The sequence below is a fragment of the Cimex lectularius genome, unplaced genomic scaffold (assembly GCF_000648675.2).
Source record: "Cimex lectularius strain Harlan isolate CLEC.00 unplaced genomic scaffold, Clec_2.1 scaffold340, whole genome shotgun sequence".
In the NCBI taxonomy this organism is placed as follows: domain Eukaryota; kingdom Metazoa; phylum Arthropoda; class Insecta; order Hemiptera; family Cimicidae; genus Cimex; species Cimex lectularius.
This window is the reverse complement of record NW_019392867.1, coordinates 170241-240434: the sequence shown is the minus strand read 5'-3', so window position 1 is coordinate 240434 and position 70194 is coordinate 170241. Positions and strand designations below refer to the sequence as shown.

Genomic DNA, 70194 nt, shown 5'->3' with positions numbered 1-70194 from the left:
GGTGAAATCTATTTTTCAATATCACATTTCGTTCTCGAGAATGTAGAAGCATTTTTATACAAATTTACGTTGAAAAAAAAAACATTCCTAACGTGTGTTATAATAATTTAACAAAGGTGGATTTTCATTATGGCCCTAAACATGTGTAACTTGATAAGACCATTTTGCATTCTGACAATTTTGCATATTGTTCGACAAACCAAAAACATTATCGGAACAATTAGTGATAAAGATTTCATTTAAATTTTTGTCATGTCCGGTGACAACAACGGTCTTCGCGATTCATTCAAAGCCTTCGTCGTTTTGTACGTATGCATTTTTCAGAAGCATGCAATTATTTTAGATCATGGTAAGCTGAATGGCTTCGTCCAGTTTGCTCGGTGTGTTCACTATTGTGCAGGAAAGAAAACATGTTAGTTTTTGATTATGGGTCTAAACAAATTCTCTGTTTTTTTCTGTTTGCATGATGTTAGAAATATCAGCTAAAATTGGATGACATTGTTTTAGATTCCTGTTCTAAACAAATGTGCATACCGTCAGACCATCACGGTTCACTAATCTTGTGAATCGGCCTAAAAATTTTTATAGATGGCTTTCTGTCATCCAATTTGTCCATGTGTATGCTACTGTGCTAGACAGTGTGTAAAATTTAAAGCTATTTTTTGTTTATAGTTCAAAACAAATATTGATTAGACTCTAGGTTCACCACTTTTGTATATTGCCTAACATTACACATTAATGAAGTTATAACAAGATGTGATTATTGCTTGTTGAAATTCTGTATCATTGCAAAATGCGAGTTTCCACCATCCTTTTCTATTAAATCGTTCAAAGCATGATGTGAAACTGGCAGAATTTGTTTTAGTTAAAGGTTCGAAATTAAAGATCCTCTTGGTTCTCCAAAAATTGGCTTAAATCATACAAAAATCTTTGGTGTGATGGCTTCCATCTAAATTTTCAATTTGCACGGTCTGTTGTCAGTTTGAAAATGGCGGATCTTGGTTTACATAAAAGAACTTGGCGATACGGCTTCCAAATCAATTTTTAACATATCCAATGATAAGAAGGCTCGATTGGAATTTCGGTTGTACAATTTGATATTAAACCATGATGGTTTTTGTTGTCTGCTTGGGTGACATTAGAAGCATCATGTGAATACTACGCAAATGATCTTTATTTTATGGCTTTTGTATTTACTTTTAATATATTTAATAACAAGAAGGCCTGATTAGAATTTATGCACAATTTGATATTAAACCATGGTTTTTTCTTTCTGCTTTTATGACATAAGAAGCATCATATGAAACTGGCAGAATTTTCTTTAATTAAGGGTTCAAAATAATGGAGGCATCAAATCCTCTTATTTCACCGAAAATTGCCTGAAATGATACTAAAATCTTTTGTATGATTGCTTCCGTATAAATTTTCAATTTGACCAGTTGCTTTAATGCAGATGTAAGAAGCATCATGTGAAACTATTGGGTTGTCCGGAAAATAATGCAGGATTTTAAGTTTTCATTAAAAAAAATCTATATAAAATATTCTGTTTACGTTTACAGGATTACNAGTATGGGAAATTATTTTGATTAAAGAACATTGCTTTAAAGTAACTAGTTTCTTTTTTTTGTTTAATACCAAAATCCTGCATTATTTTCCGGACAACCCAATAGATGTAATTGTTTTAGATAAGGATTCAAAATAAATGTGTATACCATTATCCAACCATTTTGGTACGTTGTAAATTGGTCAAAATTATGTGAAAATCTTTTGTTGGTGGCTTCCATATAAATTTTAAATTTATCCAGTGTTGTGGTTTCCTTATCCATTTTGAATATGTCCAATAAAGCTCGATTAGAATTTATGGAATTTCTCCTGTACAATTTGATATTAAACTGTCACGGTTTTTGTTGACTGCTTTCATGATGTGAAACGGGATGGTTGGATTGGTTCAGAATAAATGTACTTAACAGATTTTTTTGGTTCACCAGTTTTGTAAATTGGCTGAAATCGAACTGAAATATTTTGTGAATATAAATGTTCAATTTGCCCAGTTTTTTAATGGCCTTTCGTTCAATTTGTCCATTGTCTATGTTATACAAGACAATGTATAAAATTTAAAGTTGTTATTTAATTATGGTTCTAAACAAATGTGTTAACTTTGATCAGACCAAGGTTTTGCATATTGCTCAATATTATATATAATCAATGAAATTATACTTAGATGTGATTATTGTTGGTCGAAAATTATAGAATTTCACCAAAACGTTTGGTTTGAGGTGGTTTTCATTGTTGTTTTCAATTTGTCCAAAATTAAAATTTTTTTCTTTATGAAAATCTGCTATTTATGATATACATTGAGACACTATATGCTAACATGAAATGTTGATACAACTAGTAAATTTCATTGTTACTGTTAATTTATAGCTTAATTATTTGTATATTTTGTGTCGTACGTTTTCTTAATGTCATGTTTTCTATTTCAACAGAGGTTTTGGTAACGGAAGGCATCGTGGACTCTTTATCTCAAGCTCTGTTAGAGGGGCGTCCCTCCGGCTCTCTACTCCTAACTCCACAACAAGTAAGTCAAAAATATCATTGTCCGACATTGTGAAATTTTAACTCAATTATAATTTTTAGTTGCAGCAACTGCAAAGATTTCAAGTTGCTCAGGAGCAGGCGGGAGGTGCCTTAACCCTCACACTACAGCAGGTAAATGATAATTTCGACAATATCACAATTTACGAGAAGAAAATCATCATTATAACTTTTAAAATGAGCACAAGTTTATTTTATTTAACAAGATATTTGAAAATTTTAATTAAAACCATGTTAATTTTAGGGAGGTAGTGGGGTGGCGCCCCAGTTGGTACTGGCTCCTCAGGGTTTCTTGACAGCTGGAGGGGGGTCAGGTCAACCAACTGCAGAACATATTTTGCATACATCACAACAAATTGGTCATACTAGTATTCAGCATGTACTACAAAGCAGTATTAGCCATGTACGGCAAGCTAGCATTTTGCAGTCGAGTCTTCAACTCCCTGCGACACATACTACCCAGGTTTGGTTCATTCGTTATTGTTAATTATTTTAATGTAAATATTTTCTAACAAATGATTTTTTTTTCTGTGTTGTAGGTTACTAATACAGGTGAACTTCGGAACTGCAGTGATAAGGCAGTCGGTTCCCCTGTTACGAGCGTTGGAACACCAACATCGCCCTTTTCACCCCGTTCACTCACCCCTTCCCCTTCTCCGACCCAAAGGGTTGTCACTCCTCAACCCCCTGTTCTTCAGCTCTTTCACCAACAGGCTACAACACGCAATGCTGGTAAGAGCATTAAGATGTTTCTTATAAATGAATTAAGTCAGATCAGTTGATGTAATGAATCTAGTATATAATACAATATACAATTGTTGTTTTATCTATTGATACGATTTATCCTTTTCAGTTCAAAACAGTGTTGCAGCCCAGGCTGCAATAAAGGCGAAACAGCCCCCTCAAATACTTCCCAAGCCTCCCGGTAGTGGTGGGAGTTTGACAGCTTCCAACACAGTCACAAAGTCTGCCCAAACTGTTGCACCACAACAAAACCAAATTCCCCAACAAGGAACTTTATTGCTCAATCAAGTAAGTCCTTGGTTTATTTCTGGACTTGATCTTCGTTCGCTTCTTAATTCTTCATTAGTATCGAATTTGGTCTTAATCTGACTTTTTTCGGTCCAGGTGCTTCCAAATGGTGCTGTGCTTGTGCAGCAACAGACGAGCAGTGGAGTGCAACTGATTTTAAAATCGCCTCCGCCTCAAAGTCAGGGAAAACCGGGGTTAGTCTTGGCGAATGGAGGGATTCAGCCTCAAGCAGTCATAGTCCAAGGAAGGACACAAGCACATCAGGTATAAACATCCTGCCTGTGACTTAATATTTTATTTAAAGGCAAACATATTTGTTGGGAGAAAAAATTCTGTAAATTTACATTCTTTTCAATCATGACTGTTTAATGTTGTTTTTGTTGGAAGTATTAGATTGCTTTTTTGTTGATTGTTAGTCAAGAAGTCTGCCAGAGAAGAAAGCTTCTTCCCTGGCAACTCCTTGACCTTTTTCCATAAGGATTGCACCATTAAATGGTATTTCAAGCATCAATTTTTTTGATGTAATGTTAATCATTTGGATTTTGAAGAAGTTATTTACAGTGGCAGTCTCTTTCTTTGGGTTGTGCTTTAATGGAATTAACTTGCGTGACCAACCTTTGATAGATGCTGCATGTACGATTTGTGTTTATAACTAGAGCATTTTTGTACAGATAGTCACCATAATCAATTGTTAAAAATAATATATCTGCTCACAGTCTGAGTGATGGTCACCATTTACCTACCATTCACTGATTAGTTTTGAATTTGTAGGTGTTGAGGTTCGTGCCTAGTCAAGTGCAGCTGCAGCAGATTCAAACTTCATCCGGTCCGACTATCATTGCTGTACCTTCGCCAGCTCCTCCCAGGACGGCGACTCCGTCTCAGCCCAGCCCCCTTGCACTGGCGCAGAAAAAGATCAAAAAGAAGAAGAAAAAGGAAGATGAGCCCACTAGGCTGGACCTTGCCAATCTCATCAAAATTTCAGGTACGTTTTTCTGCTTGTTTGGACTTGTTGGATTTTTCTTTAGACAGTCTAAGGCCAATTGCAATCAATATTACAATTCTTACAAATTCTGTTTACATTTGGTGGCTCAATTTACACATGCAACAGTAAAAACCTATAATAAAAATTAATTGAAGTATATAAACTATATTTTACGAGATTAGTTAAAATTTAGTTTCCACATAAAAGAGCTTTCCTGTTGATGCTGAGTCGTCGAGTTTCGACTTCTTCAGCTAAATTAAGTCAATGGCATTTCTTTTATAATTACCCATTTGTCAATTAGTTGCACTTGGCCTTGGATGGTGCAGATGAGGTTCATTTTTGTAAGTGACTTAAATAGTTTTCCATTTTATTTTCGGGTCACAGCCGCATGGCGAAATAAAGGTAAAGAACTAGTATCCCCTATCTCAGTGCTAGGTATATAAAACCAAAATAAATGTGAGCACAGTTATTAATTTTGTTTGTAAAATATTAGAATTATATTAAAAAGGATAATAAAGGGCACCTATATTATTACTGTGTTGTTTGCTTGGTGGGTAAATAATTGGGTTCCACCTTTTTACTTTTAGCTGCTTGTCTTTTTTTTTTTCTTTTTTTTTTAACATGTTTAAAAAACTATTTTTGTGCATGTTATGTCCAACTAGATAATGCTTTATTTCGCATATGCTTAACATTTTTATGTAATAAATCATACGTTTAATGTGGCCATAGCCTAATTCACTAACGTAGAGATGTGGCTTTGTTTAGGCTTACATAAACCTTTTAATGTTTGTACTACTCTTAATGACTTAACAAAAACAAGATTTAATATATTGCTATTCAATCTGTAAAATAATTTAAAACAACTACATCAAACCTGTTTAAACTTAGCGATTCTCTTAAGCAGAGGCAGTGAAAGTGTTAATAAAAAAAGTATGGGTATGCTTTGTGCGTGTAGGGGTGCATGCAGATGAACGTAATTAATACAATCAAATTTATGGTCCTTTATCAATTGTAGTTTATTCAATTCATGCTTACAAAAGAATTGAAATTACACTGTTCAGAGAAATTTGTCAATATTATAAAAGGCGGTTATTTTTTAAAAAACATTATTATTGTAGATTCAATGCAGTCGAAACTTCTATTAAATGGTATGATGAAATTATTGATGTTGAAAAAGGAGCTTTTTATCTGAAAAAGTATTTCAATCAGACTAATTCACAGGCAGTACTTGTTTGTGATTTGTTCTTAAATAAATATTCCCTTGTTATTATGCGCATAATGTGCATGGAAAATCGTGCAGTTGGATTTGCATGTTCTCAAATGACTTGGTTTTTCCTTATTTATAAAATAAAAAGCATTTTTGAAGTGGTCTCTCCCGCAATCAAATATTGGCATGTAGTGTAGCTGAGAATAGTTTCTATTCAGAGTTTTTATGAGTTGTTTTATTTTCCAATTGTGCTCATGTACACTCGTAAAAATGCCAGGTGTTTATATATGAATAAAATAATACTTTGGGAAAGCTGACATCAAAGTCTAGTACATGGTCTCATAAAGGATTACAAGGGGGCGATTATTTAAATGTTTATTAACAGTTTTTAAAATATGCTCAAACTTCCATGAATAAACTCGTATTTCAATTTCAGGCATTGATGAAGAAGACGTTAGCCCTGTGGTTGTACAAGGGCAGGCATCGACTCAAAATAAAACTACTTCAACTTCACCAAGGCCTTCTACTCCGAAACAGCAGTTACAGCAAGCACAAATACAACAACACGCTATACAGCAACAACAGCAGTTGCAACAACAGGTCCAACACAATCAGCTTCAGTCTCAAATTCAGAAACAGATAAACCCGTCCCAACTTTTAGCACAATTACAGACTCCAGCCCAGGTTTGTTAATTTTTTTTAGTTTTATAGGAATTAGTAAATTTGTAAATTTATAAATTGTTTTCTTGAAGGTTGGAGGAGGCTTAAGGCTGTCTGTGGGGGAAGATGGTACTATGGTTGTTCATCAAGCAGAACAGGTTAGCGTCATATATTGCTATTATACCGTTATACAGTAAATCTCATACAGTGGAAACCTGGACTTCCAGATTATCCGGACCCGTTTGTTAAAATATTTTTTATAAATTAATTGGAAATCATGAGATGTGGTCTGCTATAGTCCCACGATCTCCAAATAATCATTAATTAATGGTCACTAAACACCACACATTTTTTATAAATTTTTCATAATTCTCAATGTATGTATGTTAATTTTTAAAAATTCATAATTCAACTATAGGACCTTTAATTTGTCGTTCGAAATTTGTAAAGGCCAACAATTCGCTCTTCCACTAGTCACACGATCGAAGAGGCCGGGAGGCACATTTTTGTTTAAAAAATAAATAAATAAATAAAATAAAAATAAATAAATAAAAAGGGAATACTATTTTACTCGTGTTGTTCGTATATTGGCTTCCATTGAAAAGGTTTTTTGTTATGCATACTTTTATTAGGTATTTTTTACATATAAATTTTTTGAGAAATGTGTGTGTCCGGACTTATACAAAAATAAAACTATCTATTACTTTAAATGTTACTTGAAATATGAATAAAAGTGTTCACTTTCTTATGAGTTTTTTCCCGTTTTTATGACACGATATTAATAAAATTACAAATTTTTGGATTATCCGGACTTTCAATCATCCGTACAAGTCCAGATAAACAGATTTCTACTGTACTTTGTATGCTGATATATCATAAGAATGTGCTGCTCTCTTGAAAAAGTCTCGTTAAATAGAATAAAACCATGCATTTTCAGCCCCCTCAGAGTAATGTATGTTTTTTTCCACCTTCGAGGTCAACAAAATGTCTTATAATTTGTATTTTAGCATTGAAATCCCGATTAAATATATGACTAGAGTCTTGTATTCTTGTAAGGTTGGACCAAGCTTGGTTGGAAAAAGTAATGAATCACAATAAAAGATTCCTTCAGAATTAGTGGTTTCTTAAAGGAGGATACATAGACCATGGAACTAGAAAATAAAATTCAAGCTCCATCAGATGGCATCTTGACACAAATTGAAGAGATCACTTTTAAAGGCTCATAGGCAAAATCGTGCAACTCGTGTCTATAGACAAAGTTCTGTGATTGTCTGTAGACAAAAATTGCAAGTCTCCGGCCTCCCAGTTCGGATGGAAAACTTGAGATAAGTTGCGCAACATCAACAATATAGAGGCTGGAATGTTTTCTCTGAATCTTGTTTCTTGCTTCCATATTTTATTTCCAACCATAAGTAGCAAATTTTATGTATGTGGTGGCTAGCTGAGTGAAATTTCTGAAATCTGAACTATCTTCTAATTTTACTTTTTAGAAGTCAATCTAAATGTAGGACCGCCTACTAAAAGTTACTTGCTCACCAACATTTACAATTAATTTTCCTTTTTTGATCAAAAATTAAAACTGCACAAGCAGCAAAGCCGCTGTTATCGCAGTAACTAGTTTAACTGATCTGTGCATGAATGGCAAGGTTCTAGATCATCTTGGCTTTGTTCTGCAACAGTGTACAGATAAAATCGGCAATTTGCCTACTAGTATGTACTAGCCTTAAGAACTATTAATTTTGACGAAGACGTTTGCAGTATTGCAGTTACTGGAATGCTTAACGACGATGAAATTTTAACTGAAACAGATGACATGGATGGTGAATAAGATAAACCAGTAGAAGTTCCGAGTATCAACCAGTCTTAAAAAACCCGGCATTCTGGTTTTTACTAGGATGAAAACTTATTCGGAGCAAATTGACACTAGTAGATTAGCAATATGCAGCACTTGTTTAAATATTTTTTAATGCAAACAAAAATTTATCAGTATTTTCCAAAATACATATAATGCTTATAAAAATAACACATATGTGTGTTAGCCATGTAATAAAAATTAAAGAATCATCATTACCTGTTATTATTTTGTCAATGAATTCTTTTGATAAATTTGTAAAAATGATAAAATAACCATTGAAGTTGGTGAAACGTTAAATCACATTTGACAAACAGCTATTGAGAACCAGATAGACCATGTGGCCGTTTTTAGTATTTAAAATTAAATTTAATGTTTTTTCAGCCTACTGTTACCCCAAGTATTGCTGCAGCGGCACAGAGTCAGTTAGCGCAGTTGATTGCTGAACACGGTGGGCAAATCCTGCAGGTATATTTTCTATTATTATTTATTTATTTATTTAAATTTGTTTTAACGTAATATTTTATTAATACAAATTTTATTATACAAAACATTTCTGATGATACTATTTTTTAATTTGTTAGACTAATGCCAGCCTTGCTGCTAACAACACTACAAAAGAAACTGCATTTATGCAATCTCTTCAAGTAAGATTTTTTTTAAAATATCATTTTATTGAACAAAATGTTCAATTTTTTAACAATATATTTTTTTCATTATAGACTGCGGTTCTTCATCTAGCAGGATCTGGTCCTGAAGGTGTTGTGTTAAAAGGGAACCTAAATCAAACCCCTGTAGTTGTAAACACAACAGGTAGTGGAGGTTTACGAAGAACACCTGTTGTTGTCACTCCTACCATTCAACAAAATGGTGTAAGGTTAGTGGCTGACCTCAACGGACATCTTCAGCAAGCAAGCACAGCTTCATTGACAGAACACAATCGTTTGATTGTGTCGGGCATTGCACCCGCTGTACTTGAGCAAAACAGAGTACAGATTGTCACCGGAGTACCGACTTCTACAGCCCTGTCATTGGAGCAACAGCAAAACCGTATAATCGTCTCAACTGGGACACCTAATGCAATGCTCGCTCAACAAGGGCGAGTCCTTGTATCAACTGGTTCCCTCGAACAACACCAAAATAGAGTGCAGATAGTGACTAGTACTAATAGTGCAGTGTCTTTAACTGAACAGAATCGTGTTATAGTGTCAAATGTTCCAAACAACATGTCTCTCGACCAGCAGAATAGGCTGCAGATCCTCTCGGGCGTGCCCAATTCAAATATGTCCTTAACTGAACAGAACAGACTACAGATCGTATCTGGAATCCAAAATTCTCTGACCGAGCAACAGAACAGAGTCATTGTATCTGGGGTCCAATCGAACATGTCGTTGGAACAACAGAACAGGGTGCAGATTCTTTCAGGGGGCCAAAGTGCTGGCACAATGGCCTTGGAACAAAATAGAGTACAAATAATGTCTGGTGTTCAGAGCTCCCTCACTGAACAGCAGAATCGACTGCAGATTGTTTCCGGCGTCCCAAATTCAAACACTCTTTCTCTTTCTGAACAAAATCGGGTTCATATAGTTTCTAATATGCCTAATGCAAACACTTTGTCCCTTTCTGAAAAGCAAAATTTAGTACAGATTGTCAATTCTAATATATCTTTATCAGAGGAACAAAATAGGCTACAAATAGTTACTAGTGTGCCTACTTCCACACTAGGAGATCAAAACAGACTTCATTTCGTCAATAGCATTCCCAGTTCCAACTCCATATCGTTATCAGAACAGAATAGGGTACAACTTGTGGCAAATGTTTCAAATATGGGAAATATGGCAAGTGTGCCTGTCTCTGCCTCATTCCCTTTTTCAGATCAGAATCATGTACATATTGTTACAAGTTTACCTAGTTCTCAGCACGAACAAAATAAAATACATTTTTCGTCTCTTAATAGCAATTCAATTAATTTACACGATTCAAACCAACGGCTGCAGATCGTCACATCTCTGCCTAACACTATAAATATAGCCGATCATAATAAAGTCCAAGTGGTAACCAGTTTGCCGACTTCAAACTCAATGTTTCATGACAACCGGAACAAAGTCCATATTGTTACAAGTACAACTGCAAACAGTGGTGATCTTAAACAAAAGAACCTACTGTCAGGATATCACGGCGAAGAGCACAGTAACGTTCAAGTAGTGTCTGCCCTCATTAATAACGAAAAACTTTTAAATTCTACAAATGAAAACAATATGCGGAATTCTGGCAATAATTACAAATTTCAACAATATGTTAAACCTTCTGAAGTCAGGTTAACCCCACAACTTATCCATCATCAAAAGGATAAGGAAACGATAAAAAACGAAGAGAGAGAAGATGTTAAATTAAGTTCCTCTAGTGATAACCATTTAATTCAAACTGAAGTTCCTTCTCGATTGCAGTATGTTTCAAGTGGGGAAGAAGGAAGGGTACAAATAGTAGGTGCTAATAACCATACATCTGTAATAGCTGCATTAAACCAAGTTAGAAATCAGCTACATCATCAACAACAGCAACAACTTCAACATCATATGCAACAACAACACCAGCAACAACCTCCCCAGCAAATAGTATACGCCCAACCACAAGAGACCTCACCAAAAATGGCAAAATCACCCGCTCAGTTCATTTCGCCGAGCCCGATCAACTCTCCACCTCCTACTGCATTCAACAACAGGCCTAATCTAACCGTCGTCACTCAGCCGCAAAGGCATGAGCAGACGCATGTTAACAGCGTCCAAACGAACGTCATGTCGACCCAAGTGAACACCATCACCAAAGTTGACTCAAATACAACCCCAGTTAAAACAACTCAGGCCAACAGGAGGACTTATGACAATGCTTTCTTAGATAGTATAGCTCAAGCTCACCCAAATCTTGTGATAAACAAATCTCCCACTGCTATCTCTTGTGCAAAAGTGATGAAAGTGAAGAAACCTGTGAAAAAAGCTGCTTTAGTAAAACCAATGATGGCTGAAGACAGAACTGTAATGGAAAAAGAGGACCCACCTAATTTGATACCTATTAATGTTACCACTGACCATGTTCCTCCCGTAGTATCCAGGGTGCAGACTGTACAACTCACACCTTTAAAACAGCAGGTAATTACATTATTAAATTTAGTTAATTCAAATATCAAATGATGTATTTACAACATGGTGTCATTTTTCAGCAATTAAAACAAATACAAGCACAAGTTACAGCACTCAGTGGAAACAAGACAAGGTCGCCAACTGAGCAAGCTACATTACAAAGACTGATTTCTGAACAGCACAAAATTCTTCTTGGTGGGAAACTCATACCAACGGTTCCAGGGCAACATGCCCAGGGACTTGCTTTTGTAAGTACAAATAATTTTTACGATTAAAACGTAACGCATATCATGTAAAATTGTATTTTTGATAAGTGTATAAAAGTAAAAGTTAATAAAGTTATTTTGCAATAATATACATTGCATGTTAATGAAAAATGTACAAAAATTATAGTATTTTAATGAAACTCTTGAAAAGTAATTTATTTTCTAGTAGTTCTTTGGTGCAGCAATGAATTATAATTTTTATTTGCATTTTGTAATTGGCATATTAATTTAATTATTTATTTAGGTAAATCCTGGTGGAGGGACTTCAGTGAGACTTCTACCTGTTTCAACCCCTTCAAGGGTGTCCAATTCAACTCAGTCTGAGGCTCCTTCGCCAACACAGTCAACTCCACCTCAACCTGTACTTTCGTCGCCACAGCATTCCCAGCCGTCACCACCTGTGGTGACACATGCGAACAAGGCTACCTCGCCAATACCGCTACAGGTAATTTTTACTTAACTACGGCGAATTGGCACAAAGTTAACAATTGGTTATTTCAGCAACAGGTATCGACTCAAACTCCCCTTCCTCCACCTCCGCAGCCAATATTTTCCAAGGCCAAGAGGGCATCAATGTAAGCGAATGATTATATATTTTATAACTACAATTTTAAATTTATAACTTTTTTTGTGTTTACAGGATAGAACAGCAAATGCAGGCTGACAGACAAGGTGCCCTGGTCCCAGATACAACAACTCCGTTTTTGAGCAAAAGCGATGCGGTTAAAAGACTAATTCGATACCATACAATGAATGAACCTGTTTTGAGCGAGAAAGATCTTGATAAAGCTGATGAACTTTTTGAACAAACAGCGAAGCACTTATTAGATAAGAAAACAAACATGTATAACAAATTCTCCTTTCTCATTTTGAAGGAAAGCATGGTAAGTTTTTTCTATTTTATTATTACTTTGCTTTAATTTATTATATTTCTTCTTTATATTATCTTATTGTTTGTACGTATGTTTTTCGGTTTAATCCAAATTTCCTTAGTTTTCAATGGAAAAAACCCATAGCCTCATGGAAAGAGTCTAAAGAAATTAAAATATTTAAAAAAAGAACCTACAAAATAATAGAGCAAACTCTTTAAATTAACTTTAAATGTCATTCCTTCTTTTGTTTTGCAGAGGTTGCAGAAAACAAGTGAGCTTGTTTTGCTAGAGAGGTTATTTGTCAATGATGAAACAGCCAGGCTGGAACAAATCAAGGAAGAAGCAAATCTGTTAGCAGCTTCTTCCACAAATACAACCACCACCACCACTACTACAACTACTACGACTACTATGACAACGATAACAACTACCTCCTCAACTACTACATGCTCTCAATCATCAAGTAAACATTGATTTCTTAGCCTGTTCAGTCTTGATAGATTTTTTTTGTAACACATCGTTTTATATTTCAGTGAATGTGAAGAGGGAGAGGGATGAATTTGACAACGGCGATTCCAAAAAGCACTGCCCTGATGATGAAGAAATCAACGCGCAAGTGCAATGTGCTATTGACAGCATACTGAATCTTCAGAGGACTGAGCCATTGGATGATATATCGGTGAAAAACTCATAGTAATCAGGAGCTCGAGTGCAATTTTTTTACATTTTTGTCACATCAAGACCAAAACAGTATTTTTTTTCTCAACAAGGAAAATGGTATTTATTGTTAGGATTTTGCTTCAAGGGGTAAAAATTTTTTGGAAATAATTGGTAAATTAAGAGTTTTAAAGCTAAAGTAGCATTATATTTAAATTTCCCTATATATAATGATTATCTGTATAAAACATTTGTAATGTTTTATTTTTTGAAGAGGGAAAACTTTTTTCTTCATTGTAAAAGTTTTTAGGTTTTATTTTTGTTGTAGAATTTATTTATTTCTTTCGTTTTTACTATTTATTTTTTGAAAGAGAGCAATTAAAATTAATGCTTATAACTCATAAGCATCTTCGAGAACTTATATAAATGTCCTGCAAGGACATGAAAGCTAAAATGAACAAATTTATAGCTTCATGTATTATTTAAAATTTTCAATTCTGATTATAAGTCAATTAGTTTAAAAAAAATTAAATTCATGTTTTATGGCATACAAACATATATCTACTTGTCCAACATCAGATTGATTTTTTAGAAAAAATAAGCTAATTTTTATATGCCTACTTCAGTTAAAATTTATGTATGGAATGAAACAAAATGAAATAAAGCTGGAAACATTGCTCGATTCAAATTTATTATTTAATTATTTATTTTAAATGGAAATGTCATTTGTGGTTGAGATAACTTCAGTGTTTAATATTATTGAAGACAAAATTATAAATTTGTCACCAAGTACCTGATATGTCAGTCATCTTAAAACTTGAATGGGGCACTTGCTACTACTTTCTTCAAAACAAGCTTTAATTTTGTCTTTGTAAGCTGGTGCTATTTTTCTACGGAAATGAATTTGAAGTTTTGGTGTTGTGTGATAGGTTTGAACCCTTTAAAGGGATTCTAACTCAAATGGAAATTTTGTAAAACTTCATTTCTTGAATATATCCTGAGGAACTAAATTAAAACAAGAAAATGTTATTTCAATCACAATCAATTTTCCATGTTGAATTTATTATTCAATTAGGGCTGTATATATTTTTAATTGCTCTCTTTGTTTTTTTTCATTTTGTTTTTATGCCCAATTTTATGGGTTTTCGTATTTATTGCTCATTTGTTCCCTTTTGATGAAAATTGAAGTGCCTTTCAAAATCAGTGTCCTTCTTTTTGGCCTCACAATGAATGATTGAGGTAGTCAAAAGTCAATTTGCATAAATTAAGCAAGATAAAAGTTCGTTTTGCTATATAACAAAATAAGTAAATAAAACAGCAAATATCTTACCATTTAGCCAAGAAAACTTTTTATCTCATGCTGGACTTTTATTGTTTTATTATTTCCTGAAAAATCTCAGTAAATAATTTAACAAAGATTTTTGTTGTTGTTGTAGTAATGTGAACCGTAATCTTGAACAGCAATTTAACTCCCTTAGGCAAAAAACAAAGAAAAATGATAATTCTGTGCATCTAACATTCCCCAAATAGCAATTAGGCAAAGTAAGAAATGGTATATATATTTTTTTGTATTGGGAAGATAAAAATTATATTTATTTAATAGGTACATAATAACATGTTTTTAAGTTATTTTTCTATAATTAAGGGTTGTAATATTCTCTTTTGTTTTCTTTTTTTGTTTACCGTTCTTTTCCATTCCAATTAATAATATTCATAATCTAGTCTTTGTTTTCTCTAATTGAATTTTTAGGTTCAGCATGTACGGCTTCCTTAATAAATATATTTGTAAATATTCAAAAAAAAAATTGTACTTAAATGTATATTCAGTACTTGGAAATGGCAGCTTTCCTGCTTAATAATGAATATTCCTGAATATCATAGTGCCTTCTCAAAAAGCCATAGTTTTTGTTAAAAATTTTTTTTTGCAAATTGTCCAAACAGTTTGTAATAGTTTTCTCTTTGTCCTCCCCATATTAGAGAGTGTTAGTGTACTATTTCAATCACTGTTTTGTATGTTTGTAACTATAATAGTCACAATTGAGGTCCTCTTTGAGAGAGCATGTAGTAGAGTTCCTAATTTTATGTTACATAAAAAAATTGAACAGCCAAACCATATATTACCATTATAAAAAAAATTAATTAATGATAATAATTCCACTAGGTGTTTCAATTTTGATAAATTACTATGGATCCTTGGAATTATGAAATCAATGAAATTTTTCATCAGTCTGGATGTAATATGAACTTTAATAATTGATGTCAAGGAGAAATCGTTATTAATTTCAAAAATAAAATTTCATCAATTTAAACAAAAAATTTAAACTTATTAAAAAAAATTAATTAAGGTTGTGATGAATGAGTCGATCTCAGTGTTTGTCATTTATAGACATTTTTAATTGTACAAATTAATTTATGATAATTTTGTGTATAAGATAATTTTAGATTTAATGAGATTAAATTAAATCTCCTGTAAAGTTTGTAAATATTGTATAGAACTTTTACAGATAAATGGATTCACAGTATTCGAGTTTTTTTGCTCTCCTTTCCTTCTACCCCTCCTCAGATGAAAAAAGGTATTTTTAGTAAAATGTATGTAATCAAAATATTTATAAGTAACAGTAAAGTAATTGTTAGAAAAGTACTGGTTCATGAAAATATTAGTCCTTATTTGACTTTTATTTATATTATAAGAATAAGTAAATCTTGTACAGGATAGCTTAATATACCCTGTGGGCGGAACGGACAAGAAATTAAACCGCTTAACAATACTTTCTTCCTATGCTATGGGCATGCTGGGATTTGATCCCAGGACCTCTAACGTGGCAAGTACTGCCTCGGCCACCCTAGTACTGAGCTTAAATTCATACAATAATTGTACGGATTATGGGTTTTGAAACCATGAGGAAAAAAACATTTTATATGTAGTGATTTGTCGTGATTTTTTCTTCACTGATGCATTATCCTCCTGGTATTACATATGATGCAAACGAAGAGTACCTTACAACTTCCTATGTAAATAGAAATAATTTGTTCGAATCGTGAGAGGCGGTCAAGAATGGGGTAGTTTAGAAAAACCTTTTTCATTTTTTTGCCGGCGCTTCGACCTTGGTCATGTTCAGGGCCTGGGTAAATTAAGACGTTTTTCTAAACTACCTTTCTTGACCGCTCCTCACGACTTAAAACAAATTATGAGACAACAGGTCACAAAGAAACACACATAAATAGAAATGTTGATTAACAGTTTTAAAACAATAACAAATTACAAATCACAACATCAAACTTTTTTGGTTATATGGTATTTTGGCCATGCGTATGAGCACAAATAACCCATCTAACACTAAATTTCATGTGCCACCTTTAGCACTCAAGTAAGTTTTAAAAGAAATTAAAAAAAGGTATTAAATAAAGACAATTAAGAGTACTTAGATTATAATAACAATATTAACAAATATAAAGCTCCAGTAATTTTTTTTTCAAAACACTTTCAATTTTTAATCACATCACTTCATTGTAAAGAAGGTCATTATTATTATTTATATTTTGTAAGCCCCTTCCTGTAAAACCTTCATTGCACAGATTCACTAATAATTTAATATTTACACCATAATTTTTTATATATATAAAAATCATACACAGATCATATACACTTTAAAGCGATAATTGATTGTGTAACTACATTTTACATGGTAGAAATTACAAAATCAAAACCGATATTGTGAAAAATTTTAAATTTACATATATCCTCAATGATTTAATTTCTTAAATATTCTAGATTTAGCTTTGAACCAAAAACGAAAACCCATTCTAGTTGTACATCGTAAGTCTTAGTGAGGTGAGGGATTAAATACCTACTAGCAAATTAGTTTTTGAGTTTTTATATACTGATCTTTATTCAAGGGACTAAAAAGAATTTTAAAATATAGAACTTTAAACCGCTATATAATACTATTTCAATTGCCAGTTTTTAGTGGGTACAAATAAAGTTAATTTATAAAAGCAATACAAAAATAAACATGCAAATTCCTGTAGTGCTTTAAATATATCAATTAAAATAATTTATTTATAATAGTTAAATAATTTTTCTTAAAATAAGGCTTTTTGGGATCAAGAAATATATTAATCTTGAAAATTAAATCTGTGATTTTAATAAAAACCCTATTATTTTTGTTAGTAATACTAATTTCTTTTCTAGAGATAAATGGAATAAAAAATTGAGTACATCTCTCACTGAAATAAAATCAATAAGTAATGAATATCACATTATTAACAGTTAGAATCTTAATCTACGGCTTAGAAAATAATTTTACTGCTGGGGATGGTTCATTATCCTGAAGACGAGTTCAAGAACAGCTGGAGAATCATGTGATGACATAGCCGCCTGGTGGAGCACTCGGATGAGCTCTTCGTCTAGCCGGTTCATATACACCGAGGGCAGTTTGGCACCGCAGCTTCCGGCCTCGTAGCCAACCTGAAATGGTAAACATTAGGTCTGTCTCAAAAGTATAGAAAGAATGACTTACGTTTTCAGGATGTATCGTTGCCCTGATGGCAAGGGGCGTGAGATTGGCATCGGCAAGTGAATCCAACATTGGTACGAGTGCCATGCACGTGGCTGAAGCTATCGACTCTGACACTCTGCTGATATCAAGCGGGTCGGTTGCTTTGCTACCTTCTTCACTCTAAATGGAAAAAATATGTAAGTGGATTTGTCGCTCACAATTTAAATATAAATAAGTACATTTTAACTAAATGAATATTTAAATACTGGTAATGGGACAATTAAGATCAATGCTTGTAAAATATCATATTTGTTAACTTTTGATAAGATTTGTACAAAATAACAAAAAGAATAGTAACTTGCTGGCAATAGCCCAGGCAGCTAGCTGGCAGGAAAAAAAGTAACTAAAAAGTTTTCCTAAGCTTAAGATGGATAACAACACAATATTTATTATACGTTTTAATAATTATATTTTTAAGTATGATGGGCCAAATCCAAATTATTTTTTAAATAACAACAGACTCACTTTTAAAATGAAAACTTCTGTCCATCTGATGATCTTTTTCTGATCAATGCCTGGGTAATCTGTGCCATTGTGGACCCTGATTGATGGTACACCATCAAAAGGTTTATCATCTATAAAGCTCTTAACGCTAAAGTAATATTTAAAAAAATTAATACTTTCTTTTACACAGCAAAATTATAATGAAAAGGCAAAGCAACTGACCCAATGTTGAAATTGGTGTCATCGGCACACCACTGGAGATGTACGGTCTCTTCGTCATTAGGCCCACACGAGATGGTGTAGTCTTTCATATCTCGTAATGCGGCTCTGAGGTTGGTCATGCTTTCGCTGGGCAAATGAACTATCAGGCCATCCTCGACAATGCTGCTCTTTCCGGACAACCCTGCCGTTTTGAGAGCACCTTTGAAGACCACAAAACTTGCTCCTGTCACTGTTTCATAAAGGCAAGAAAAATTAATCAAATTTGAAATCTTCTGTTGTACTTGCTTGTGGTAAATGTTTGGTTGATTGCATTTATTAGCATGAATGTGAAAGAGGTCATTATGTAACACAAATTTCTTAGATTAGTAGATTTTTGTATTTAGTGATGGATAGGCTCCATCGGGCCTACTGGAATGAATGGAATGCACAAAATATTAAACTTATTGTAAAATTTGATGAGATTGATGTTTAGTAAATTTAGTAGTAATTTAATGTAAGTTGCTTGTAATTCTAAAATGACACAGTTGCAAATAGAGCCTAAATTTTTTCTTTCAACTATCATGATCTTTTAATGTGACCAGATAATCAGATAAATAATTTAAAGTAGTTAGTGTGTACTTCTTGATTAGTTTTGCTTGCTGGTATCACCTAAGCATGTGCAAATGTAAATACTGATTTTACAAAAAATAAAATACCCTACAATGTTTCCTTTTAAGCATCTAAAAAAGATTTTCATTTAAATTTATTGTTTAGTAGAAATTTTGATTCCTGTTAATATAACAGGTTTGTTCCAATACACATAAAAATCATCAGCAATCTAGTTGCCACCCATACACAGTTGAGTTTGGGAGTTCCATCAAAGTTTGTGACCAATTTTTGACCGTTAAAACAGACCAAGGATTTTGCTATGACCTGGTAATCAGAGACATGTGCAGGCGTTTCTCCATGCTTTCACTCTTGTCAAACTGGAAAGTTTTTACAACTAGAGCCCCGATTCAAATATGCCATATATATGCAGTAAAAACCCTTAAATGTGCATTTAATTTGCTCTAAAAATGTTAAAATATGCAGGATGAAAGTCAGAGACATCATCCAACAAATAATTGAATAATTTCTTTTTAACAGGCTTTTTTCATTCTAGTGACAATCATTGTGAAAGGAAATATAACAGAACAATTTCTCTCTCACAAATAATCATATTATAAATGATAAGCTAGATTATTTCAAAAATTATAATTATTAAAAGAAGACAGAGGACTGACATTGGCTATTCCTACTCCCAAAACCTGACTACTTCAGAAAAATTAATTTTCCTCCCCAAATTAGATGCCTATAATTTCAAAAGAATTCTATTGTGTCAGTTTATTTAAATAAAATATATTTAAACAAATTAAGTTTTTCATTAAAAACCACCCACAACAGCCTGGCCTAAACAATAAAAGAAATAGACAACGGAAAATAATGATAAAAATTTCAAATTTGGAATATTCTTCAAATATTCAAAAATATTATAAAAAATTGAACCATGTAAGTATGATTCGGACAAAATCATCATCAAGCACAATACTACGCAAAATGTAGTTACAAGTGATGAAATGAACAATAAAAAGTATTTTTCTTAATTTGAATAACTGATGACATTTTTGCTCAAATATTCTGAAAATTATACAATGATGTACCGATTTAATAATTCCAATTTTAAATTATAATTTATTTCCCTTCCTAGTTAATTGTCCTCTGTATTTAATAGGGTGAGTACATTTTTAGTAGTACGTAGCCGCTATCCCCAAGTAAACAGTTTTTGCCACATATTTGCTCCATGTTCTGGAAAAATGAGAGTTTGAAACATTTCGATGTTCACAACCTTACAAACCATACAGAAAAGCATGTTCAACAGATTTAACAATCTGTGATCAGTCATGTTTGGGCTTAGTTGACAATTAATTTGTGATTGTGAGTTGGAACAAACCTAATACAACCAACTACAAAACTGCTGAACTGAAATCACGAATCTCCCCACAACTAAATCGCTCCCGGATTGAATTTCAATAAAAAGAGAAATTTGAAAAAAAAAAAAAAAATTACCTCTTCTGGGTTTGCTTTGAATGTTAATAGCCTGACTGTTGTATGTATTTTCATCTTTAGTACTCTGTATACAAACAAGATGTGAGTCAGCTTCCAAGCTGAGATTTGCCCCAAAAGCCAAAACACCATCGTTTGAGTTATTCAAAGCTCTCACAACCTGCAAAGTTTCATTTTATAACATTTTATAAATTGAAATTTTAAATTAATTTTTCAGGAAAGGAAAAAAATGTCCAGAAGTTTTGGCGTAAAAATGAATAATTTTCAACAATTACCTGATCGTAGCCATTCCTAGGAAATAAAATTGTAGTCTGACGGTCTTCCATGTGAATAAGAAGTCCTCTTACTGTAGCTAATGAATAACTATATTTTCGGAAATCCTACAGAAAAAAATATATTATCAACATAAAAAGCAACAAAAACTCTTTATTATTGTTTAAATAAAAAACATACCACAAGTATTTTCATAACAGTATGCCCGATATCTGTGTACAGTGGTGGTCGGGATCTAATTGAAACCAAAGGGCAAGGATAATATCGGTACTCAGCTCCAAGCCTTAAGACGAGCCGTAAGGGGAAGAGTCGTGCCCAAGGAGTTTCCCAGCTAATAATAAAATACAATAAATACAATGATTTTCATCAAGATAAAAATAAATGGATTAACCTGTGGACTAATATGGCGATGAGATACGGTTGTGGAGGAAGAAGAAGGTTCGTTGTACATTGAAACGTAGGTCTAATGTAGAGAAACCCTCCGTGATCCTTAGAGTTGAACATGTTGTTTGAAAATGCAGGTGTAAAACTCATTTCGCTTACTGTTGTGCCTTTAAAAAACGTAACGTAAACAATTAATGACTAATGAATTATGAAAGCTAATGTTAACTAATAAAAAATTAAAACACAATTGAAGTATTTAAAAGGGCTTTGCTTCCAAATGATGGTTTGGATAACAGACATAATTTATTATTCAGTGTCAAGGTTGTAATATTAATATTTTGTATAATCTGCAGGATGATTATCTCCGATCATACTAGTCTGATCAGTCTCACTGGCATTTCACCATATTCAATAAGACCAAAAATATCAGGAAGCAAAAATACATTAGATAGGCAAACCAGCAAGACCATGATAAACCAAAATCATGCAGACTACAACATATTTTAAAGTAATGTAATAATATATAATGTGGTAAAACCTCAACTGTACAATTCCTCCAGTTATACTTTGGGCTAGGTAAGATTGACTAACATATACTAAGTATAAATCACTTATATATAATTATTGAACGAACTGTGGCAAAATAATATGATTTTAAAAAATCTTACCTTTAGATGCCTCTAAATAAAGAGTGTTTATCAAATGAAAAATATCGACAGGAGGCAAAACCTCGTTTTCGGTAATTTCTAGAATTATTGCAATTTCATCTTGCCCCACGAAGGCAAGGCCCTCAGAAGAAACACTCCAGCATTCCCGCTTGACGCAACAATCCACTGAAACAAAAAGTTGTAATGGAAAACAAACAATGAACAGCAAAATGTGCTTGATTTGAGAAATAAGTACATACATTTGACACGTTTTATGTTAACAAATAGGTTATTGTTAATAGCGAATTTGACCGTCTGATCAGCAACCTCCTGAACATCATCGCTGAACTGAAGCTGTCCATTCTCAATTGTGACTAATGGAGGAAGGTTGGAATCAGCTGGTATGTAGCTTTGTGTTGTTGGATCCAAAGGCCTTTGATGAGCAGGTGAGTTCGCACCACGACTTTTACTTCCTTTAAAAAAATATATATACAGCATAATAAAATAAATATAAAAATTGTATTTTTGATGTTTTTTTTAATTCAATTTTTTTAGTCAATGTAAACTTAGGTTTAATAAACCTAGATGCTTTAATGTTTATAGTTTGTTTAAATTATATTGTTTATTAAATTTGAACATGGTTTATCGGAAGCAAAAGAACTTTTTAATGTCATTTTAACTTACAGTTTTAGTAAATCATTAATTAAAATTGAAGGGGATTTCACAGTAGTCATGTCTGTATTTGTCATGCTAGTGGGTCTGGGTTCGAAAGCAGGCAAATCCCACGACTTTTTAATTGATTACGATATGAAAAATGTATTACAAATGATTTGATCTCTTGTCCGCGCCACATGAATTGCACATTATGCCCTCCTTTATATACTATTAAAATTGTATATATATTATTTCATTTCATTTTTTTTTTTTTTTTTACCCAAACAATATTAGGTCAGCTAATTTCCTTCGAATTGGGATTGGAGAACTATCTTTCATTTGCAAAAGGTCCCTTCGCCTGACATGATTTAAATATTGGTAGGGGGGGTAATCCTTCATAAAATTGTTGCTGGCTACTGAGAATGTTATATCATGCTCTATGATTTTACAAATAAAAAAGCAGATACTATTTTTTAAATAATTTTTATCATTATTTTTAACGAATAATTGGATAAATTATGGAAAAAATTTACAGTCACAGATTAAGTGTAAAAAAACTGTAAACAATATACTAGCCATAGTTATGTGGGTAACACAAGATGGCAGCCAAGCTGAAAGTGATAAATTAATTCTGGAGGGGACCGTGGTGGCCGAGTAGTTAGGACATCCAACTTGTACTTGCCATGCTTGTGGGTCTGGGTTTGAATCCTGGCAGTTCATGGCTTTTTGTTTGAAGATAATATAAAAAATTACATAGCGGTTTGATCCCACCTCCACGACACTCAATGGGCTGTTGGATGATTAGACCCTCTTTATGACAGATGTCATATTCATTCACTAATGTTGCACATTGTGGTCTGTTTAACTTTAAACAATTCATTATTTTTCAAAACACGACAATATTTATCAAGGATGCAAATTTACAAAGCTGAACAAGAGATCTTATCAAACAGGCCAATAAATAATAAAGGTATCCCACTTACTAAGCCTGTTAAACCACAGTATTCTTTTGGAATACCAACTCTCAATGAAAAAATTAAGATGGTTTGTAAAATTCAATTTCAAACAAGAAATTAAACAGATCTAAATAGACGTGAGCAAACGTTGAGAAATTATGGACAAAAGTACACGAAGAGCTATTGTCAATAATTGCTTTTGATAACCACTCAATCCTTGATAAAATAAGGACATCGGGGTTGGTTAAGAATTATCCTTTTGAGAATAAAGAATTCACTGCAATTAGGTAAGTTTAAAAAGCATGAATTCCTAATATTTTAGTTTCCAATATTTTTAATTTTTTTGAACAGTTTCACCATGAGGTCACATCAACATTAAGTACTGGATAAAGGTAAATATGTGAAACTAATACTAACCATTTGGAGGTCCAGCCATTTTACGAACACTCCTTCTAGGCAAAAGCCTCGATTCTGATGGACCATCTAGCTCGGTCAGATCACCACCGGGCCTTATGCCATCGCTGAATATGACTTGTTTGGGAACATCTGACTTAGCTCGCCCTGAAGGTAAAGAAAAATCAGTATGCTACCTTAAAATAATTCACATCCCTTGAATACCTTCTCTTTTCAAGACACCTGTTGGTACAAGTACAGAAGGAGGAGGTTGGTTTAACGTTGAAGCTGCTTGCTGCAATGGTGGTATCATCGAGCAATATTCCATTGGGTTGTTTGGATTCGGCTGCCTACCTAGATTATACCTTCCATCGTCAAGACTCACTAGAAAACAAAAACAAGGTGAAAATTCAAGATTACACAAGAGTGAGATAAACAAAACAGTCGTAAAAACGCTTGTGACCATTATATCATGCACCTCTGTATATTATGTTGAAACAGGGTTGACAGATCCTTGCCTCAGTGAACTGCATGTACTCTAATGGAGCTTTCAAATTGCAACATTTTGAACATAAGACCTGGAAAAGTGAACACATTAGCTTTCAGATCTTGAAAGCTACATCAGGAAATACTTACAAGGCCACAAGCTCTGCAATGATGCCTCCTTCGGATAAGTGTAAATTTATCCCGACACTGCATACAGCAATCGCTTTCAGTGTCAGGTACCCAAAAAGGTGCAACCTTTCCCAATTTGTCCATGGGGCTTGTTGGTGCTGACGAGTTGGTCGCTAAAAATCAAATTAATTATTATCTAAACCATTATTGTTTGCATATTTAACAAATGATACAATGTCATTAAAACTACCTAGTATCTTTTTCCTAATTCCAGTTAACTGAAAGCTATTAATCTAAGTTTTTTTTTAAATTTTTATTTTAGGGATACCATTTATTATTTATTATAGTAATTCTGAATTTTCTTAATATTCAATTAATAAGCAATAATTGTATCATGTAAGAATAATATTTCATTATATTAAATAATGATATACACCAAAATATATAAATATTTTACTATTTAAGAAATAACACATGAAAGATTACAATGAAAACCTTATCTTTGTCTTAAACAACCTTCAAATATTTAATTAAAACATTTTATCAAATTGTTTGCTTCCACTTTTCAAATTCCGCATTGTAAAAATGCAATAAATCTTGCTAGTGTCCTGGGGGAAATCACTGTTTTGATGAGAGGAGATAGGCAAAACAGGTTACAAGTACAAAAGTATTACTACAAAATAGTGCTTCAAACATTATCGGTTTTAATCTTTTTAATATTACTTACCCTTGTTTATTTGGAAAGAATTTACTTCTAAATGTAACATTATGAATATAAAGGAGTTTAAAGATTCATTTTGAAAACTAGAAATTATAAAGAACACCTTAAATAAAGGCCATATTACTGTTCAATTTCAAAGGTAAAATCAATATTCTTGGATTAGCAAATGGTTAATTATTCATTTCACCTACCAACCTACCAAATCTATACTTTAAAGGTAAATAAAAAATCTATAAAAAAAATATGCAACAATTTGATTAATTTATCATTTCTTTGATACTAAAATAAAATTAGTTTATGACAGAATTGTTTTTACACAAACTGACCATTTAAAAGTATATTATTTTTCTTCAGATCGTACTATTATTTATTTATTTACAAAAATGTTATATTTAAGGAAAAACATTCTTTTATAAACAAATTTTCTATTTTTAAATATAAGCGTAACTAAGGAGATAATGATATTAAAATAATTCCTACCTGAAATGTTAGTCGGTGTTGGGCTTTCCTCGCTATCAAGCATCAAATTTGATTCAAGGGGTAGTGTACTTGGCCTAACAGGACGCTCATCGTTCAACTGATCGCTCTGTTCCTCAGCCTCTGTAGTGTACGAGCCTTCGTTTTCCACAACCAAACCGCTTTCTACAACGCTCTCTTGACTTACAGACTTTTCCACGTTCTCGATATTTTCATTGACTTGATTTTCAGCGGCTATACAATCCTCGTTTTCTTCACCAACTTCTACACTGTTAATTTCTATACTATTTACATCAGTCTCTTTACTGTGGAAATCTTCCGGCTCTTCATGTGATGTCCTCGCTTCAACAAATATTTCCTCTGATTCTTGATTAGAAGTTTCTTCGTCAGGGTTTTGTTCATTTGTACAATTACTTGCATTACACTGCTCCTCAATAACCAGTGAATTTGGTATTTCTAAAATGCCATTGTCTTCGACTAAGCTGACTTCATCCTCTTGAAGATCTTCTTCGGTAACATCTGTTATCTTGTAAATTTCACTAGATATATTTCTCACTATTGAAAAACTATCCTTATCCCTATCCTCTTCTATTTCGCCTCCTGTAAGATCATCAGCTATACCTGGTGTTTCAGGTTCTAGGATTACTTGAGATATAACTTGAACTTGTTCGGCAACATTTTTACTATCATCACATTCTTCTGTGGGTGTTTTCTGAGTATTTAACAGATCATCACTTTCAGTCACGGAACAATTTTTGCTAGAATCTTTTGGAATTGCACTGATTTCTTCCTCAAGGTATTTCAAATAATTTTCAAGTTCAGCCTCAGAGATGTTATCATTATCAAATCCTACAGGCTTTAATTTTGTATCTTCCTCTTCGATAAGGGAACTGACTTCAACAACTGGTGGTAGATCATCTTCTACAGGTTTCGTCTGTTTTATAAGGTCAAAGACTGGCTGGATATCAGTCTTCTCTATCTGAACCAAACCAGTGTTTCTTACTGATGTTATGTCAGGAAGTTGATTGTGCAACTCTGGATCTTCATTAATGTTTTTTTGAACTGGCTTGATTGCATTTGAGTCCAACAAATCAGGAGTCCCATCAGAGCAAATTTCTACTTCCTCACTGTTCTCACTCAAACTAACGTTACTGTCACAGATGTCTTCTTTTTTCTCGATGTTCTCGTTCTGATTGAAACAATTGGCTGAGATGGCATTTACACTTTCAGATTCCCCGTTGTTGTTGCTGTTGTTATAAACATCCTGGAAATTGTGTTGCTTTATAAGACTCGTGTAATTTTGAGGATTTATAGGAGTGGCTGCGAAATCCGCATCGGCGAGATTTATCGGTTCAAAAGCAGGCCTACGGTAGGTTGAAGCAGGTGTTTTAAAAGGCTTCTGGAAAAACATTACAAATGAATTATTAAATAATACATCCAACTTGTAGACATTTAAAGTTAATAAATGATAAAAGGTTTAACAAATTAGTTCAAAATGCAAAACTCATTTCTGAAAGAAACATTTGTCTTTAACCTTCATTAAATCACTTTGCAAGGACAGTCACCAAGTTGCAAATTTTGTGATAATAACATTTAAAATTAGATTTTTTTTAAAAACAACTCCTTTTGAAAGACACCACCACATAATTTTTGTTTCTCTGCTTACTTTTAAGTAACAGAGCATAATTATTTCATAGGTTATCGTTTATTTATCTTTTTTTAATTACAATTCAGTCTAGTCTGTTAACTGGTGAGATGAACCCATTATAAGTAGATATGTAAAATATGAATCAGTAAATGACCAAAAAATATATGAATAAAATAGACATAAAATGCCATGTCACCCAACCAATTACTATTACTTTTTTCCTTTGTTTTTAATATTTTCTTTGTGTTGAATGAAATACTGTAATATCAACCATTAGGGAAACACTATTCAGTTAGTACAAATAATGACATATATTAATTGCTAGCACGCATTAGTTTAAAAAAAAAATTGAAATCAGAATTAAAATACACACACATATGAATCAAAGAAGGCAAATCTTTAAAATGAGAAATATAAATTGAAAAGAAAAATCATTAAAAAAATATGGTTTACCTATTTTATAATTAACACTATTATGTAATTCATATACGCTTAGTAATAGAAGCGTGAGAGATAAAAATCTGGGGATCTCATGAGAACATGCCATTGAGGTTGGTTGCTTGTTTTTTAAGTCAATAGAATTTCAGTTAATCGAACTTACTATCATCTAACCAAGATATCGAGAACCAAGATAACGCCAAAACATTTTTATTGATTTTATATATGTAATAGAAATATAGTATGCGGTTAAATTAACTGATAAATACTTATTCTTATTTTAATGGGCCATGGTAAAACATTTTAAAATAATCAGTAATGCTGACGACAAATTTTTTCACACAGGTTAAAATTATTTCAAAATACAAACCTCAACAAAACGATAAGAAGTGAAAATAACAGATTCAATTTAAAAAAAAAAAAAAAAAAGTTTTGATGCTTGTATGATTGGCAGTATCACAAAAATTAAAATTCTTTTGTGGTAAAATAATAATTTTGCAAGATTAAAAGTGAAATTTTCAAATAATTTTTGGCCAAGCGGGAATAGTCTCATTATCTTATTGTTTGAAATAAGAATAAGCTCAAAAATTAAATTTATAATTTAGTGACCGTTAAATAATGATTATTTAAAGATCTTGAGATGAGGTCTGATATGATGTAGGTTTACAAAAACATTTTCTTTACCATGCCAACATTTAAATAAGTATTGTAAAAGTGGATCGAGTTTCTTAACAAACCTTTTAGGACAGAAAAAATGAATAACCACCTCAAAAAATTAAATATTCTAGATTCAATGGAATAGAATCACATCTAAAGAGTATTATTTGAAGAGAATGACGTTCTCAAAGTAGGATAAATGTACAAATGTTCAAATACGGATTTAATGAAAATTCATTAATGATAAAAAATAATCTCAGAAATGCTTTATTCAAACAAATTTGGTTTCTCTGAGAAATAGTCCAAAAAATCAACTTTGAAAAAAGTCAAAAATTTAAAGTTCAAGTTCAAATAAATCTTGTAAAACATTTTATTTAATTGTTATATTTTCATGTATGTTAGTACAAACAATGTGTATTTATTACAAAGCTTATGAAGTAAAATACTGGCAGAACTTTAAATAGTATTTTTTCCTAGATGTTTTTGATGCTTACTACTTTCTCTGAAATTCACCTTATTTTGATGCTAATCACACATTCTAAATGACAGATCTGCTCGTATTAAAAAAAAGTCTGTGTCTGCTTTCCCTGACATTCCACACTTGTGATAGTTAAAATTCTTTTGTAGGCTCAATTTATAATAATAGGCTATAATAAATATTAATAGGTTCAAAAACAAAATTTTTAAAATAGTTCTCGATTAAATCTGACAAACTCAACTAAATATATTCTTTTTGTTGTAAAGAAAGAGAACAACAACCTCAGAAATGGAATTTTAAAATAATCCATGGAAAGAAAAAAAAGATAGTAACAGGTGACCAGCATACTCTAAATACCCAGAAAGCTCTATGAAAAACTAATCACACCAAACTCCAGCCGTTCTTAAACGAATTGATTGCTACATTCCAGTTTGGATTTAAACCAGGGCATTGAACCACACACCAAGTACATACATAGATTGACTAAAGAAATAATCAGAGAACAGTTCGACGCAAAACAACATAGAATTGTCATATTCCTAGACCTGAGACAAGCTTTTGACAGGGTATGGCATGTTGGCCTACTGCATAAACTGAAATATAATGGACTCCCTGGGTATCTTTAAATATAATATGCTCGTTTGAAAGTAATAGAAACTTTAAGGTACAGATACATACATGACTGTTTCACGTATGCATCTAAACAGACACTCCACATGGTTCAGTATTTCTTTCTCCCATCCTGCTAAATTTCTTCATCTATGAACTTCTATGCAATTTACATCGATGATAAGATTGTATATACTCAGCAGATCGTATTGTACAAAATGCCAGCTCGACAGTTCATATCGCCTTAAGTGAAGTGGCACTTACTTTAATACATATAATAATACTTACTTTAATACTTTAAGACACGGAAACTAAATTAATCCGAACAAAGCAAGGCTAAAATATTCACAATCCATAATACAATGAACCCCCAACAATTGAAAGTGGATGGAGAATCCTGAAACTTCCAAAGATCGGTCAGTAAAATATCTGGGAATCACCAAGGACCAAAGCCTCAACTTCCATAATCTCCAAACTACAAAAAAAACATGCTCACCTCTCTTCCATATCTACAAATAAATGGTGTGCATTGTATAAATTTATCCTTTGATTGTCTTGCTCTAAAACAGTGAGGTATGGGGAAGTGCCACCAAACCAACGATCAATCAAGATTCAAACCCTTCAAAATAAAATATTCCAGGTTGTAGTAGATGTAGAATGATTAGTCAAAAATGGGCAACAATAAAGAGGACTCCAAACACTTACTAGGACAGACAGGATGTTATTAGTTCTAGGAATTTATGTTCACCACAAACTGATGTCAAAGGTGCTGCGTTCAATAATCTAGGACAGACATTTGCTGGGAGAAACAGGAGGGTCACACAGGACCAACATACAATGAGTGCAGAGTGAATATTTACTTATAAAATGTTTGTGGCAACTAAAGTTATATAAATAAAACAATATTTTAAATAGCCTGTAATATTGTTTAAGTACAAAACACTCCAATAACTTGTCATTTTGGATAAATCTGTTACTCAATTTCAGAACAAGCGTTTGAAAAAAATTAACATAAATATTCTGGAAAACAGAATATAATTGGGCTGTGTAAAAAAAGAATAATTAATATAATTAGATCTTAGAGATAAAAATTGGGTTCTCCAGTGGGAACATGCCATTCTTGCAAGTTCATTTATTTGATTTTCATATCACAAGGACTGTTTCACCTATAATTTTTTTTACAGGAGTCAAACAAAATATTGTAGGGTTTTGCCAATACTGACATCAAATTTCGTATTCATTAATTTTTGTTTGTAATATTGCGTAGTATATGGAAACCACTGTGTACATCGACATACAACAAATTGCTATTTATGAATATAGAACTGTTGTAATAATATGCTGTATGTTTCTCATTTATTTTCTTTCTTTCTTCTATTGGGTGGCAAGAAAATAATGACTTTTTTACAGTATAACTTTTTTATTTATTTATCTATTTAGAGGTGTACTGTCCATTGTTTGCAATTACTTTTTGCCACCTTTCAGATAGCATGTCTAGTCCTTTCGCATAAAAATTCCCATCTTTTGAGTCTAGTAACATTTGAACTGTTCAAAATTTTGTCCATTAAAAAAATTTTGTAATCACCAAAATAAATAGTGGTCACAAGGTGTGATGTTCAGAAAGTATGGGGGTACAATAAAATTTCCCAATTCAGATTCATTAATAATTGTTTCGTCCTCAAAGCAACTGGTAGGTGTTGTCGTGGTGAAAGAACTTTACTGTTTGCTAGTGCAGGCCATTTTTGCTTTATTTGAAAGGGCACTCTCAATATGACACAAAAATGACACATCTACACGGAAAACAAACACTTTGAGCCCTGAAGATGATCTCAATAAAGACTGAAACTTTGGCATGATAAAGAAAATGTTTTTCTAAAACCTAATCATACCAGACCGCATCTCACGATCTCCAAATAATAATTTATTTGAAAGTCTAAACAGGTTAGCTTTTCACAGTAGTTTCCCTTTAATTGAACTTGTGGTAAAAGGTTCAAATGAAAAGGGCCAGACCTTTCCACCAAATGCACAGCATACATTTTTTCTCCATGCACTGGTTCTTTTGGAGCGTCTGGGGGTCGTTGACCAAGTTGGCAGTAAGCTTTTTTGTGTACTATGGTTTTATATGTGATCCATTTTTCATCACCTGCTACCATTCTATGAAGAAATGGGTCGTAAGAGTGACAGCAGAGGAGAGAATCAAGATACAATCCGCCTAATTCTTTTCACTGAGTTTGTATGGGATCCATATAATGTACTTTAAAAAAAATCCAAGCCTTTAGATGTGGTTTCCAATGGTTGTATGCAGAAACATTTAACATCTTCCTAGTCATTGGGTCGTCAAAAGGGGATTCTCTTCTATCCTATGCCTCGTCAAACTCAGAAGAACGTCCCCTGCACACATCATCTTCGAGAAATAAATTCCCTTCCCTAAATCAAGCAAACCATGGTTGGACTTTATGAACATTTACATCATTAGCAACACTGCAACACAGTGCACACAAATTAATTCATGAAGTAAAAAATGCCTTAAATGCGTTTTATCCAAAGACATGATTACCTATCATATTATTCGACACAACTAAAGAAGTTGAAAACAGAAACTGAGGAGAAATAAAGCCTTTTAATTTAGGGATTAAAAAGAATACTAAACAATCCATATTTGTCATAATTGATCATATTAATTACCCCAATTAATTATTCTTTTCATCTAAGGTTTTTGGTTGGGATGAAAAATTAGATTACACATTTGAAAGTATGACAAAAAGAGGGAAAATTTGAATGGTTGTAGGTTTAGATGGGAAGTTGGTGTCCGAGGGGGGTGAAGTTACGATAGCCCAAGTGGTTAGAGCAGTGGCATATTGAGCTGAAGGTCGTGGGTTCAAATCCCACTCGTGACACTAATTTTTCATTCCAACCAAAAACCTTAGATGAATAATTAATTGGAGTACTAAATTAGTTGAAAACAGAAACTGAAGAGAAATAAAGCTTTTTAATTTAGGGATTAAACAAGAATATTGTAAACAAAAATATAGGCAAAAAATGTAAGTACTGAGCTAATCATATAATTGAAAAACAACATTACTTTCTTGCCAAACCAATGCAACAAATTGCTATTTATAAATGCAAAGTAATGATTGAGAGAGTGAGACAAAAATGTTTATGTTTATGTCTGCTTTCTCTGACATTCCTCACTTGTGTCATCTGATGTTGCTTAACTGAAAATGTTGACATTTTGACTATGCCCAGGACCATTTTTATTTTACAATAAGAGACATTTGATACGGTATTAATGTTTAAATGTCAAGGAAGTTCAATATTATCAAGGAGTGCATCAACAGTATATATTAAAGAGAACCTGTGAGAAGAGATGGCTGTTGACTTTTCCAAATGGGAATGGTGTTGACTGAGAATGAAAATTCCAAACACAACCTGCCAACTGGTTTAGCTTCAATGAATAGCAATAGCAAAGAGACGTGTGTGCACATTTAAAACGCGCTACCTTTGACGTAATTCATTTCAAAAAGAAAAACAAACGGACAACACAAATTCTAAATTGTAAATCGTGCGGAGAATAAGGAAATACCTTGTTCACGTATGTGCCGTATGATTCATTGAAGTAGAATGAGGGGAGTAACAAAAAAGAGAAAGAGCGAAAGCGGTGGAGGTAAAAGTAAAAGTTCAAAAGAAAATCGTACCACTTAACAATAAGCATTTCTAATTAGTTGAATGCGTTTGCAAACAATCCTCTCTAAACGGGATTATATAACTATGAAAAAACAGAAAAACTCTGTTAAAATATTGTATAAGAGAATACAAAATACAAACTCATTCATTTAAAAAATAAAATAATTGTTATGATTACCTGGGAAATTGATAAAGCATGGTTGTTGATAACTGACGGTACGATTGATTCTTCTCTACCTAGATGAGAAAATAAATCATAAACTTAGGGAAACTATTAATAAACGTTCATTAATTACATCGCATGCTTTTATTAAAGATTAATCACCTTCATTGTATTCGAACTCGTCCAGTACTTTTTCAATATCAACTGCGAACTTGTCCATTATTTCGTAACACCATTGCCACTGACTAGGGGTCTGCTTTGTTAAATTAGTTCTGCGAATCTGCTAAGTTAGAAATCGCCTCGCCCGTGGGGTCTCAACGGAGGTTCGCCCTGTTGGACTGTTACCACCTGGCTAAGACCTGACGGGCATGTGCCAAGTTTTAGCAAAATACTAACAAAAATCTTGCATTGTACTAAACATATTGCACTAATTATAATGAAGCCATATAAATATCTAATATTTTTAAACTAGTATATGAAAAAATAAGATAATTATATCTATTTTGGCTATTATTACTTATATATATTTAATGTAATAAAATTTTTAGAATAATTTACAGCATAACTTTGGTATAAAACCTAATGTGAATATCTGAGTAATTTATGCTGAGAACATTCAAGAGAATTTTGAAGATACTGATACTATGGTGACCAAACTGCAGAAGACGATTCAAGGATGGGTCTGACTAAAGATCTGGTCATAAATTTTAACACGTGAATATTGTAAAAATCTTTTGAAAAACTAATCATCAATCCTAGAATTTTTAAAGCTTTAGAAGTTAAACTTAAAATTTAAAATTTATTTTTAAACATTAGTTGTTGGTCAGATAGCCCTATACGTTAACTGAAGTAAATTGATGCCATTGATTGTGTAAGTGTAGTTGATAGAATTATTGCATTAGGCACCCTGGATACACTTGACTTCTTCCATCTTTCAACAATGGTATGATTATAGCCGATCTGTATCACATAAATACAACAAATTTGAAATTTAAAAATGGTACAACTTAAAAAAAAAAAAGAAGTTTCAGAAAGAAGTTTTACAAAAAAACCAGCAAAGAAGACATAGACTGTTCAAAGATTTATTTACAAAATCCAATTATTAACACAAATGGGAGATTTTATCTGTTTTATTTAACTCTAATCCTTTAAAATGGACAAAATATTGCAAGAGGAGGATTGCCCAATAGATAATTAAAAATATTAAGGGTGGCCAGTTTTTCTTGCCTCTCAGTGTCTATTCTTATTTCTTTCTCACTTCTTTTATATTTTTATAAATATGTGTTTTACGACACATTACGTACAATTGTTTATTTGCATTGTTATTTTTGAATATATCCATATTTTTAACTATTGTTATATGTGTATATATTTTATTTCAATTATTCAATATTACTTATGTATAGTTCAACCTCTTATAAAAATGTATAGTATTTAGAGACTGTTAATTATTCTCTAAATACTTTTATAGAACTGGCTATATTTACCCCTATAAATAAGTAAAGCGTTCATTTTTTTAAACTGGTTAATCAAACAAGTTAAATAATAGTAATTCATATAGATTTAGTAGACATAATTGACTGTATTAATTATTTTAAGTAATTATTCTTTTAATCTAAGGTCTTGGTTGAGATGAAAAAGCAAGTAAGTGGTTGCTTTTTCATCTGTAATAATTAATTTATAATAATTGTCATTGTAAATTTTGTAAATTAATATAACATATTTGAAATATTATATAAATAATATTAGAAAATTATTACATAAAAATATGTTAATTAAGTAAGTAAAAGTAAGAGTATTTTGAGCATATTTAGATATAATAATGATATAATAGATATTCAGTAAAAATTTTAATTAGAAATAATATAAGTTAAATGTGGAAATATATACATATATATACAAAAGTGCAAGTTAAATAATTTATATAAATTAATTATTCTTTTTATCTAAGGTCTTGGTTGAGATGAAAAAGCTAGTGTCATTTGCAGGATTTGAACACACAACTTTTAACTAAGTGGATTAAATAATTTATATGAAAAACATTTTATTGTTATTTAAATAATGAAAGATAATTTCACTTAAAATATGTTTTTTTGTGTGTAATTTCTTGGAGTCGTGAGGAGCGGAGGAATGAAGGAGTTTAGAAAAACACCTTTTTCATTTTTTTCCTGCCATTTTGACCTTTATTTGAGTCATCTTCAGGGAATAAAGTGTGGTGCTATGGCATTATATTGGTTTTGTGTCAACTACCACAAAAAACATATATACATAATAATTCGAGATTTAACATGTCTGCACATTTCACTGTAGAAAAAAAAAGAAAAATTGTAAGATTTGCAAAATTATTGGCTGAACGCATCATTCTGTCACTAAGAGTATTTTTACTATGGTTTGTAGAATCGTAAGAAATATGAAAAAGTCTAATATGCCTAATCAAAAATGAGGTAGTTTAGAAAAACGCCATTTTCATTTTTTTCTGAAATTTTGACCTTTATTCTGGTCATTTTTTGGTCATGAAATATTTGTGTTTTGTGTAACTGAATGTGTGAATTGAAATATGAAAAAGTCTATTATGCTTGGTCAAGTAGCTCGGTTCAGAAAAGTTAATTTGACTTAGTAAAAAAGGACTGTCAATAATAGTTAATTATTTTGAAAGAGTAAGTAAATCAGGGCGAAGCCTGCTCGTCTCTAGGGGATAAATTAAAACCAAGACCTTAGATTAAAGGTACAATTTTTTTTTTACAAGAAAAATGTATGTTAATATTAAAAAGCCGGTTCTTATTTTTCATGTGATTTTGAATATTATTTGTAATTTGATTAAAACAAGGATAGATGAAGTGGGGTGTGTCATCCCCCCTCGATGGTTTCGATACGGTCATTCTCGTCAGGCCCTAGACTGTTTTGATTACATGTCCTACAAGAAAATGGGGATACATTTCCATGCCAGTTTTGATTGGTTTAGATAAATTCCCCTATGGTTGTCAACGTCAGGTTTTATCGGAGTGTAGCGAGATTTTTTTAGTGGAAGACAGTCGTGGGACGCGTTAGTCACGCAATTTTGATTTGCGTTTAATTTAAATATAAAAGGACTTTCTCCTCTGGGAAAATCGACGGGTCAGGTCTTTGGGCCGAGATCGGGAACGTAACTAAAACGGTAAACTAAACAGCTGGTTCCCGTTACCAGTTATTTTATTTATATCCCGAATTTTAAATTTAAATTGACATTCGCTCGGGTTTAACAAAATCTTATTAGTAAACCGTAGCCCGTCCGAAATCGGGACAGACCGAGGAAGAGTTTACCAATAATGTATATATCTCCGTCGTCGCTCCAGGAAGTCTGTGTCAATTATATCTGTGATAATCTGCTGGCTTTGACAGAGAGGGTATGGGACTGTAAAGAAACAGTATTGACGAACCAGTGTAAATCCACAAAGAGGAAGCCGCAGAGGGGCATACGGTTGACTTTCAAAGACACCGAGGCCTACTTTCACTCCGAAATATCCGAACAGCTCCTCCGCACTCTCTGCCTCAAGAAAAAGCTCAATGACTTGACACTCACACTCTTCGAACCACAAACAACAAGGCTCAGGTAATTCGTGAATGTTCTCTTTTTTTTTTAACTTTAGGCCTTATCGTAAAAGTTTAGCGATGGATGCACCATTTGTGCGATGTCATCACAAGTTGTGCGGTACCTCAGCATTGATCAAATGGTGCAAGGATACACCTACACAAGATGTTCTAAAAAAAGAATGGCACCATCAAATAACTTCTTCCTTTTGTTTTTGCATATAATAATTTCTCAGTTTAATAAATATACATTTTTCTTATCAGAGAACATTTTTTTAGGGTTTGAAAAAACTTAAAAACTACACAATTTTCTGTTTTTGGCATTAGTAGGCCTAAATCACCTTTGTATTTTTTGTTATTTGGACTGTTCGATGATTGTAATTTTATTTTTAGACCTATTTCAAAATTGCTTCAATATCCCTCAGTGTATCAGTTGAAAATAAATGTACCAAATGTATCCGATTGAATGTCAACGTTCTCCCGTTATCTATTCACCGATTGTTTTATTTGTCAATCTTATCTCAATCTGCCCATTGTGTTCTCAGCCAGGATCCACTTTTCTTACGAACGAGAGCATACAAAGTTTTGCGAGGGCTATTTAATCAAGCTTTGTTTTCAAAAATAAAAGAGAAAAAACAAACTGGTCAACAGTTAACTAAATGAGGATATTTGTTGTTTACTTTTTACCATAAAAACACTTGCTGTTAGGCGTGCGAGAAGATGAATTAGTAGCTTGATCTTCCTCGGATCACCCTGATTGGCTAATTCACTCGACTTTAATAGTCATTCACTTCAGTTTAATTTTTGATGTGTAATTGCAGAATACATAAACAGATTGTTTATGTCGTTTTCCAAAGTAGAAAACATAGGTCAGCTTTTGTACTCTTCTAAGATAACACAATAACAAAAGAAAATAGTATAAATAATTGACTTTTTTTACCATAAAAGCCCAAACCTTTTGTGATGAAATGTACCTGTATCTTGATCATTTATCATCATGATCTGCCCTTTGTCACCGGTTTAGCCTATCGGAAGCCGAAGACCATTGATTAGCCACTGAAGATGCTGAGACACATCTGGCAGACCAAAATCAGCGAGAATATGCACTACAGGATGATCATTGATCGGTGATGGTCAAATTCTATAAAAACACTTCAATCTCATTAAGGTGTGCAAGGAGATGAACCAGTAGCGTGATCATGATCCTGGTCTGCGAATTCATTCTGGTTTTGTCATTCATTCACTTGTGTGTTATCAAATTTTGATGGGTACTTGCAGAATTCGTAAACAGATTGTTTGTTGTTGAACAGATAGGCAAGCAGTTAAGTAAATGCTAATATGTTTTTGAAGACGCTTGTTAGTTAACAAAGGAAAACAATATATCAAGACTTTTTTTACTGATTATTCGGAAATCGTGAGACGCGGTCTGGTGTGATGTAGGTTTCAGAAAAACATTTTCTTTATCGTGCCAACATTTTGATCTTTATTGAGATCATCTGTAGATTTGTAAAATTTAAACAATGTTTGTAAATCCCAGGCCCTAAAGATGATCTCAAAGATCGAAATATTGGCACGATAAAGAAAATGTTTTTCTGAAACATACATCACACCAGACTGAATCTCTTGATTTCTGAATAATCTTCAACTAATGGTCACTAATCACCACACACTTTTTTTTATTCTTAACTCAAATTTCTCGTGTATTGGACCTGATAGCTTGATCAATCATTCTGATCTGGCTTTTTGCACTGGTTTAGCATGCATTGATTAACTATTAAGGATGCCGTGACATACAGACCAATACCAGCAAGAATATGCGAACCAGGATGATAGCTGAGATCAAACTATACAAAAACCCTTTAGTCCCTACGACAAAATATATATATTGTAAAGGTGTAAAAGAAAGGCCAACAGTTAATACACAGTTTTGAAGAATGTTTATGGGGGTATGGAAAAATATTTTTGGGGTTTGTATATGGAATTCTTGTATATTATCTAGTTCCTATGAGGATTGCAGACTGTTTCAAATGTAATTAGGTCAGCGGCTAAGTAAATACCATGTTTTTTGAAGATGTCTAGTAAATAAAGTATCTTAACACATCAACATTTTTTTAGTGTGGTGATTGACCTGTCGCTTGATTGTTTCTGGTCATCTGTTTATCTTCACTGATTTGGCATAATAGAAGTTGAAGACCATTGCTTCTTGTATATCAACCAAGGCAAAATGCCGAAACACACCTGGCAGACCAAAATCAGTGAGAATATGATATCAGGACGATCAGTGACAATCATTCTGTAAAAAAACACTCAATCTCTAAAAGTACAATTTAACAAAATTTGATCTTAAAAAAAAACAAATCTTTGGGCTGAATATGCAATAATTGTTTGTTATAAAATTATCTTTTATTACAATGTGTATAATTATTCAGAAATCGTGAGATGCGGTCTGGATACGATTTCTGAATACTTATTGATTAACGGTCACTAATCACCACACAATGTGTATAATATTTACCCATTCTTTATTATTGCACTATGTTAAAATCAAACATATTTTTTTGAGTTTTAACATGCTTTGTTTTTAACAGTATCCCTCTTATTTAATTGTACTTAATGTTTTTTTTCTGGCTTTCGGAAGAATGAAGAACTGTCATATGACCATTTTGGTTTTTCAAATATGAGAAAACTGCATATTGGTTCTCGTCAAAAGAAAAATTAAGAAGTGTTTACATAATTATTGCAGATGCGTCTCAATTCCAAATGCATCGAACCTATCTAAGGAGGGCCTGCGCGTTTTGAAAGGGCACAAGATAACTGATTTAGAAGCCTGCGGTCTTAAATTTACGGTCAATGATCTGGTCACATGTCTTGGGGAATGGACACTTCATAACCTGAGAACGTTGAATGTGGCGAGGAGCACTTTCACAGAGGGCTCACGGTAATTAGTTTTGTATTTTTTTACAATTAAATCTTTGATAGAAAATTATACGTACTTTTTTCCTCATAGCCACTGTGTCATGATTGCTCTTTCAAAATTAAAGTCGCTTCACTCCCTCGATGTCAGCGGCACCGAGTTCAACAGGCATGCCCTCGACATTGTCGTGGAAGATCTCCCTCACTTAGAAAGTCTAGATATATCTAGCACAAGAGTGGATGACATATCGCCGCTTAGGAAATGCAAACACAGACTGAAACATTTAGTTATGTATAATTTGAAGGTGTGTTTTGTTTTTTAAATTTAAATTTCCTGGCTATGTTACCAAAAACAAAAATATGATTATAGTTTATAATAATTGCGTCGTGTGAAGACGTATTGCTGGAATTGAAAGAGTTGAGAACTCTCGATGTTTCGGAAGAGAGAGAAAGTTACACGCTTGAGATGTTTGAACCTGGAGGAGCAATGATGATGAAATTCCTACAAACGCCATCAGCACTTCCACATTTAACATCATTAGACATATCAGGTATCTAAAAAAATAAAATAATTTTAATAAAGCAACTCTACCTTCTTTTGGCTTAAGATAAGTAACTTATTTTTAATAAGATCTATTATTACAATAAATAATTGAATATTTTTTAACACATACATACATTATATAATAAGTTGTTATATTTTGGAATATTAGATATCTAAAAATATATTGTAGTTTTTTCTATTATGAACTGGCTGTGGGTACTTTATTATAAAACTGCTATTATTGACTTTTATATTGTTTTGTTGAGTAGAATCAATGTTCACTTGTCAAATGATTTTAATTCAGAAAGTATATTAAATTATATTAATTTTCAGTTTAAAACTTTAACTTGTATAACTTTTTGCAGGGAAAGGTGAAGTTAGTCGTAAAGTTTTAACAACGTTCTTGCAAGAGCATAAAAATTTAAGGTATCTTGGGCTTGTCAATCTAGAAATTTGCTCCGAAGAATGTTTCATAAACCCAAAGCATCCAGATTACAATCCAAACCTACAGGTAATTTATTAGTCGTTTTTTTGTATTTTGTTTAAATAATAGTCTAATTAAATAAATGTTCAACTTTAGGTAGGGGGCGTCGCCAATGAAGAACAAATTTTACTATCATTAAAAAAGTATACAAACAGGCAAATGTATGTGCAGAAGTGCCTTTACAATTTATTTCGACTGACCCAGTCATTCACAGAAGCCCGAGTGGATATAATTGACGTAAGTAAATTTGAATTTGTACCCTGTAGATATATTCTATTACATTATTCTTTTTTTTTTTTTTAACATTGTACAGCTTGTTTTAAACGGGATGGAGCTTCATCCAGAATCTTGTGGAGTTCAGATGGCAGCGACGGCATGCCTCTATAATCTCACAAAAAGTGAGCTGGGTACGAAAATTCACCCGCAGACACTAGCCAAAGTAGTCAACCTCTGCCTCCTCGCCATGGAGAACTTCTCTGGACATTATCAACTTCAGAAGAACACACTATTGACACTCTGCAGCGACCGAATTCTACAAGACGTTCCTATAAATAGATTTATGTGTGCCAAGCTGGTCTTAGATTCTCTTTGTACGTTCGAGGATGCTTCGATGAATCGCATGAGCGTAGCTATTTGTTCTATTTTAGGTAAAGTATTGTTAATATAATTAAGGAAATATTTTTTTAACTTTTTTATTTTTACAGCTGCTAAAATATCAACACTGGAAACTTCAAAATTAGGCTCCAATAATGTCTATATGCATAAACTTCTTAGATTAGTTAGAACTAAAAAGGCATCCAGGACAATTGATATCACTATGAAATTCACGCTGAGTGCTTTATGGAATCTAACAGGTAATTTCTTTTCATTAATTTATCTCATTTTTGTAAAATTAATAAGAAATTTTATAAAATAAAGTTTTTTGTTTTTCCTTTGAGACTTTTTTTTTTGCTGTGGTGTCTTATATAAAGACCATAAGAAACGAACACATGTAGAAATAAAGGTTTTCTTAAAAATTTATAGTAATCTTCCATTCATCTAGCATTGTTAATCATAATAATAATTATTCATTATTTTACTGAAAAAAATCCTTTTACTTTAGAATTTTATTATAGAGTAAATATTTTAATTAATAGGTAGTTTTAAAAATCAAGAAAACTTGGGAATTGAGTCTGGTCATATAAAAAAATGTGGCGGCATGAGACTGTTAATACAATTTTACTTTTCTCTTTCAAGACGAATCTCCGACAACATGTGAAGTTTTCTTAGAAGAAGGCGGCCTCACGTTGTTCCTAGAAGTGTTACAGACATTTCCAGGTGAGACGTCTGTTGAAACAAAAGTCCTAGGTCTAATCAACAACATCGCTGAAGTGCCAAAACTCAGGCATTGCCTCCTCCAAACATTTTTTATCACGACACTAAGGTACTAAGGAAAATTTAATTTCCTGTCTAGTATTAAATGTAATAAAATTGTTATTTTTTTAGAGGGCTTCTTCATTCAAAACAAATTGACGTTTCTTATTTCGCTGCTGGGATTATGGCACATTTGGCCGCTGAAGGACAGACCGCCTGGGCCAATTGTGAAGTTTCTAGGAATGTTATTCTCGAAGAGCTTGGAGAGGTTGTGATAAGTTGGGAGGCCCCTGAAGGTGAAATGGTCGCTTATAGGTCAGTCAAAGAATATATTAAGTATTTAAACCATAAACGCTGGATTTGGATTAAATTCTGCTGGAACTTTCATTGTGAAAACTTTAAAAAAATCTGTTGTATTTTGAATGCCTTGATCACTGGCTTCTTATTCTCACAGGCTCTAAAGTTGAGAGAATTTGGAAACCAGTATATTAAATACATCAAGCTACAATTTTAAAGCCCAGACTAAAAATAGAAATTTATTTTTAACCAGTGATTTAACTGTACCTAGACGACATGGAGTCCCCACACAAGATTTAAGAGACAATTACTTAATAGAATGCTTGGACAGCTACAAAGACCTTTTCTTCCCACTTTTTCTAAATGATGGTTCTACTCACAGATTTGTTAATTGTGTTATAATCCATTAAATGCCTATACTAGACAGAACTTAATACTACAACTTAATAGAAATACTACTACAGAACTTGAGACCACTTTGGACTTATCAAGTGAAACTGTGGGGTTCTGTCAAGCCAACCAGCACATGCAATCCTTTCAAACATAAGTATTCAGACAAATAATCAAAATTCCTTACTACGTCACTATCCAGAATGACCTCAATAATCAATCTTTTTGTCAATGAACTGATCCATTCCAGATTCCAAAAGTTTCACACCGACCTTCTCGATCCATCCTAATTCATTGCTCTCGAGCTAAAGATCCTTCTCTACATATTTCCACCCTGAGAACCTGCCATGCCTTAATCAATGGTGGAGGTTTGAACATGAAATTATACATTATTTTTAACAATTTCTGAAACCAAATATAATAAACAAAAAGTTATCATTGAAAAAATTTAAAAAAACTTTTGACAAAAAATTTTTGACAAACTTTGTGCTATAAATTTATTTGTTGACTGTTTCAAATCAAGTTGCAGCATTCATTTCAGTTCAAAAAAATCCTTTAGAATGATGTGTTGGAATTTACAGGGTCCCATTTGAAATTTTAAAGTTGTACCGGACCTGGGTCCTTGTGTGTATGTATGTATGTAGTTAGGTATGTAGTATATATATTTTTTTCAAAAACTGGTAGAAATTTTTAATTAGGTTTAAAAATATTAAATACATATTTTTTATTATGTTTTTTGGTTTTTGGTTTAAAAAAGGAAATTAAATTATAATAATTGGAATTAAAATTATTTGATTTAAGTGTTAGATGTATCGACCACTTTTCTTCCATGAAAAGCAAATTCACTTGTTACTGCCAAACTTTCGACCTATTTTAAGGTCATCATCAGGGCAAAACTATCTGAAATATGTCTACAGATTGACATACTTTATAATTAAGTTCACAGATAGTTTCAAATTTCTTCTTTCAACATTGCCTTGACAAAGAGTATACAGTAAAATCATTTAATACTGATTTTACATTTACAGAACCTATTAAATAATGTCTTATGGAAAATTAAAAAAAAAAAAAAATATAATATTAAGCTTTAAGTGAAACAGATTATATTTCCATTTTTCAATGATAAATTTGTCTGAAAATAATAATTTAAAAAATGCAAAATTAATATGTTAACTTACACTTAAAACACAAAAAATAATAAATAAACCAGTCTTTTTATTAAAATGTAATTAATTTTTTTAGGTCATTCTTTCCATTTATTTCCCTCTTATCATGCAATGATGTACCACAAGTGCAGTTGTGGGCTGTGTGGGCAATTCATCACGTTTGCACAAAAAATCGTTAGTAAATAATTCTACAATACGTTTAATAATTTGATTGCCATTTTGATTAATAAATGATAATTTTAGCTCTAAGGTATTGTCCAATGTTGGAAGCAGAAAGGGGAAGCGAACTATTGCACACGATGTGGTCAAATCCAAATGTTGACGCTCGAGTCAGGCACATTTGCGGACGGATCGAAGCATTGTTAGAGTAAGTGTCTTTTAAAAGTATACAAAAATAATTAACAGGATTGAAATTGTTTTCACATTTTAGGAGTTGTAGAAATTCAGGAGAAGCCAGTCCTTATCCTCAGCAGACAAGGTGACACCGTTGCTGAAAATGATGCAAAATCCCAATTGTTTTCCTGCAGTGGCTTTATTTTTCAACTTGTTAAAAATGAAACTTGAAACAATTTGGAATAGTTTTTTATTTAAATTTTTGAAATGTGGTTGTTGTAATTTTGTTTTCGATTTTATTAGTTATTGCTTGCCGATTAGATGCAATGGCTAACTACTGTACAGTACATTTGTAAATAGCATGTATATGATTAGTTATTGATGATATATAAATTGAATGGAAAACAAAATACTACTATTATGTTGTTTGTTTTTTAAAAGTATTTATTGTTTTGATTTAGATTTTCAAAATAAGAACAAAACATGGATTATTTATGTTTACAGGAGAATCTCTATCATCATAAGTGATAACATTAACAATGAGTGATTTATAAATATTTAAAGTTTGTTTTATTAATGTATTAAATTAAACTCTACAAATCTGTATTGATTTGGTACTTTTTGAAATGAATTTTATAAACTGTGTAAACATTCTATTGAATTGGTGAGTCCGATGCATGCCAGTAACAATTTATAATTTCATGCTAGCCAACACGAAACGCCCTCAATGTCAATAAAATTAAAATTTTAATGAATAAAATTTGATCATCTGGCCAACATTTTTCTCATATTTAATTAACTTTGATACCTTTGATTTGGTACCAAACTAGTGATTAATGGACAAATAATTGTGGTTGTAATATTTTTTATTATTTTTTTTTTCAAAAGCATTTTATAGGTGAAAATAGAAATTTGATAAAGAAATTTTACAATATCTTTCATTCATTTCATTTTAATGGTACCTCCTTGGAGCTTATTGTGGCTCAATCGTCTTGGATCATTAATGTCTACCTTTTCCTAGTTTTCACTTTTATACTTTAAATTAAAATGTTTTATCACTAAAAATTTTGTTGGTTTATTTACTAATAATAAAAATTAATGCAAATTTGGAAGTTCGATTATTGTATTTTCAAATAATATTTTACTGCACTGAGGTTTGGAAGGTTATCAAACTTCATCAAATCAAATCAGCATGATCATCTGTGATCATTTTTGTCAACCCTTTTTTTTGCTAATTTTGTCTGTTACGCTCAGCACTAAAGATGAGGAAAGGTCAAAACCCCAGATTAATGATAAAACCCCATTAGTTTGTATAGCCTAGGATGTTTAATTACCAAGTTATAGAACACTATATACTAAGTAAGTCAGTATTAAAATGTTATACAGAAAATTTTGTGTTCCTGTAAACAAAAATTAAAGACATTTCATTGGAGGACACTTGGAAAGTTCATATGACCTCATGGTGCTAAGGACAGCTTGCACCAAGCTTTCACAAGCCTTAAACCTTGTGGTTAAAATAAAAGTGCAGTGCCTATCGGATGTGGATCTATCCATACATTGGTGTCTCACACAAAACTGGGTTTTTATCACGCTGGAGTTCGGCCTCATGGGCCCTCTTCTACCCCTCGAGCTGTCTGCAAATCAAAAACACCACACCGCTTATTCTTAATTGGGCATGATTTTTATTCTTTTTGTTTTGAGGGTATTTCAACCCCTTGGGGTGCTGGTGTTTTTGGAAAAAACCCTTTTGTAAGTATGTCGGTTCAAATGCATGGCTGCTGAATTTGAACCTGGGAACTTTACCTGATGAGCACCTATCAATTCCTAAACCGTTGTAGTCACTGATGCCCCTAGTAAATGATTCAAAATTCAGGAGTTCTTCGGGGACCTCACTTAGGGTCTCTCTTCTTCTTGCTTTCATAAATGACATTTAAAGTGTGCTTAACAATGCATTTTTCTTATTTCTTCTGATAATCTAAAGATTTTTAAACCTGCTTCTTATTTTAATCACTTACTCCTCCAAAATAATTTAAATTTAATTCATTCTGGATGTGTAAAGTAGTATTGCTCAAGAATCAGAATACAGGACCCAAAAACTTGTGTGATCAAGAACAATTCTCATATTAGGTGGTATTACTGTTTGCTTTTTATATGGAGCTAAGGAATGACAAATTGACATGAGCAACCTTTCTCTGCATTCCAAGCACATACCGGGCTTTTGCTAAAAAGTGTCCATGTGTCACACTTGCATGGCCTATCGGTTGAGAATTTCTTTTCTTCTACGAGTCAAGTCCTCTGAGGGCCACCTATCGACAGTGTTCTTGATATGCGAATGAGGACGCCTCTCTTTTAATTATGGTTTTCTTTCCATTTTCAGTGTCAGGGAGCCAGATCAAGGTGGTTATGTTGGAAGTTTGGGACGATCTGGCCTTAACCACCTCCACCTTTATGTTACCCCTAGACCTATGTGTCTGGGTACCCAGATGACAACCACTCCAAAAAGAGCGCAACGAGAGGTTGAAGGAGAGATAGAGTAAAGACATAGATTTTAATAAAATTACAAGAAAAAGTTCCAATTATTTAGTTATATATTTTCATAGTTTTCACAGTCTAGTATTCTTTATTTAACCTATTTTGATATAAATTCAAGTACTTTATTTTTTCTCTTTATATTGTTTTCTTATATTTACTTAGTACTATATTTACTGTTATGTTTGTTTACCTTGTTTTTCCTTGTGATATTAGGCTTCCAAGTTTTTGTTTGTAATAAATAAAAAAATTAATAAATTTTGGCGTGACTGAGAGCAGTGGGTTTGCAGAGGGGCGAGTATTCACATTGTGATCGGTCCCTCCTGAAATTTTCAGATTCCTCTTTTATACAAACAACATTAAAAAAAACTTGCCAGTAATATTTATGGTATAAAGTGAAATATTATTGTTAAAATTACAAAGGGAAATAATGTTTTTATATATAGGCTTGTTTTTGTTTTAGGTCCAACACTGATGAAACGGATTAGTGATTACCGTCTAGCAGTTATCAATCAGGAGGTATTCTTGTTTGTAATTTCAGTTTGTACCTTGTGTTGATTTTTGGCAGTTGTTTATTTGGAAAATCGTCTAAAAAGTGAAAATCATCTTCGTCGAGACGTGAAGTTAATTGTTGTTTTCTTGTTCGTCATTCCTTGGTTCTAATATGTGAGGTGAAAGGTGGTGAAACATGTCAAACTTTATTAGCCCAAGCTCTACAAGACAATCCGAGTAAGATTTATTCAAATGTACATAAATATTAAAGAGAACAAAAGGAAAATAATATTTCCTTTTGTTTCTTAACGTTCTCGGTATTATAATTGATATGTGTTTGTCAGAGAGCATATTTTGTACAAAACCGATCATGATTTTAATCGCGAAATTCATCCTTTTCAGTGATACTATGGATGATGATGCCGACAACAAAGATGACACTAAAAGGTATTTAACACTCTACTTCTACTCGACTTTCTTTAATATTCAAACGAAGAACAAACAGCTGAAAAGAGTGAGATGATTGACACCTATTCATAATTTTGTCCAGGGATATTAATTTTTACTTTTCTGCACCGAAAAGTAACAATGTCAATTTTAATATTATTACAATTAATTAAGGTTTTTAGTTGAGATAAAAAAGTCAATGGCACGAGCGGGATTCGAACCCATGATCTTTGGCTTGATACGCCGCTGCTCTACCACTTGAGCTATCATGACCTCGATCCACTCGGACACCAACTTCCCATCTCAACCGCACCTCTTGAATTTTCCCTCCTTTTTGCCATTTTTCAAGAGGTGCGGTTGAGATGGGAAGTTGGTGTCAGAGTGGATCGAGGTCACGATAGCTCAAGTGGTAGAGCAGCGGCGTATCAAGCCGAAGATCGTTGGTTCGAATCCCGCTCGTGCCATTGACTTTTTTATCTCAACTAAAAACCTTAATTAATTGTAATATATTAATTGGTCAAGCGGACCACGAAATTAGTGAATTTAATATTATTACTTGCATTTTGTTATGTGTGACATATTAGATATGACTCTGTTTTGTTATTTACTGATTATTAATAAGTTATTTTATTATTTATTTTTTAATTAGAAAAACAAGAAATTTAAGCGAGAAGAAAAGGCGGGATCAATTTAATATACTGATAAATGAACTTAGCTCCTTGGTTTCAACGAATAGTCGGAAGATGGACAAATCCACTGTTCTAAAGTCGACAATATCGTTTTTGAAAAATCACAACGGTATGTTAGAAAAAATGTTTTTACATTTTAATATTCGATCGATTGGTGAAATTTCACTTTTTTTTTTTTCTTTCAATTTTAGATATTGCTGTACAATCGAGGGTTAATGAAATACAAGAGGACTGGAAGCCTTCTTTCCTCTCAAATGAAGAGTTCACACATCTCTTTTTAGAAGTAATAGTTATTCTTTTCATAGTAATTGCGCCTGGGCATCTTTTTTTTTAAACCTGTTTACTTTTTTTCAGGCTTTAGATGGATTTATAATAGTTTTCACCTCGTCTGGGAGGATTCTGTATGCTTCTGAAAGCATAACATCTCTTCTTGGACACTTTCCTGTAATATTTTTTTAATATTTAATTTATTTATATAAGAATTGTTTAATATTGATTTTTTTAATGATTGGCAACTTTAATACATTTTTTTTGTAGAATGATTTACTTGCAATGACTTTGTATGATATCGTATATCAAGGGGACCACTCAGAACTGTACAATATATTCTTAAATCCTTCTGATTATGAAAATAACAAAGGTAAAGTGGTATAACATTTATCAAGGTTTTTTTTTCTTTTCATAATTTTCTTATTTTTTTAATTATTTTATTTTTAGAAGATGAATTATGTTTTACATGCCATTGTCGTCGTGGTGGTACTGATATTAAGGAAGAACCGTTGTATGAGGTAGTCCAGTTTCTTGGTAATTTCAGTAAGTGACACATCAACATATATATTCAGTATATGCATATGCAAATATCTAATTTTTTGGCATTTTAATAGGGAGTGACATGGATACTCTTTGTGATAATAGCCTAAATGGACGTTATACCACAGAAGGAGATACAAGGCCTGTAACATGATTTTTTTCTTCGGCAAAGTATAAATACATATGATGTAGCTTATTTATCTGAGTAGAGAGTAATGAACATTCTATTTCTGAATCTATTTTTGAAAAATAGGATGGACCCAATATTCTTTTGTCGCAGTTTTCTTAGTTAGATTTTCATCTTAAAATTGTTCTTGTCCAAGCACTCCATGTGTTCGCAACAAGCGCTCATTTACACGCGATCGTTTGTGCGATTCAACGTCCCATGTGTACTAAGCCTAGCAATAATTTTTAAAAAAATTTTATTTAACTAAATTGCTTTTATCAAAGGATTTCAGTATGTTTTGGGCGAAGTGGAACGGGAAAGAAATTTTCATGGGTAACAGTGGGAATTGAGCCCATGAATGTAGGGTCTATGAGCTGAGAATTTTATTGTGCTAACCACTCATTTACGACAGTCCCCAATGTTAAAAGAGGATAAAATTCAATTTCAAAGCTTTACATTAAAAATGTGTGGTGATTAGTGACCGTTAGTCGATGTTTATTCAGAAATCGTTGAGATGCGATCTGGTGTGATGTAGGTTTCAGAAAAACATTTTCTTTATCATGCCAACGTTTTGATCTTTATTGAGATCATCTTCAGGGCCTGGGATTTACAAACAAAACTGCACTCTCAACACGACGCGCAAGAATGGTACACTTACGCAGAAAATAAACACTTTGAGTGAGTAGAAATACTTTGATTGAATATAAATTTTTTTTGCATTGTATAATTTCACTTTTTTCCACAACCTACATGTATTTGTTAAATTTAAACAATGTTTGTAAATCCCAGGCCCTGAAGATGATCTCAATAAAGATCAATCATGGCACAATAAAGAAAATGTTTTTCTGAAACCTACATCACACCAGACCGCATCTCACGATTTCTGAATTTACATTAAAATTTGTAATAAATTATATATATGTATTATGCAAATAGTGTAGAAATGTGTGGTGATTAGTGACCGTTAATCGATATTTATTTAGAAATCGTGACCGCACCAGACCGTATCTCACGATTTCTAAATAAATATGCAAATAGTATTGAATTAAGTTTGCCATATTATTACTTGGGAAAATCAAAATTGATGTGAGGCCGTATTTTTAACTATTTGTTATAAATTTTAGATGGGTTTTTGTCGGCACTGGGAGATTACAAACACCACAACTTATAAGAGAGCTTTCCGTTATCGACTCAACAAAATGCGAATTTACTTCACGCCACAGCTTGGAGTGGAAGTTTTTATTTCTTGACCATAGGTACATAGTCAATTGTTACTTTTATATTGTTGATTACTTCTCAACTTACAATTTTTAAGGGCCCCTCCAATTATTGGTTATTTGCCGTTTGAAGTTCTGGGAACATCTGGGTACGATTATTATCACATTGATGATTTAGATAAGGTAGTTACGTGCCATGAAGCTTGTAAGTATCAATTATCAAGAAGTCAATTTTTATAATAATTTGAATTAATTTATAAATTTTACTATTAAATTTTTTTTTCCAGTAATGCAAAAGGGAGAAGGGACCTCGTGTTACTACAGATTTCTTACCAAAGGGCAACAGTGGATTTGGCTGCAGACAAGGTTTTATATAACATACCATCAATGGAACTCAAAGCCAGAATTCATTGTATGCACACACCGGGTCGTTAGGTACGCATTGATTACACACTAGAGCTTTCTGTTACTTTATCTTTTTTTTAATTTAATATTTTTTTTTAGCTTTCACAATGTATTAAAACAAGGTAACGGAGCGTATGAAACTATTGAAGGATTGGAAAAGGACAAGTCATACGAGCGGAATCAATACTCCACTATTTCTAAATCCACAGGTACTGATAATTTATATTACAATTTTACTATCACCATTGAAAGAAAATTGTAAACAAATTCTTAAACCAGTAAAATCAAAATATGGGACGATGTCTTCAATTCTGAGCAGTGGAGTCTTTTATGTGCCAAGCTTTAAGCAGTTATATCATCATCATCATCATCTTCATCAACAACAACATGGCTATACAAATGTAGGCAAATACAATAAATTTCAGTGTGTATTGATGGTGATGGTAATATAATTACTGAACGCTCGACATTAATTGACATGCTTTTCTTAGACCATCCTTTCATGGTATAATACCAATAAAACTGTTTAATTACAATATATTAGCTTTTTCCTTAGTGATTAAAGTAGCAATTTGAAATTAGTTTATATATTGTCCAGGCTGTTTAATTTTTAATTTGTTTAGGAACAACTTCCAAAGGTTTTTATAAAATAAATTTTCTTTTCTCTCCTGATAGTTTGTAAACAGGAAAAGCAAATGGGATCAGACACAAATTCAATGTCAACAGATTCCCCTCTATCAAGGCACTCGCAACTCACTTCTCTTAGTGCTGTAAGTATGAAATAATCAGAAATCGTACTACAGTTTAATGTAATTGTTTACAAAACAGCAATCGAGGCCGGGAAAAGTCGGCAGCACCGTCAAGAGTGAAAACAAAAGCTCAACAAGCGAAAGGACAGGCTATACGACCCAGTCTTTTACAGTTGTCGGCATTCCGACTCAATCCGTCATCACAACCATTCCCCCACAGAGGGTAACTAGTTCATTATGCGAATGAAAATTTCATGCGAATTGCGTTGAGTACATTATAAAACTTCCAGGTCGACCAGCTGGAGAGAAGGCAGGAAGAGCTTCAACAAAGAATAGTCGAACAGCAAACGGAGCTGCGGCAAGTGACTGAGCAGCTTTTTATGGCCAAGTATGGCCTTTTCCCACCAGTTTTGAATGTAAGTAATTGTTTATTGTTTTACCTTTACTTTTTATAACAAATTTCTACGTTTTTCTAGGTTTCCCTTCCTTACACAGTTACCCAGGCTGTAAATATCTCAAGCCCAGACCTTTACGCAACTCACTCATCAAGGGCTGTTCCTCCAGTAATTATTGACCCCCTTCAAGTAAGTTTAAACCAACTCATACATTACAACCCATTCAAATGCCACCCCGAGGGTTCATAGCTTGTTCATATAACCCCCTAACTATGCACCTATACACCTATGCACAGATGCACCTATACACCTATGCACCTATGCACCTATACATCTAACTATGCACCTATACACCTATGCACCTATACAACTAACTATACACCTATACACGTATACACCTATGCACCTATACACCTATGCACCTATACATCTACCTATGCACCTATACAACTATGCACCTATACTTCTATATACCTAACTATGCACCTATACACTTATGCACCTTTACACCTATGCACCTATACAACTAACTATGCACCTATACACCTAACTATGCACCTATGCACCTATACAACTAACTATGCACCTATACACCTAACTATGGACCTATACACCTATGCACAGATGCACCTATACAATTATGCACCATTACACCTATACACCTATGCACCTATACAACTAATTATGCACCTATACACGTATACACCTATACAACTAACTATGCACCTATACACGTATACACCTATACAATTATGCACCTATGCACGTATACACGTATGCACCTATGCAAATATGCACCTACACACCTATACACCTATGCACCTACACACCTATACACCTATACAACTAACTATGCACCTATACAGCTATACACCTATACACCTATAAACCTATACACCTATGCACCTATACAACTATACACGTATACACCTATGAACCTATACCCCTATCCACTTATACACCTATGCACCTAACTATGCACCTATACAGCTATACACCTATACACCTATGCACCTATACAACTACACACATATACACCTATACACCTATAAACCTATACACCTATGCACCTATACAACTACACACGTATACACCTATGCACCTATGAACCTATACCCCTATCCACTTATACACCTATACAACTAACTATGCACCTATACACGTATACACCTATACAACTATGCACCTATACAACTAACTATGCATCTATGTTAAAATTTTCTTGTTACAAAAAAAAAAAAAAAAAAAAGGAAACAAAAGGCTTCTCAACATTGTGTACCCATCTATGAAGATGAACATTAACTGAAAATGTAAGACTAATCTTGCCTGTGATATTGTGAACTTATTCTTTTAATTGGCGAACTACTTGTAACACACTGGTTAAAGTTTTTTCACCACTCCTTCACATAAATAAAATGAAATTAAGATACAAGGTACCGTACAATAAACTTGTTAATCAATCAACTTTAAATAGTAAAAAAAAAAAAAAAATAATAATAAGTACAAATGAATTTTTTCATTGTAATTCATCATCACATACATTGCTGTTTTTTCTCTTTCTCGGGTTTTACCTTCTACCATTCATAATGTGTTTTAAAATAGAAACAAACTTAACGGGCATTATTACTTTTTGGCTCCCAAGCCAAAGAAAGACTGATAAATGAAAATTGAGGCATAAACAAGTAATAGAAAAAGTAAAGGTGGGATGATTATGTAGATTCACTTTTTGTAAATGATGGCTTTAATCACAGAATTTGTTGGCTCTTACAATTCAAGTCAAAAATCATGTTTGTAACTCCTTCAACCTGATGATGAGCTTTTGACATTCTAAATCAGGATAATTGTGTAAACAATAAATTCTGAGATTTGACATCATTTACAAAAAGGAAAAAAAAACATAAAATAAAAATACCAAGGTGGACGGACAGAGCTGATCAGCGAGTGTTGAACAAAAAAGAAAACATTTTCTTGGGAAATTCTAGCCTTAGAAATTGAAAACTTGGACAAAGCACATTATAAAAAAGATTTAACCCTCAATTAGTTTAGTGGTTACTGTAAACTCATAAAAATTATTTATTTTCCCTTTTTTCACTTATTAAAAAAAAAAAAATTAAAAAATTGTGAAACAATTGCAATTCTGTGCAGTAATCCATGCAATAATTCTAAAAGGAGAGTTAGCAATAAAAATATGCACTTATACAGGAATCAGGTTTTTAAAGCAATGCTGTCTTTATTTTTCTATTCACTATACAGAGAAAGTGGTGAGACATTAGGGTGTCCGAATTGCATTTGTCATCGCTTATGGTTCTGGTTAAATAATCCCTGTAAATTTGAGAAATATTTGAATAAAAAGTATTGTTATTCAGACACTTTGTATATGTGTAGTTGGATGTTAAGCTTCTTGTATAATTTTTTTCCTCCAATTATTAAATATTACAATCTAGCTATTAACATAGCCAATATTATTAATAATAATAAATTATAATAATAAATATTAATAATAATAATAAAATAAAATATTACTTATATTTTTTTGTAATAACTACCATAGACAATAAAATTTATATACATAATAGTTGTTTTTTTCACTGCACAAGCAATAAAGTTTGATGCATTTGAATTGACTGACTAGGCGTTCAACGTTTAAAACTGGGTTGGCTTGTGGACCTGTTGATAAAGTAAAAGCTTACTTTCAATGGGCAAAGGATAGCTTTTCTGCCCATTAACCAGTACATTTTCCAAAATTTGTTGGTGAGCTCTTCACTTTTCTTAAAATATTTTTTATTTTTTGTAATCATATTTCTATCGCAAGTGTGCATCTAATGTCATACCAGTTACTTTGCCTTGTTGGGGTATGGACCTTGTTGGCATAGGAATTTCAAGACTTGAGGTAGGCTGGTATGTATTGAATTTTCTGGTTAGTGAAGTCCACATGTATCGATTTTTCTTTATTCAGCTTTATTCTCCATTTTTTTGCCCAGTGATAAATCCAGGAAACAAAATTGTTCAGTATATTAGCCAATTGATCATTGCATTCTCCAACTGCCATAATTGTTGTACCATCAGCCATGGTATCGTTTTCACCTGGCAGACGGATTAATGTCCATTGTCTTTTGTAAATTTAAATGTAAAAACGAAAGTTATTATTGTTATTATAATTGTCGCTTTCTGGTAGATCAATAGCGAAGAGCAGATATAGTACAGGGCCTAATACACTGCCTTGTGGCACTCCAGCATGGGTCGGTTGTAGTTCCGAATAGGCCTCTTGCTTATTTTGGGCGTACCTTTCAGCAAGGTAGGATTCGATTAGTTTTGAGTATTTTACTGGAATGGAGTTTCTTACGTTATATATGATACCTTCAAGTCAGACATCAGATGTTTGGGCCACATCTAGGAAAACAGCCGAGAAACTGTTTGTTTTTCTTCAAATGCTTGTCCAATTACTCAGGTGATTTGGTGGATCTGGTTAATCGTAAAGGTTCAGTATTATTTTTTTTCTCCTCAATAATTGACATTAACATTTTAGGCAGAAGTTATTCAAATAATAGTAGTAGTAAAGTTATTGGCCTGTATGATCTGAGCTTATGTTGAGGTACGTTTTGTAAAGGAGGTAAAAGTCACTGTGAGTAAGAACCATTCTTTACAAAAAGTGAATCAACATACTCACCTCACCTTTATTATTTATATTCAAATAATGGAGTTTTTAACGGGGAAAAAGAAAAAGAGAATAGGCACACATTTCTTGAAATGTGTCAGGTGTTTTTACACGGTTCCATTTTAAGCGATAATTTATTTCTTAATTTCTACCTTCTTTTCTGTTGGTTTGGAATTTATAAAAGATATAACCGATTACTTTATATAAGCTTAAATCTGCACATTGATGTACATATGTATACCCATGTGCAGAGTTGAACACTTCTCACAGCTGGATGGCATTCCGGCTATTGTGAAATTTACATTAAATTACCGGCTTGTCTTAAGAATTACTCATCTCAGATGTTGGCAGTCTGACCTTTTTTTTTTGTTTTGTTTACACATCTAGATTATTTCAGTCACAATCAGTTCCTTAAGCCAAACCCATTCATACTTTCACTCATTCTTAAATACATTCTTTCCTATTTTCATACCATTCACATACAGTGGAGGAATACTTGATATTGGAATACTAAGTATTCCTCCATCACACCCTACACATAATATATGAACTAATCTAATTGAGGGTTGATGGAGTACTCAGTATTCTACCATCGGCCTTCTCATGTAACAATAAGAAATACTTTTAGTCTTAATATACAAAGAAATACAAAATGAGATATCTATAAAGTACTATGTACAGAAAAACAGCTCTGTTTTATATCAAAATCTGAAATCAAGTACTCACTGCTATGCTAAACCACAATTTTTATATAGATATAACTAATTGTGCAGAAGTGCTAAATGGTTTATTTTTTAAAAAACACGAGTTTAATTATTTATTTTTTATTTGCTCAGCAAGTTCACTCGTCAGACGGTTACACACTCTCACAACACCAGGCTGAGATTATGTTTAACCCTGCCATCGACTCGCCTAACTCTACACCCACCAGTCATTAAGTAAGTAGTCTTAAGGCAAAGAAAATTCAAGACAAAAAAGTGTATATGTTATTTAATGTAAGTACAAGCATTTGGGCTGTGTCAATTAACTTATTTAAATATTTGATTTTATAAAAGGTTATTTATAACTTTGTTCTCAAATTAAATAAAGCATTGTAAGGAAGAGGTCAAAGGTACCTATCAATAAAACAAATTTAGTTTTTAATTGTTAGGTAGTGTATTTCAATGTTACCAAATTCTCTATGTTAAATGTCATTAATATGTTAAATATAAATTAGTCAGTATTTAGTGTGATTAGATGTCAAATATAGCAGTGTGATTTACTTTTACTTGATCTAGCCTTTTTGTGATAAGTTGTTGATTTGTCAAATCTCAGTTTTTTTATTTTTTTATTTTTAAAGAGTGAATTATTAATTATTTTCTCAATTAAAACAAAGAAAGCGAGCAAAAATTAGTAAATAATTTATGAAGCAGTAGTTGTAATCCTTGGGCTAATTGTTTTGAGGCTTTTAATATATATTTACAAGTACTTTAAAAAAGTACTTTTATTTGTTGATGAGTGAGGGGGCAGCAATCCTTTTTTTCTTTTTTTAACAAAAAGGAAAGTTGAATAAATTTTTAGGCTGTTTGAAGTTGATGCATGTTATGTTTTATTTTCTAGGATGATTTGATTGTACCAAGCATTGGTCATCCATGATGTCTAAGGGTAGTTGGATGTATTATTTGAATAATAAAAATAAGTCGACTTTTTGATAAATGTGTTCATATATCCAAATATTGTTATATTAACGTTAAACATTGTTACATTAGAAAATAATGCCTTAGTTGATCATTTTTACTACCCATAAAAAAGACATTCTATATGAGATTCATATTTGCTATTTAATGAGGGTAGATTGTTAAAATTATTTCATAACAATCAAATTACACCCTTTAAAAATTCCAAATACTAGTAGCTACAAATTTTTAGCAGTGTGGCACAATTTTTGTACCACATTAAAAAGTTTCAAAACCCGACAATCCTTTTCCTCCTTAATTGGTCAATCGGACCACGAAAACTAGTGAACTTAATCATTATGTTTTGATACTAATTAGGATTAGCTATGATGACTATTTTTACACAATGAGTTTATTATTGTTGTCTTTCCAACAGTGTTTTATTATTATTTATGATAATTATTCTCTTTATTTAAAAAGAATTAACATTTAAGAAAAAACCTAGTTAATGTGAGTTTCTTGTGCTTTTATGTTTATTTCAATTTTTGTCAATTAAAAGGACAACTAATCTTTCGATAAAGTTAAACTTAGAAATAATAAAAAGTTGAGCAAGTAATTGTTTTCTCTGAGCAGAATCATGATTATATTTGAATTTTACTTTTACATTTTTCACTCTCCCTTTTATTTGTTAATCAGAAATTCATGATAAAAGTAAAGTGCATTTTATTGACAATACTGATCATTTTGTTTTCTTATAAAGGCTGTTCCACTGATCATCGTTGGGGAGTAGGAAGTAGTACTGCGATTTGAGCAGCATAGCGGAATAGTTAGTTTTGGATTTTGGTTAGTCGATTATTTAGGGTACAGCCACTGCTTTAATTTTATTATTAGCTTTTATTTGCTCTGTTATCATAGACTTGATTAAATAAAAAAAAATCAAGTATTTTCTCAAGTTCCTTTTATTTTTTGATTATTTTTGTATAATGACCACTTATTTTTTGAATTTCAATTTACTTGCCCAGCAAATCAAATTAATTATTGATTTGGACGAAAACAATTGTGGTTTTTGTATTTATACTTAATCTGCAAAAGAGGGATTGCAGTGTAATAAATAATAAACTACTTCAATAAATTGTCACATTCCATATTTTCCTAACTACAACAAATTGTATTGTATTGGAAACTATTTTAATATGTATAAAGTATATTATTTTGTACAGTAAATGTTTGTATTTTTTTTAACCATTACACCCTTGCATTGTACATTCCCAATGAACTATATCTCCCACGTCATAAAACCATCATATTTGAGCGGTTCTTCTTCAAGCATAAATATGTAGGATTCTGTATCTTTGCCATCTGCAAAGCCGCCTCCCTTACGTATTTTAAATCCCTCTTGTACCAGCACTGCATCTCCCTCCAAACAATTATGTCCTTTTGTTAGATAAGAAAGCTTTTTTCTCAATTTTTAGGTTCAAATTTTACGATTCTGACCAAGACTGGGAATTCTTTTATTATTATCATATTTTCTCTGAATTCTTAATATTGCTACCATTTCCATTTTTTTATATTTTGTATTGTGATTTATTTCAACTTATTCTACTATTTTTAACTAAAAATCTTTAAATGCAAGTGCTAGATTTGTAAAAATTTAGAAATGAAAAATGAGGGAACTTTGGAATTCACTTATTGGACATAGAAAATCCAAGAATCTTCTAACCAATTTTGGTAGGAAAGAAATGACAGAATGTGTCAAAGGAAGCAGGAACAGACTGTGAATCCTAACAGGATTCCTAACAGGACACTGTAGATTAAATGGACACCTAAAGAAAAGTGGAACAATCCAAGATGGCACATGTAGATTCTGCAAGGAAGCAGAAGAGACACCAACACACTTACTAACAAACTGCGGAGGTACATTAGCCCGCAGGAGGAAATGTTTTGGGATGTACAATGTGACCATAGAAGAGCTTCAACCAATTGTAAAAATTTTGGTGACCTTACTGTATCAGAATAAAGTTTTTCTTCCTTTCTTGTAACCAGGGACCGACGTTTTACCTAACCTGGCACAGGTTATTTCCATTTTTACGAGCCCAGTGATTTTTCCATACTTCTTTTATTTTACTTGAAATTAATAGTTTTAAATCCGCGGGGCGTACAGATTGGGAAGCGTCGTGGGGTCTTCCGGCGTTTTCTTTGGCCATCCTGTCTGCTTCTTCGTCCCCGGCTATCCTCATCTGGCCGGGAACCCATGCCAGCACGACCTTCCCAACTGCGTCTATATTTTACTGCTCTTTTATCTTATTTATTAGCGGGCCCACCGAGGCTCTTCTCCTGAGTTTCTGGACCGCACTGTGCGAGTCGGTATATAATAGAAATTTTTTTAATTTTTATTTTTGATCAAGCTTGGCATGAGGGAAATGACGTTTAGTTACAACGTGTACCAGCTCGCAGCAGTAGGTTGTGATAATTGTTTAACTTCTCCATCCTTGTACACGGCACACCCCACGCCCTCTGCCGTTTTGGAGCCTTCTATAAAAACTGGTATGACATCTGTATATTCATCTATTAGCTTTACATGCATAGTGGGGTATCTCGTTTTCTTTAATTTAGCTATGGCACCGTACGATGAAGGAGGTGAGTAACCAGGGTGGCGTTTCGGGTTGGTTTTCTGGGTCCACCTGGTCCAGTTCGACTACCCGGGCCGTTCAAATCTCCTTGGCAATTATGGCCCGAGGGAGGCCTGTGACCTCTACGTCATCGGCATTTTGCCTTACGAATTATACGGCATTTATTGTAGAATTTTTTGGAGTTGTATAATTCAGCCAGGAGAAAAGCTACCCACCATGACCTAGCCGATTAGTGGGGCTGCCTCTAGAGAACCGGCACACCTCCTCCTCCCCAGACCCTGGGACGCCGTGGATAGGAAAAAGGAAAAGTTGTTGTAAGGGAAGGGTTGTCATGGGAATGAAGGGTAAGGTTTTAGGGTTAGTAAAGGGATGGAACATGAAGAATGGCCACCATGTACTTCCCTACAACCTCTTGCCCGGGATATAGAAGTTCAGGGAAATTATTCGTTTGGAGAATGGATTAAGAATTTTCGAAATTCAAGGAAGAGGAAATGAGATGTGGTCCGACGTAACTTTGGACGCCCATCTCTTCGTCTTGACCCTTGGCCGTTTTCTCCTTTCTCTGATCACTTTCGCTAACCTTCTTCATTATGTAAAATTTTCCCACATCCAATAAAAATCCTTGCTTTCACCTTTTTTCCCTTGTCATTTTTCTTTCATTGATCGTGAACGGGTCATTTTTTGTGTCGTTTTGGGTCGAGCCATTCTGTAAAGATAAATGTTAAGCATTTGAAATATATATATTTAGACGTTTTAGTTTTTTTGTTATAAATTTAAATTAATTTGAATACTAGATTTTTATTATTCTTCTATCTGGAACAAGAATTGTTGCTTGCTTTAAGAATTGTATATTTTTAAAAAATTCAAATGCTTAACTGGTTTGTAAAATTATTTTTGAGGTAAGTATATAGTTTGTTGGTAAATTATTCAGTGGATCTTTTTTAATGAAAATATAAAGAAAGCATATAAAAAATACGAAAAATTAACCTATTTTCACAAGTAGGGTAGTAGGGAATCAAGAAAATGAATAAATATTTGATAAAAAATAACAGTTGTTATTTATTGGTATTAAAATAACAAAACATAACAAAACAAACAAATAACGTCAACATCACATATACAGTAATAACGATTTTATATACAAAAGCCAAACGTAAAACTCGCTTGGTGAGCAAATCTAAAGCTAGAAAAGGCACAGTTCGTCGTTTTGTACTTAAGGGGTAAGTCATTTTGTTCACATCGACGGTGTAAGGAGAAGGGAAACTGGGATTTGGCAACATTTTTTTAAAGGATCAGTCTTATTTCGGGAAGGAGACGTTGTTGACTGGCGCCACCTGAGCCACTCCAACGCCGATCTTGCTGGTGTCTGCAGCAACGGCTGTATCCTTCCTGTCCCAGCCGTGGTGCTCCTCGTGGTGCTCCACGTGGTGTTCGACATGGTGATGGTCGTGATGGTCCTCGTGGGGATGGTGTTCTTCTTGGATGATTATCCACTCGGATATCCACACGGGCTTCCAGACTTTCTTCCAGGCAGGGACCCAAATCTTCTTCCAGTCCGGAACCCAGATTTGCTTCCAATCTGGTTTCCATTCGAGCTTTTTGGACGGAACCCAGTATTGTTTCTTCTCAGTCCTCCAGATTTGCTTCCAATCCTCCTTCCAGGCGAGTTTCTTGTCGGGTACCCAAACTAATTTCTTAGCCGGCTTCCAGACTTGTTTCCAGTCTTCTTTCCATTCGAGTTTCTTGGATTCGACCCAGTATTGTTTCTTCTCCGTTCTCCAGATTTGTTTCCAATCTTCTTTCCATTCGAGTTTTTTAGATGGCACCCAAATCTGTTTCTTTTCCGTCCTCCAGACCTTTTTCCAGTAAGGCTTCCAGACGACCTTCTTTTTCCAGAGATCGTGCGAGGTGTATTCCCATCCGTGTTCGTCCTTGCCGAGATGTTTCTCTCCGGGGATTCCGATTTTGATCAACTCGGGCTTCCAGAGTTTCTTCCAATCCGGGACTTGGTATTCTTTCCAGGCGGGCACTTTGATTTCGACCCAGACGGGCTTCCAGACTTTCTTCCAGTCGGGGACTTGGACTTCTTTCCAAGCCGGGACTTTGATAGGCACCCAGATAGGCTTCCAGATCTTTTTCCAGGCGGGGACGGAGTATTCTTTCCACACTGCAACCTTAGTCGGGACCCAGACTGGCTTCCAGATTTTTTTCCAATCGGGAACCTGGATTTCTTTCCACGCCGGTTTCTGGGTTGGCACCCAGATGGGCTTCCAGATCTTTTTCCAAGCTGGTTTTGAGACCTGCTTGTAGGCGACTTTCCACTCCTTGACCCAATCCGGTTTCCAGATTAGCTTCTTCTTCCAATAACCTTTGTGCTCGTGGTGGTGATGATGGTGATCATCGTGTTCCTCGAACCCCACTCTTTTTTCAATTTGAGGCTGAACACTGAAACAAAATTATCGATCTGTTAATATTTTTACAAATTGTCATCAGATTTGATAATAAGTTCAAATAACTGATTAATTAAGTTTGATTTGGTGCGATCTATTTGCAAATAATACGAGTAACGTTTATGAGTACAGCAGTAATTAATTTTCAAAAATTAAAGCTCAAATTCTTAGGTTTTTACAGAGTGTACGGCTTAGTTTCTTGGTTATTTACTTCCAGGTCTTAATTGTTTACGAGAAACTATTTTTTTCCCCAAGGAGGGACTGTGCAAATAGCCATTGATGACTTAGGCGCCGGAAAACATTTGGAGTATGGTAGATGAGTGACCATAAATCTTGTCTGTCCAACGTTAACACTTTTAGGTCTCGGCACTGATGCCATATGTACTCGGTACCCGACGTATTTGATTTATTGCAAAATTGGCTCTGTTAGACTAAAAAAACTCCTACAGTTCTGAAGTCTTCAGTTCATTTATTTCGCGTTTGTTTATTTTGCAATGAAAGGTTTTAACTTTGCAGAAAATAAATGTGAATTACAATAAACAATTTTTACAGCTATCAGTGTAAAGCTATTAGGTAGCTCACTTTAAAATAAACAGTTTAAATATCAAAAGAAAACAATAGAAAAAAAACTGAGACGACTTGGAACGATGAAGCACCTGACTTAAGCAAAATTACAATTTTTAATTAAAGTTTACTGAAAAAAGTGTTCGTACAAGGTTTGATATATTGTTTGACACAAAAACTTGAGACTTAATTTGTATAATTTATACAACTCTAAACTATGAAATGTGAAATTAAAACCACGATAAACTCGGTTAATTGCAAGTAGATGTGATGCCAATTAGTTTCGGTAGGCCAGTTAATTTTGACTTGACGTTAAACGAAAAATTAATTTTGATAAACTACCAATTATTTTTATCGTGTTATTAACAAATGATCTTCACTTATAGTTAAAATAAGGTTTTGAGAGAAAAGTTATTGTTTTCGTTAGGTAAAATTTACCAAAGACGATGCTTATTTGTAAAATTTAGTCATAAACTTATTTTATTAGCTTTTGTTAATAACCAAAGCGTTACATTCTGAAATGCTATGTGCTGACAGTCTAAAAGTTTAAGTAATGTTTAATTTGAGTTGAAAATAAAAGTTTGTTTTATCTATCTCAGCACTGCATGTTTTGAGGGCATGTAAGTGATTTGTTAATAATTTGTTTGTTTGAAGTAATAATTATGTTTAGATTTCTTTGATTGATTTATACATACTTCGTCGCCTGTTGTTGAAGTGCTTGTTGTTGTAAAGGCAGCTGCTGTTGCGACAAATCTACTGCTTTGCCGGTGACGAGCGCCACACAAACCGCGACACCCAACCACACCTGCAACACACCAGTCAGTTAATGAAAATGCTAACAAAAGCAAGAATAAATAGACAAATAAAAAGACGTGTAGTAAAGGAAGTCATTAATGTCATAAATTAAAGTATAAAAAAAATAGTGTAATAAAAAAAAACAAATCCTGTCGAAAACTGGCGTCCAAAAGTTTCTAGTAGAATTTGCAGTACTTCGTTGTCTGTCATGTAAAACTTTGTATTAAAGGAATGAGCAGACAAATAGAGAACGAATCCACATTCCCGTCCACACTGTAAAAAGTCCGTCTTTTTGTTGTTGTTGCATTTTAAGCACGTTAGTCCGAGGGCACGGGTATCAAAGTCACAGAACACTTCAACTGTACACTGACCACTATGTGATGACGGCCCATCTCGCTGTAGGAGAAGTCGGCTGGACACTGTCGACTCTTGGGAGATGGGCCCATTTTATATTGAGCGGTACCTGGCCGGGGCCGAGTGTCTGGAGGGGTACCACTTTCACTCAGGTGGGGAACCCGCGTACAACCCTCGGGACCCCGGACCCTAGGCAGTCCTGGAGTTTTTCCTCCCTGTTGGATAATAACAGAATTTTAATCCCTGGAATTAAATTTCTCCTCAAAAACTGGAACGGGAGCCGTTACTTAACGCCGAAATGGAGCATTTCTTTTCTTTCGGCAAGTATTTTTTTTCAAGAATTTTAAGAATGCTGTGTGCAGGGGCAAAGAAATTCGAAACAATAAATTTTTGATAAAAATATAAGGATCACTCTTTATCAACTGTACGTATACAACTTTCGAAAACTGTTGATTTCTGATAAACATACGAACAAATCTTGACCAAATAAAAATCAAGCGAGATAAATAGCTATTTTATTTACAAATTTGCTTATAAATAAATCTAAAATACGCGGTCTCGCCGTTAGACGCTAAATATAGTAAAATATCGGTTTCTATAACTGATTTTAAAGCTTTTTTAATAAATAATGTCTTTATCCTCTGGAAAAATTATGGGGAAAATTAGGTAAAATTGACCAACAGGTAGTCGACGAGCGCTGGTCCGTCCATTCCCGCTGTTTCTTAAACTTTCGACCAGATTCGTCTCATATTCGGCTTTTTTTTAAACATTTGGCTCAAGGTGTTCATTTCTCAAGCGGAAATGTTTGCAACAATCAACTAAATTAAATTTTTAATAAAAGTGTTAAATTTATTTGGTGTGGTGGTTGCTGACCGTTAGTCAATGGTTATTCGGAGATCGTGAGATGCGGTAGGTTTTAGAAAAATATTTTCTTTATCGTACCAACGTTTCGATCTTTATGGAGATCATCTTCAGGGCCTGGGGTTTATAAACTTTGTTTAAATTTTTCTAAAATTCTAAACTTTTTTACCATTGTATAAATTCAATTTTTTTAAACTAAAATTTTTTCTAGCATTGTATAAATTCATTATTTTTTTAAATTGGGGGACCGCGGTAGCCGAGTGGTTAGCATGAGAGACTCTCACGCCGCGGGCTTGGGTTCGATTCCCACCGTCGCCTCTGGCCCTTTTTTCCCGATAATCCCCAATTTGAACACACAAGAATTCGTACCATGGCTAATATGCAAGATCATAAGGCCAATAAAAAAAATTTAAATCTAAAATTTTCTATCATTGTATAAATTTATTTATTTATTTTTTTAATCTAAATTTTTTTTCTATCGTTGTATAAATTCATTTTCTTCCCACATCCTACACGTATTTATAAAATTAAACAATGTTTATCAATTCCAGGCTCTGAAGATGATCTCAATAAAGATCGAAACGTGTCACGACAAAGAAAATGTTTTTCTAAAACCTACGTCACACCAGACAGCATCTCACGACCTCCAAACAATCATTAAATTTATTGTTCATAAGTTGTATAAAATTCTTAATTATAAATTAGTTTTCATCCAGTGATCAGTTTAATCACAGTTAAATTACACTTTCGCAGATATTCGCACTGGACCTATTTTTGGGCAGTCGATAGGCAGTACATTAGATGTTCAGTATTTTGTTCAACAAATGGCTGATTACCCAACTTTATTATCCCCAACTTTAGTTTAAAAAAAAATCATTTAATCTCCCGTCATTATAAACGTCAGTTTATCGGCTTCTTTATTTCATTTTATTCCGCAATAAAATTTTACCCAACCTAGTTGTAGAGTCTCCTTCAGTTTTGAATATAATCTGAACGATTTTGTTTATTTGATCCCGCATAAAATCATGATTATCGTAATTGATTCGAAGGACATTGCCTCTTAATATGACAAACTTGCTCTTTTACAACCCATTGCTCTACTCCTCAGAGTAGCCAAACGTTCGGCCTGATTCTTTGAAAATCCCTAGTGAAGTCTGTATTTTGCTTTATATATTTTTAAACCATTCCGAAAACAAACAAAGCACTGCCAACACCGTACTCTGACTTATTACCGCCAGTTTAATTAATTAGAAAACCACGATCAGACATTCCAGTAGTTTGTCGATACTTGATCTAATTATGTATTTGGTATGTCAAATGTTAACCCTTAAACAACTCAAGCAAATTAGTTGACGTGTTATTTTTTTATATAATTGGCTTGATATCAAGTTTGGTTACTTTACAATGGCAACAATGTTAAATTAAAACCATGGGAAGCTTGAGATTGTCATACAGGAGGGCTTAACATCCAACTATCCATTGGGTGTCGCGAACTAGGGGTCAAACAACTTTACAATACTTTTTTCATATTATTTTCAATGAAAAAGCCATGAGACCCAGAACTTTTAAGGTGGCATGTACGAGTTGGACACCTTAACCACTCGGCCACCGCGGTCCCCGAATCTTAACGGCGCACTTACGCCATTTGTGTAAGTTATTTTATTTAAAACCAATTTAATAAATTTTATTAGGATGTACATACCTTAATATTTTAAACAGTTTCTCTTTGCTTACTTATTTTAAAATAATATACTAGTGAGAAAGGAAAATTAATTATTGATCTGATTGGAAATGCATTAAGAAAATATTTTTTTAAAACTATGCTATGTTTTGTGTTTTATTAAATATCAAGTTTTATTTTTGCCATATTTTATTGTTAATCTGCAATATTTTGTACTGCAGGTTCTATTAATGTGTGGCTCGCTTAGTCTCGTTTTGGACATTGTAATGGTTTTGGACAATATTTTTTGCTTCATTCATACATTTAAATATTCGTTCAGGTAATATTTTTATGTATTTACAAAGCGGTTTGGTATGTATAAGCCGAGGGGCCGCCTAGTCTCGCTATCCGCCTTTATGCTGTGACAATATAACTTTGTACATTTTAAGTTTTACTTTAATAAAATATTTGAACAATACGTCAAATAGTATTTTTATGTTTTATTTTAATACGCGACAAAGCTGTGTGGCTCATAGACAAAATTCCTCCTTGCCCATTAGGTCGTTAGGTTTCGCTGTATCGCCCTAGAAAAACTATAAATAAAACTATGAATGAAAAAAAGTCGTCAGTTTCTTTTCAGTTAAATGAGTACAAAATGTTAAACAGTCCTGATAATCACGCAATGCATCATTTACTTTATCAGAAAACATTTACTGTCATGACAATTTCCTCAATTGAGTATCTTTTTGCCAAAGTCCAAGTCCCTTCAGTGAAAATGAGAGTCACCTGACATAAATTAACTGACAGTACGTAATGTTACTAGTTAATACCGGTAAACGCGAACATCCTGGTACCTCTAAAATATGATTATTTGAAAAATTAAATGTGAAAATTTCCAGAACGCAGTTTTTTCCAATTACATCGTTGATTTTGTGGCTTGTTTTGTTAAAAAGTGCTCGCACTTTGACGTGCTTCACGTTTCATTCTGGCAGATTTAGTTACTCCTGGCCATTAAAAAAAAAAAAAAATCCGATAAATAATATCTGTTGAACTAGAAGAGTTTTCTGCGAGCACAAAGAATAAAGTTTAGACGATATGAAATAGAAAATAATGCAGACTAGGCTGTAGGATTAATTTAACATTTAATCATACTATTTTTATGTCAAATTACAACATAATAATCTATTTGGTCAACAGATTTTCTAATAAATAAGCCTAGAGTCCGCGTTGTTTCGCTGTTAGATGCCAAATGTAAAATAACAGTTTCTTCAACCATTTAGGTGATTTAAAAATTTTTTTGTAAATAATATCTTGCCTCTAGAAAAACTGTGGGGAAATTACGGGTGGTCGAAATTATGTTCTGGTCCGTCTATTCTCGGTGGTTCTTAGTCCTTCGATTCGTGAACACTTGGCCAAGGATGATTGTTTAACCAGAAACCACCTCCTGGCTTATTAAAGTTTTGTTTAAATACTGGTCCGCCTATTTTCGCTGTTTGCCCTTAGACAACTATAGTAAAATAACGGTTTCTCCATCGGATTTTCATGCTTTTTTTGGTCAAAAAACAAGTTCTGGTCAGTCCATTCCCGCTGATTCTTATTCCTCTGTCCAGCTTCTTGTGGTACCCGGCGATTCGAAAACACTTGGCCAAAGATGTTTATTTCGTAAGTAGACAAAACCTGGGTTATGTAAAGTTCTGTTTAAATACTGATTCTGGGTCCGCCTATTCTCGTTGTTTGCCCGTGGACATGCATCACGTCTTATTCCGGCCCATTTGGATACACATAGCCATAGTTAGTCCGAAACAATAACTGGGGATTTATAGTTTTTAGAAGATTTTTGTCGAAACTCAAAGACAGGTTGCCAAAGGTCAAGTTCTGGTCCGTCCATTCCCGCTGGACCTTAGTCCTTCAATTCGTAAAACTTGACCAAGGATGATTGTTTAACCAAAAACCACCTCCTGGCTTATTAAAGTTTTGTTTAAATTCTGGTCCGCCTATTTTCGCTGTTTGCCCTTAGGCAACTATAGTAAAACGGTTTCTCCAACGGATTTTCATGCTTTTTTTGGTCAAAAAACAAGTTCTGGTCAGTCCATTCCCGCTGATTCTTAATCCTCTGTCCAGCTTCTTGTGGTACCCGGCAATTCGAAAACACTTGGCCAAAGATGTTTATTTCTTAAGTAGATAAAACCTGGGTTATGTAAGTTTTGTTTAAATACTGATTCTCGGTCCGCCTATTGTCGTTGTTTGCACGTGGACATGCATCACGTCTTATTCCGGCCCATTTGGATACACATAGCCATAGTTAGTCCGAAACAATAACTGGGGGTTTATAGTTTTTAGAAGATTTTTGTCGAAACTCAAAGACAGGTGGTCAAAGATTAATTTCTGGTCCGCCTATTCCCGCTCTTTCTAAATCTTTCGAGATTCTTCTTTTATTCGGGTAAACGCTTGGTCAAATAAATTCATTTCTTATGTTGAAACAGTTCATAACAGGTCTGATTAAATCAAACCTGAAAATAAAGTCTTTACTGCTTGTAATTTCAAAAAAGTCTGTGATATATAGTGAGCCTGTTAATGGTGGAAAAATAGCTTAATTAAAAATCTGATCAAAGATCCTTGTCAGGCCAAACTAGTCCTTTCTCAAAATGAATAAATGACAGTTGTCCATACATAATTAAAGTCGAAGTTTCATAATCGGAACTTGAAAAATCGTCTGGATAAGATGAAAAAATATTTTTTCAACTGTCTAAATGTTTTCGATGTAGTTTGGATATTTTTCATCAATTCAGCTTAATTTGCCAATTGGGAATCTTGGTCAGAATAAGTCTAATCTCACTGGAAAAGTATGGGGTTTCGGCTTCAACCTCGCAGTTAAGTCTTGTGTTCAACATGTACAAAACGTTTTTAATTCGTAAAATTAAACTAAAAACCCAAACCTACTCTTTTTTGGTACTCTTTGGTAAGAACAGACTTATCTAAAAGATCTTGAAAACATCGTCGACAAAATCTGCTTCCTTTGGAACTTTTTCATCCCGATCGATTGAAAAATGACGTAAAGACTCGTCCATCCTCTCAGGAAGCTTAAGTATCACGATTCCGCAGTATTCTTTCGCCCTTCGTCTGGTTTCATCCGATGCTGCACGGTGAAAAATGACTGCACGTGACCGGATGTACTCTCACGACAAGTCTGCAATCAATTCCGACACTGAAGTAAACAAGTCAACTTAATTTATTCAATACCTTATTAAACGCATGTA

General features: G+C 33.1%; 6 protein-coding genes across 11 annotated transcripts in view; 4 read left to right on the top strand and 2 right to left on the bottom strand.

The window, feature by feature from the left end:
• Nucleotides 1-14796, top strand: part of LOC106674151 (myb-like protein K) — a 17346-nt gene extending 2550 nt beyond the window's left edge. For all 3 annotated transcript variants that reach the window (XM_014406714.2, XM_024228869.1, XM_024228868.1), the window contains 18 exons: nucleotides 2487-2578; nucleotides 2638-2709; nucleotides 2840-3058; nucleotides 3135-3327; nucleotides 3449-3627; nucleotides 3724-3891; nucleotides 4399-4612; nucleotides 6256-6503; nucleotides 6572-6637; nucleotides 8716-8799; nucleotides 8916-8978; nucleotides 9054-11477; nucleotides 11549-11716; nucleotides 11979-12179; nucleotides 12236-12309; nucleotides 12375-12618; nucleotides 12862-13069; nucleotides 13140-14796. In XM_014406714.2, coding sequence (XP_014262200.1) covers nucleotides 6614-6637; nucleotides 8716-8799; nucleotides 8916-8978; nucleotides 9054-11477; nucleotides 11549-11716; nucleotides 11979-12179; nucleotides 12236-12309; nucleotides 12375-12618; nucleotides 12862-13069; nucleotides 13140-13300 — 3651 coding nt within the window. In that variant the 5' untranslated portion in view covers nucleotides 2487-2578; nucleotides 2638-2709; nucleotides 2840-3058; ... (4 more) ...; nucleotides 6256-6503; nucleotides 6572-6613 and the 3' untranslated portion in view covers nucleotides 13301-14796. The remainder of the gene's footprint in view (nucleotides 1-2486; nucleotides 2579-2637; nucleotides 2710-2839; nucleotides 3059-3134; nucleotides 3328-3448; nucleotides 3628-3723; nucleotides 3892-4398; nucleotides 4613-6255; nucleotides 6504-6571; nucleotides 6638-8715; nucleotides 8800-8915; nucleotides 8979-9053; nucleotides 11478-11548; nucleotides 11717-11978; nucleotides 12180-12235; nucleotides 12310-12374; nucleotides 12619-12861; nucleotides 13070-13139) is intronic.
• Nucleotides 253-6512, top strand: LOC106673768 (polyhomeotic-like protein 3). The gene is made up of 9 exons (XM_014406052.2): nucleotides 253-349; nucleotides 2487-2578; nucleotides 2638-2709; nucleotides 2840-3058; nucleotides 3135-3327; nucleotides 3449-3627; nucleotides 3724-3891; nucleotides 4399-4612; nucleotides 6256-6512. The coding sequence occupies exons 1-9, from the start codon at nucleotides 253-255 to the stop codon at nucleotides 6510-6512; spliced, it is 1491 nt and encodes a 496-aa protein (XP_014261538.2).
• A 1685-nt stretch (nucleotides 14797-16481) lies between the features above and the next one.
• Nucleotides 16482-33669, bottom strand: LOC106674159 (zinc finger FYVE domain-containing protein 9). Of its 2 annotated transcripts, XM_024228867.1 has the most exons (18): nucleotides 33530-33669; nucleotides 33383-33441; nucleotides 26871-27089; nucleotides 25694-26819; nucleotides 24514-24665; nucleotides 24356-24455; nucleotides 24103-24261; nucleotides 23902-24045; nucleotides 22135-22347; nucleotides 21896-22060; nucleotides 21235-21394; nucleotides 21024-21174; nucleotides 20846-20950; nucleotides 20574-20730; nucleotides 18489-18717; nucleotides 18288-18414; nucleotides 17784-17942; nucleotides 16482-17731 (listed from the first exon to the last, which is right to left on the bottom strand). In XM_024228867.1, the coding sequence occupies exons 1-18, from the start codon at nucleotides 33585-33587 to the stop codon at nucleotides 17567-17569; spliced, it is 3648 nt and encodes a 1215-aa protein (XP_024084635.1). In that variant the 5' UTR covers nucleotides 33588-33669; the 3' UTR covers nucleotides 16482-17566. The 2 variants fall into 2 exon arrangements, with proteins under 2 accessions (XP_024084635.1, XP_014262213.1); XM_014406727.2 differs by having other exon boundaries at nucleotides 25694-27089.
• A 2619-nt stretch (nucleotides 33670-36288) lies between these two features.
• LOC106664566 (protein zyg-11 homolog B-like) lies at nucleotides 36289-45343 on the top strand. 2 transcript variants are annotated; one of them, XM_014390421.2, is made up of 13 exons: nucleotides 36289-36956; nucleotides 39678-39872; nucleotides 39942-40152; nucleotides 40218-40398; nucleotides 40757-40902; nucleotides 40972-41112; nucleotides 41189-41522; nucleotides 41580-41729; nucleotides 42112-42298; nucleotides 42361-42543; nucleotides 44158-44255; nucleotides 44325-44448; nucleotides 44521-45343. In XM_014390421.2, exons 1-13 carry the CDS (start codon nucleotides 36673-36675, stop codon nucleotides 44561-44563), a joined length of 2277 nt encoding a protein of 758 aa, XP_014245907.1. In that variant the 5' UTR covers nucleotides 36289-36672; the 3' UTR covers nucleotides 44564-45343. The 2 variants fall into 2 exon arrangements, with proteins under 2 accessions (XP_014245907.1, XP_014245897.1); XM_014390411.2 differs by having other exon boundaries at nucleotides 36291-36956; nucleotides 44512-45343.
• A 2092-nt stretch (nucleotides 45344-47435) lies between these two features.
• LOC106664577 (circadian locomoter output cycles protein kaput) lies at nucleotides 47436-57955 on the top strand. Of its 2 annotated transcripts, none has more exons than XR_001340206.1 (18): nucleotides 47436-47672; nucleotides 47838-47882; nucleotides 48532-48680; nucleotides 48763-48854; nucleotides 48926-49015; nucleotides 49109-49211; nucleotides 49289-49384; nucleotides 49456-49522; nucleotides 50672-50803; nucleotides 50863-50969; nucleotides 51052-51199; nucleotides 51269-51378; nucleotides 51449-51570; nucleotides 51845-51939; nucleotides 51998-52141; nucleotides 52209-52334; nucleotides 52395-52502; nucleotides 56805-56913. XR_001340206.1 is itself a non-coding variant. In XM_014390432.2 (18 exons), exons 1-17 carry the CDS (start codon nucleotides 47632-47634, stop codon nucleotides 56904-56906), a joined length of 1755 nt encoding a protein of 584 aa, XP_014245918.1. In that variant the 5' UTR covers nucleotides 47437-47631; the 3' UTR covers nucleotides 57568-57955. The 2 variants fall into 2 exon arrangements, 1 of the variants encoding a protein (XP_014245918.1); XM_014390432.2 differs by lacking the exon at nucleotides 51449-51570 and adding an exon at nucleotides 57568-57955 and having other exon boundaries at nucleotides 47437-47672; nucleotides 56805-56906.
• A 3369-nt stretch (nucleotides 57956-61324) lies between these two features.
• LOC106665916 lies at nucleotides 61325-64500 on the bottom strand. Its single transcript, XM_014392728.2, has 3 exons — nucleotides 64434-64500; nucleotides 63963-64072; nucleotides 61325-62698 (listed from the first exon to the last, which is right to left on the bottom strand). The coding sequence occupies exons 1-3, from the start codon at nucleotides 64452-64454 to the stop codon at nucleotides 61552-61554; spliced, it is 1278 nt and encodes a 425-aa protein (XP_014248214.1). The 5' UTR covers nucleotides 64455-64500; the 3' UTR covers nucleotides 61325-61551.
• Between the last annotated feature and the right edge of the window lie 5694 nt (nucleotides 64501-70194).

What these genes read in the sequence shown, in the direction of transcription:
- LOC106665916 (XM_014392728.2), bottom strand. Translation starts at nt 64,454, where the DNA reads ATGGGCCGTCATCACATAGTG. An exon ending in TGGGCCGTCATCACATAGTG is followed by an intron (nt 64,073 to 64,433) that starts GTCAGTGTACAG and finishes GGTGTGTTGCAG; the next exon opens with GTGTGGTTGGGTGTCGCGGT. An exon ending in CTTCAACAACAGGCGACGAA is followed by an intron (nt 62,699 to 63,962) that starts GTATGTATAAAT and finishes ATTTTGTTTCAG; the next exon opens with TGTTCAGCCTCAAATTGAAA.
- LOC106664577 (XM_014390432.2), top strand. Translation starts at nt 47,632, where the DNA reads ATGTCAAACTTTATTAGCCCAAGCTCTACAAGACAATCCGA. An exon ending in TCACACATCTCTTTTTAGAA is followed by an intron (nt 48,855 to 48,925) that starts GTAATAGTTATT and finishes ACTTTTTTTCAG; the next exon opens with GCTTTAGATGGATTTATAAT. An exon ending in CACTATTTCTAAATCCACAG is followed by an intron (nt 51,379 to 51,844) that starts GTACTGATAATT and finishes CTCTCCTGATAG; the next exon opens with TTTGTAAACAGGAAAAGCAA.
- LOC106673768 (XM_014406052.2), top strand. Translation starts at nt 253, where the DNA reads ATGTCCGGTGACAACAACGGTCTTCGCGATTCATTCAAAGCCTTCGTC. An exon ending in TACTCCTAACTCCACAACAA is followed by an intron (nt 2,579 to 2,637) that starts GTAAGTCAAAAA and finishes TATAATTTTTAG; the next exon opens with TTGCAGCAACTGCAAAGATT. An exon ending in CTGCGACACATACTACCCAG is followed by an intron (nt 3,059 to 3,134) that starts GTTTGGTTCATT and finishes TCTGTGTTGTAG; the next exon opens with GTTACTAATACAGGTGAACT.
- LOC106664566 (XM_014390411.2), top strand. Translation starts at nt 36,673, where the DNA reads ATGTATATATCTCCGTCGTCGCTCCAGGAAGTCTGTGTCAATTATATC. An exon ending in ACTTTCACAGAGGGCTCACG is followed by an intron (nt 39,873 to 39,941) that starts GTAATTAGTTTT and finishes TTTTCCTCATAG; the next exon opens with CCACTGTGTCATGATTGCTC. An exon ending in ATTACAATCCAAACCTACAG is followed by an intron (nt 40,903 to 40,971) that starts GTAATTTATTAG and finishes GTTCAACTTTAG; the next exon opens with GTAGGGGGCGTCGCCAATGA.
- LOC106674159 (XM_014406727.2), bottom strand. Translation starts at nt 33,587, where the DNA reads ATGGACAAGTTCGCAGTTGATATTGAAAAAGTACTGGACGAGTTCGAA. An exon ending in TTTCAACATAATATACAGAG is followed by an intron (nt 24,262 to 24,355) that starts GTGCATGATATA and finishes TTTGTTTTCTAG; the next exon opens with TGAGTCTTGACGATGGAAGG. An exon ending in CTAGGAATGGCTACGATCAG is followed by an intron (nt 20,731 to 20,845) that starts GTAATTGTTGAA and finishes GAAACTTTGCAG; the next exon opens with GTTGTGAGAGCTTTGAATAA.